The sequence below is a fragment of the Telmatherina bonti genome (assembly GCF_933228915.1).
Source record: "Telmatherina bonti genome assembly, chromosome: 5".
Classification (NCBI taxonomy): Eukaryota; Metazoa; Chordata; class Actinopteri; order Atheriniformes; family Telmatherinidae; genus Telmatherina; species Telmatherina bonti.
In genome coordinates, this window is record NC_136623.1 from 14720828 (window position 1) to 14792916 (window position 72089).

General features: G+C 39.6%; 3 protein-coding genes across 3 annotated transcripts; 2 read left to right on the forward strand and 1 right to left on the reverse strand.

Moving 5' to 3' along the window:
- Nucleotides 1–4617: 4617 nt before the first annotated feature.
- Nucleotides 4618–7413, forward strand: LOC306755724 (putative transmembrane protein ZNF593OS). The gene is made up of 3 exons (XM_079240226.1): nucleotides 4618–4728; nucleotides 5622–5727; nucleotides 7021–7413. The coding sequence occupies exons 2-3, from the start codon at nucleotides 5677–5679 to the stop codon at nucleotides 7168–7170; spliced, it is 201 nt and encodes a 66-aa protein (XP_079096352.1). The 5' UTR covers nucleotides 4618–4728; nucleotides 5622–5676; the 3' UTR covers nucleotides 7171–7413.
- A 25047-nt stretch (nucleotides 7414–32460) lies between these two features.
- LOC306755732 (uncharacterized protein C1orf232) lies at nucleotides 32461–34949 on the forward strand (the record flags this gene model as incomplete). The annotated part of the gene is made up of 4 exons (XM_079240235.1): nucleotides 32461–32541; nucleotides 33884–33961; nucleotides 34234–34340; nucleotides 34592–34949. The coding sequence occupies 4 exons, from the start codon at nucleotides 32461–32463 to the stop codon at nucleotides 34947–34949; spliced, it is 624 nt and encodes a 207-aa protein (XP_079096361.1).
- A 25974-nt stretch (nucleotides 34950–60923) lies between these two features.
- fam110d (family with sequence similarity 110 member D) lies at nucleotides 60924–62362 on the reverse strand (the record flags this gene model as incomplete). Its single annotated transcript, XM_079240827.1, has 1 exon — nucleotides 60924–62362. One exon carries the CDS (start codon nucleotides 62360–62362, stop codon nucleotides 61010–61012), a length of 1353 nt encoding a protein of 450 aa, XP_079096953.1. The 3' UTR covers nucleotides 60924–61009.
- Nucleotides 62363–72089: the final 9727 nt, after the last annotated feature.

Here is a 72089-nt window from a genome sequence, read left to right on the forward strand (position 1 = left end):
AGGAGATTTTTGTCTTGGTCAGTAGTTGTGCTACAGTCGCAGATGTCTCCACCTTTAACACGGCTATTATCCACGCTCGCTGCAGGGGGATGAGGCTCAACAGGGGAGCAGAAAGTGACACATGGAGGAGGAGCCAAGATGGGATGAAAGGCGTGTTGATGGAATTTCATTGGCTGTTCAGTGTAAAGTACACGATGTACCCAGAAAATAATAATGGGCCCAATGTGAGTGTGGAAGGCTACTTTTGCTTGTCGGTATTGTTTAGGTTTTGAACAATCTTTTTGAGATATGATAGAGTTAATGAAACCATTTGTGTACCAGAGCTTTTATCAGTGGCAAGAGGTTTTTCTTCCTCTGGTTAATTTTAACAATTTAATCTTTGTTTTTATATATATATATATATATATATATAATTACACAGTTGAGTATATTAAAGGATTTTATTGACATGGAAACAGTCTGAATAGGCTAAGCACATATTAATCAGATCTCAGAAACTCCTTCACACACATGCTCAACTTTCCATGAATCTTGTGTCCAATGAACATGTGTCATGTGAGATTTCTTTTTCTTCTTCTTTTAAAATGCAGAAATCTAAATTTAACTGCTTTTAGTCAAAAATAAACTCATCCGTGTAATATAAATCACGTCTTGGGGAATTTAAAGGGCATCTACAAAATAAGCAGCATTAAGTCACCTGTGAATTATTGTGACAATAAATTTGATTCCCTGAAGTTATTTATAATTTGGACATGCTAGCAGGAGATTGGGACCAAAAATGGACATTTTAAAAATGTTTTATTTTTAGCTAACTGTGATTGATTAAAAACAGTTGTGCGTTGTTTTGCTCCCTCTGGCTCCATTTGGTCCTTTTGTTGACCCAGTCAAGCCATAAACTAATAAAATGTTGAGTTGTAAATATGTTTGTGTAATTTTGATAACTAAACCAATACATGGTGTTTATACTGAGCTAACAGTGATGTTTTTTTAAATTTAAATTCCTGCAAATAATGAAACTTCCTGCATTTTAAAATCCCTTTTATTGCGTATTTCATTGTGTTTTCTTAATTGTTGCTTGTTAACCTCATTTGCAGACACTTCCTGCCATGTCTGCTGTACATTTATCTTTCCACTGTGGAAACAACTCCTCTTCTTGGACATTTTCTTCCTAAAAACATATCTCTGCTCTGATCGCTGGGGCAGCAGCCTCTGCAGGGAAGCCCAGAATTTCCACTTAATCTACTTCATCTGGAGCATCCAGAGGTTCATGTCTGAGAAACTTTGTCCGCTCACCATGTTCTGCAGCTACCCGGATTCCTGAGCCACCTTACCCAGCTCATCTGCATGTGGTGGAGTAGCAGCTTTACTCTGAGCCCATCCTAGATTACAGGGCTTGTCGTCCTTTTTCTAAGGGAGGCCTCAGACACCCTGCAGAGGAAACTTATTTCCACTGTTTGTGTCTGCAGTCTTGTTCTTTCAGTCTCTGCCCTCCCACAGCTCATGACCATAGGTAGGGTGGGAACGCAGATTGACGGGTAAATCTGGAGCTTTGCTTTTTGGTTCAACGCAGGTAAAGGGCAAGAATATAATTTTTACTTTTAAATGCTCTTATTTAATCACAGATTGGATTTTAAGTTCAAACAGTTCCTTTGGTGATTAAAAAATTTCACTAAGAATTAAAAGAAATTACTTTGGAAGTGACATCATATTAGAAGTGTCTCCAATGAAAAAATCAGAATAAATCACAAATGGGTATTAAAATGTTCAGAATTCCCCCAAAACCACAAAGAACCAAGTCCCGGTGTGAATGCATCCTTATAGAACTGCAACTATGTGAAGGAACATTCACAAAAAAATGTGTGAATAACTGCAAACAGTGTAACTTTCTGACCTAGAAACTGCTTTCTGGACTTGTTTCATGACACAGTGATGTCTGTTATGTGCATTTCTGGATCCAACCCAAGGCTGAGAAACTACACTGCACCCCTTTTCTCCAGGATTCTACATGAAGTTGCAGCTGAACATTGCTATACCCAGCGCGTTACACACTAGCACACAGTTATAAAAACATTTATCTGTATTGAAAGAAGCTGATTTAGCAAAAAGGAAAAAGACAATATCAGAGGAAAAGAGAGGGAGAGATGAACGGGACAAGAAATGGGGCAGATAATACTTTTCCTGGCTTGCAATAGCTCAGAGTACCGGTAGGATGCAAGATGGAATTAATTGTCAGTAGGGGCGTTGTCACAGAAAATCTGCACAAATTTTTGTAGCGCCTCTCAGTCTGAAAGTCATACAATTGCAAAACTTATTTGCAAAGGGTTCTTGATTAAAACGCGATGATGAATGATGCACAAAAATGAAAACACCTTCATGTTCACGTTAGGCTGCATGTCAACATGAATATTTCATGAGTGATTCACCTGGATGCGGACCACTCCCTGACACGGACTCAGACTGCTTTTGAATTAACATTGTTCATCTCATTTAAAGGGCGACATGTTTGGAAAAACAGGTCCGATTGCACCATGAGCGGTGAAGATCTCGCAAGCATGTGGAAGCTCGGCTTAAAAGTTTCAGCAGATCAGTTTGACTCACTGTTTCCTGTACAAATTTCTGCTGAAGTTACACATTTGGATGCAGTAATCTGGCGTGTGGTTTGGAATACCGTTTGTTTGCTTCAACCTGATCTCAGGAAAATGGAAAGTGAGCGCAACCTAATCCGTGCCATGGTCGGCATGGATTCCCTGGCTCACATGGAGTAGTGCATGGCACACAAGCCCACAGTTTGGGCCAGGAGTAGGAGATAATGTAGCAGCTTGTAAGCAACTCTTTTAACAAAGAGTTGCCAATTAGAGCCTGGTTTGTGGGGTGACCCATCCTTCTCGTAAAATGTCTGGGAAAATCCATCAGGGATAGAAATTTAGGAAGTATCAGTAAATTTTCCAAAGCATTTACTTCTTGTGTGTGTTACCTGCTTCATACCCATCTACTTCTGTCACCATTGTCAACATTCAGATACACATGATGCTGTTATTGACACAAACTGTCATTGAAGAGCTTCACCCACCACTCTGAACCATCGAAGCAGTGATTTCCATGGTGTACTTTACATCATGTTTGTCCTTCTCGTGCTCCAGACGCCACTCTGCTCACCCTCCCTCGCATTTCACACTGATGGCACATCTTTAGCAGAAAATCTCACACTCGCGGAGCGTGTGTGCATACAGCAACTGCAGGAAGAAGTCCAGAATTAAATGCACATTTGCCTGAACATGTCTGCAGTTTGTGAGGAGAAAAATGACCTCAGTCAGCTGAGATGGTGTCCAGTCACCCCGTAGACATCTTTTTTTTTTTCTTAGGCATAATAAAAGTAAATACATGTGGTTTGTGCCATGCATGCTGGTAAAGGGAACAGTATGTATGGTACAGTGTAGCTGTTTCCATTACAAGTTGACCACGAGTGATACCTGAGCTGATGTAAAGGTTCTGTACGTTGGCATGAGCAAAGTTCTGTGTATCGCCATGGACACCTGTTTCATAGATGTTGCCATGTAAGGAATATTATTACTCACCACATACTTTGCATCAAAGGGATCAAGCATTTTGTTTTTGAACTCCAGGATATTTCTCCTACAAATATATCATAATTTTAGGATAAAACCCAAACAAAGGAGCTTTCGGAGTTTAGTTGAATCCACTTTTTGTGTCACTTCTGCATCTGAATATTTACTTCATAATCCATCTCCAAACAAGCAGAAGTGCTCAGATCTGACAGATAGGCTTCTTTAGCTCTGTTGAGTGTTGAATTAATTGAACAACATTTATCTTGGATTATTGCTGCTGATGTCGACATGTTTAGTGTCACTGGTCATAATCTCTTAATCAGACTTCCTATAATGAGTTCCCTTGTGATTAGTCTCCATTAGTGTGGTGCAGACCTTAGATCCTTGCAGTGTTTGGACAAGGTGTGACTTGTGTTGGATTACATGTATGAAGCTCTTAACTCTTAGAAATTGATCTATGCTGTGTTAGCAGCATGACGTGAGACCCAGGGCTTTAAAAAAAAAAAGAAAAGAAAGGGATTTAGACCTCCTGGATCTCGTTCTGAGGACTCAGGTTGCGAGTCTGGTTTTACTCTATAGGACTAAGTGCTCGGTGGAATGGAAATGAGTTATGCAACATAGCCACGGTACTTTAAAACTAAATTCAAATATGTCCAGTGTTTGTTTTTCTCCTGGAGCATCATCGGGTCTGTAAATTTCTGCCCCAGTTTGTGATTAAATGCTTGCATCAGGACAGTTATGTAACCTCATACGTTGACATGCGAGCACTAAGAGTGTGTTTTTCTGGTGTTTTTTTTTTTTTTTTTTCCTTTTCTATTAATCTATTTACCTTGTGTTGGCTTGATGGGTAAAAATCACCTCAGACAGTTCTTGTTTTGGAAAGGAGGTGGAAGGGGTGTGTTGGGGAAGCAACCCGCTGAGAGTAATGCATTTGGACAGGAGTGGGTACGTGTCGGAGAAGTGGGCGTGCGCTGTAGGAAAGCCTGAAGATCTGGTTGGGTAGGAGCAGGGCTGTATAAAAAGGCGGAGTGCAGAAGCTCTCACTAGTTCAAGTTCATCCCGGTCTGGCATCTGTTAGAATTTTAAGCATCGGGGAAGTAGAACGTCCCCCCCCCCCCTCTCCGGCCATTTGGACGGATCTTTTTCTTCCTCTTTGTGGAAGGTGAGCAAACCCCCAACTGTTTTCACAGGGGACTTTTTGCACCAGGGTTACTTTTTAAGCTTGGATTGACAATATTTTCAGCAAGGTGGTGTAACTCCAAGCAAGTCGGCGCACTAATTCTTCACACATGTTTTAAGGTCTCCTCAGACGTCCTCCTAAGCTTTCCTGGAACTCATTGCAAGTGCATCCCGAAGTAAAAGTGGCTTCCTTGTTCTTTTGTGTGATGCAAACATTTGGTTTGTGTTTAATGCACAAAATGTTGTGCTTGGATGCTTTACAACAAGCCGCCTCCTGTTGTTGCACTCATACAGTTATCTAAAAAGGTAAAATGTGCACATTCAGTCGAAGTTGGACAGTCCTTGTCTTTGTGGTTTTCACGGATCTGGACCAGTCGTGTCCAGCTGTGTAAAACGTCACTAGATCGTGTCTTAGAGATGAACTTAACGATGTGTGAAGCGATAAAATTGTCTCTCTTTGCTGTGTCAGGTGATGATGCAGCATGAATAAAGGCTCTGTTGTTCTGGTTTAGACATAATTTAATAACGCGTTGGAGAGGAATGTTGAGGCGGATTAGGAGTCTTCCCAATTTTTCTTTTAAAGTGTGAAACGAACAGAGGAAAGGATTCCAGAGAACGTGCAGGGTTTGTGTACGTGTCCATCATATTCGTACTCTGTGGGGTTTTGTGCCATGGCTTAAGGCCAGGGATGTTCCTTCCTCGTGCAGATGGTTTTGGTTTACTTGCAAGTCTGTGCAAGGCCTGTCTTGTCTTCTTCTTTTGGTTATTTAGACTGTAAAAATCCAGTAGCATGCATTTCTCAGTGATTCATCTTTCAAACCAAAGAGAAATGCCACTTTACAGCTTTTCATGTTTGGTATTTCTGTCTTCTTGTAGGCCTTGAACAACCCGAGCACCCCCTTCGGCTTCGAGCCACCTCACATCAGCGACGATGATCATCAGACTGGGCAGACTGACACCTGGATACTTCCGCCTCCTCCAGGTTTGTGCAGCTCAAGCACACACTACAAACCGATGCTTTAGTCTGCAGGACAACTAATCCCAACGTTTAAAACTGCGAATTGCCGAAATAAGTGCCAGATGCTCGGTGCTTGGATGTTATCACTAATCTCCATCCACTCTGTTGGAGGAATTTGGAGTTTAATCATGGTTAGGAAACTCATGTGAAAGAGGTTCGCAGGTTGCGTTTTAACTTTTCACAAGTCGTGTATTTGCAGCCCACTTGCCATTGTGATGCACAGCCTTTGCTTAGCTGAACAGCTTTGTCTAAAGCGACTTCGTGCTGCTGTGCGACCCGCAATCTGCTTTCATCGCAACATAATTAGGCCTGACGCTAATCATTGAGATATAATTTCCTCCCTTCCTCTTTTGTTCCTCCTGTCGCTGTTGTTATCCACTCATGAGTACGAATGTCTATTGTGTAGAAGTTATTGTTCACATATTTATACTAGTGTGGAAACAAAAGGGTGTCCCCTCACGTAGCTGAGCAGGATAAAGAAAAGTGAGAGGATGTTGCGCAATATTTAACACATTGACACAACAGAAAATGTGCTTTAATATAAAATGATTAAACTCTTGCACTTAAAGATGCTTTTTTTTTTTAAGATAATGAAACATTATACTGTAAATGTTCCACACATATTTAAAGAACTCCTTCCTCACATTTTATCTTAAGCTACAAGTGGCTGTGAACATGCCATTCTTACTGTCACAGCGAGGCGTCTTTTAGTAGGTCACCTTCTATCAATATTAGTCACATCTTATCTGCTGTAGCATCAGATATTCTGTAATTAAAGTCGTATCTTGCAGTACGAGCAGCTGTCTTAGTTGTCTGAGCTGCTAAATTGGTGACGTTTATATCTCACTGCTTTAGATGCTTTAGATAGCGAGCAGGGAGGCGCTGGAAATGTGGTGTCATGTACTGTAAACATGACCTGTTTTCTTAGAGTTTGAAAACCATCGCTTAGTTTTTTCTTTTTTTTTTTTTTTCATACACTACCGTGTGCAGGACATAGTGTTCCCTTCTTGTTTTTTTCAAAAGTATTTTCTCTTCCTAAATATTTAATGGCTGTTCTTGTCAGAGTTTTGGTCACGTGGCAGAGAGCCACAAAAAAAAGTTGCACGTGTTCAAAGCAAAAAAGCCTTTTTGGCGAAGCCGCTGCAAAAGTTTGCTGTTAAACTAATCAGGGTTAAACACATTAGCTGACCCAGAAATGAATTTTCCTGAACTTTGACCTTCATCTTGTTTTGTCCCACCCCCCTTTTGTTTTTGCAGAGGCAAGTTGCTGGTGAGGTGCAAACGCAGCCACAAGATCGTGCCGTCAACCAGATAGCCATGATGCTGGCCATCATGGGCCTGAGTTTGTCCTACTACAGTGCCAAACAAATGACGGAGAAGGTCCATGCTGCTGAGCCGGCACCCTGAAGAGATTTGACTGCTCCGATTGTGGAGACCATGTTTGAACCAATGAGAAGCGGAGGAGGGTGGAGCGAGGAAGTAGAAGTGGAGGCACGGCAATGTCTCTCAGATCGCACTTTTCTCACCTCAGTCACACACAGACATTGAATTTCTGGGATTCCTCACACACCACAAGCAGAGCTTTCAGGGCTGCTGCTCTGTGTTTTCCATACTTTCTGTCACCAGGGCCTTCAGGGGTTTTGGGGGGGGGGGGGGGGGGGTGGGGGGTGGGGTGGCTGACTCTGGGTTGTGGAGAGAAATAGTGTTACTGACTGGTTTGGGTGGGTTACCTGACCACCTGACTGCCAACTGGGTCTGAACATTAGTCATTATAAAGGCACGTGCTTGCAAGATGCCATCAGTACTGTTCTTTGCTATAAAAAGGTGAAAAACCTAAACTGTGAAATAAATTGTGTCCAAAAAGGGTTCAGTTAAAGGAATAGTAATAGTTTTTTTTTTTTTAAGGAAGTCTGACTGCAACTGAGCTGTATCTTGTAATGAAGTGATGGCAGACCTACATTGTGGTTAAAGGGGGATTAAAAAGCTAGATTTACCCTTTTTTAGGATGTTTTTTTTTCTCCAAGAGAACCTTTCAGAACCTTTCTGAACAGATCGGTAGCTGTATTCAGTCTTTTATATACATGTGAACTGCATCTGTCAGATGAATATTTGCACAAAACTGCTGAAACCTTTGAAAATGACACTGTGGATCTGCAAAGGGACTTTAAACGACTCACTTTTTTGTGATTTCCTTGTTTTAGCAATCTATAAAGTTTTGTTTGTGTGATTTATGTTGATGAGAACCTTTCATGCAGGATCTACTAATAATGCAAACATTTAACTTTACTGAGATGCATGTGTGTGCAGATCTTTTAATCAAAGAAAGTTCTTGAGTCTTGTTTTTATTGATGAATGAATGTATCACTTTTTTTTTTTGTAATGATTTAATAAAGCTGTGAATATTTTGAAAGAGATGCACGGTGGATATTTTGATATTTTGATTTGAAATAATCTCCGAGTTGGGTTCGAAGAGTCGTGAGGCTGGCCCACGCTGCAGAGCTGAAATACTTCCTGCATCAGAAAAAATCTGCGGTGTCTGCACGCAACAGGATGTGGTTAGTCCGTTGCACGCGTTCTGTCTCCTCCTGAGTGAGGCAGCATTTTTTTTTTTCTTTTAAATGATGGCAGCATGCATGTAAGAAGAAAGTTGTGCACGTTTAGATCTTTAGCACTGTTCTCTCTATGCAACCTTGAGTTATAATTGAAGCTTTTTAGGGAAAACAAACTGGAACAAGTCAGGTTGAATCCCCCCCCCCCCAGAATATCATTGTAACTTCCTCATTTGGTCATTAGGATGTGAATTTAAGCATTTTTGAAGGAAATTGACAACTGGTTTCTGGCACATTGTCTCTGTTCTCCATGGCGTGGAGTTTAGACGGTGCACATGGCTGCTCGCAGGCTGATGTGATGCCCTGTGACAGTCCTAGAACTCGTTGGGACCCACGTGCCGTCTCTGCCCATGCAACAAGGCCCTCCCCATTCACAAACCCTTGCACGTCACTGGATGAGGGGGAAAAAAAAATCTCATTTCGGCGTCTCGGTGATGCCAGCGTGAGGACACAACCCCTAACTAAGAGCGCCCATTGGTTGACCAATGATGCGTCATAATGATCGGTCTGGTTCTGAGCCACGGAGACAAAGGGATGGGGATAAGGTCATTGGTGGGGAATGCGGATGGGAGGATCAGTGTTTATTTCAACAAAAAGAGATGCTCATATGGTCTAAAAAGTGAAAATATAGTGAAGCTGAGTGTGTAAGGTGTGTGTTGTATGTTATGGAACAGGAAGCTTTAATCAAAAACAACTGGATTGAATTTAAAGCTGCAGGAGGCTCGAACAGGACTGTGATGCTCATTATCTGATTGTTTTAATTCACTGTCATCTAAAATAAGCACCTATGATGAATATTCTCAACTTGTATGCATTAAAAATCATTGTATCTCAGCGGGGGGGGGGCACTCCTCTTGTATGTTGTTTGAAACAAGTCAAAAATCATGAAGAAATATAGTTTTGGCTGATGATTGTGAAGCCAATGAAGTACCTTTTATTTTATATGCAATAAGTACTGAATGTGTACCATGAGAGGGGAGTTTAAGCCCCCCTCCCCCATGACTGTAAGGATATATCATTTTTTGCTGCTGCTTTATGTTTGCAATAAATGAGAACAAAATTTCTTCTGTGAATGATTTTTTTTTTTTGTACAAACTAAAGCTTAAGAGTCATTCATCTCTGTTCCAGATGATATTTATGCTTTTGCTTTTTTTTTCTTCTTCTATCTTAACTGGATATGCAAAATACATCACAGACTGGTTCAGCATCACCTTCAGTCAGGTTAAGAAGCCTTGTTGTTTTCAGTTCTCCACCTTTTTGGCTGTTTTGAGAAAAACGTGAAACTTCCCAAGTCCACGTGACTGCATGATGAGTGTGCAGCTACTGACTGAAGATGAGAAAGAAGAAACCTGCTTTAATACTTTGTAAAACAAGTATTTGTCTCCCCATTTAGGAGACATAGGTCCAGCTCAGTTTATAATGAAAGATATTTGATCGGATTTCATGTCTTGACATAAAAAAGCAACCTCTTGCATGTGGGTCACCCATTTTTTCAGAATTAAGTTAAAAAACAAAAACAAAGCATATAAATTAAAAGTAAGTGAAAGGCAGGAAAAGCAGGTGCAGATGACTGCAGTTTAGATGCAGCGATCCATAAGGTCACTTAGAAGCATCTGTGTCTGTCCTTTTAGCCCTGCTGTGTCAGTGACGTAGGACGCCATGTTCTGTGTCGCTTAAGCACTTTCCCCCCCTCCCTATCTCCCTATGGCCCCCTTTTTTGTTGGGATTTGCTGTAAAGCAGCTTATCTCTGGATTCAAAAGCTATTTGTTTCTTTATTTATGGGCTAAAAAGTTTATTTTCTTCTCCTTTTATCCCTGCAGGGTTAATATTTTCCTTAATTACTTTTAATGTTTTTGTCTCCTAAATCAAGCAAATCAAAAAGAAAAGGATAGGTGATAATTAATTTATTACCTTTTTCTGTTTTTGAATATGCAGATGCAACACTTGGATGTTTTGTGTATTTATTAAAAAGGGCCACAAGCTATTAATTGTAAGGGTTTTTTAATGTTAAGAATAAACGGAAAAATAGTAATGATTTAATAAAATTTAATAGAATTATCTGCTTTATTACAAACATTGTCCACTGTGGTCTGAATAATCACTCATGCAACAACTAAAAGTAATACACTAAACTCTCATGTTTATAGGTGACCCAGAACCAGTAAGCCCAGTTCAGTTCTGCGCCACAATATGAAGAGCTATGTTTACATTGATTCAGCAGGTAACAACAGGGAGGGTCTTCCTGCTGCAGGTCAGAAGCAATAACCAGCAACAACCTATGCTGACTGGTGATAATGCATGAAAGTTGTCTTTGTTTATGGCCTCCTAGATTATAAATATGGTCTCTGAGAGGGTCTAACACAAAAGATGATGTATGTAGTATTTTCCAAACTAATAAGGTCGCGAGTGTTTGATGTGTGTCTGCAGTTATGAAACTACAGTGATCTAATGTGGACAACCTGGTGTGGAAAAAACATTACGCTGATGAAAGTGAGGCTAAATTAAAGATGATACTCAGGTACCTCAAGTTCATTTCGCTGCTTCCAAATACTTTAAAGACACAGACTTAACTTTGACTTTTACAAAGATAATGTTATAAAGTCCAGTAAGTAAAAAAAAAACAGTCAGTTAAGTCTAAATATTTGTCAAGAAGTGTATCATTGCAAGATTTTTATAGATCCAAGGTGGTGTGAAGACTTATCAATGAAGGAGAAATATCAGGATGTGTCTGTACCAAAAATGAACATTATCAGAATAACAGATTTGTTCCTTCATTAATTTATTCATTCAGTTTCCTAACCACTTTGTCCCACTTTCCCAGCAATCATTAGGAGAGAGGCGGGGCAGAACCTGGACAGGTCGATCACAGAGAGTAATAGATTGTGTTACAAAATGTTAATGTTAAAACCAGTTAGTTTATTTCTCCTAACAGTTTAATACTAAGTTATGTGCTGAATACCCATGATACATTGCATTGCACTGTTCTGTCAGTACTAATGTTAAATTGGTTTTCCTTTAGCGTTTTATCCAAAGGCTTAAATTCATTTTAAGAGAGGACAGAGAAGTTTGGTCTCTGAACTAAATGACAAACAAATGCAAGTAAAGCTGAAGGAAAAAAGCATGATCTTTTCACACAGAGCTGATATAAAAAAATAAAAACAAACAAACAAATAAATAAATAAATAAATAAAGAAATCCTTCCATATATTGGCAAAAAGAAAAGCTGCTATTATCTGGCTTCTGAGAGAAACAGAAATGTCTCATTTGTGGTCATTTCTGTGTCAAACATTGCTGACCTTAATGCACTTTAATCTAAACTGTCTCAGCTTCAATAGGAGCACAACCTCTGGGTGTACACATTCATTTTCTCTTGGTATATTGCTGTTGGAAGCAGAGAAATGGGTTCACCTTACATTGTTTTTACAGAATCAGATGTCTCGCAATCACAGAGTGTCACAGTGTGGCTGAAACTGACTTTAACAACTCAGAGAAAACAGAAAAGATCCAGTCATTAATCCATTCATCTGTTATTAAGACATCTGGACGCTTAACTTCTGTCCTGCTGTGTTTGGTTTTACTTCCATGGTGGAGCGTTAATCCCATTCCTTCATATTATCATACTGCTACCTGTCCTTTGGGAGGTAGAGGTTAACGGTTCAGATGATTAACCTGGCAGATAGCAATCACCCTCCTTCCTTTCTGTTCGAACTACTGAAGCGTGTGTCACTGCGGATTGCTACGAGCCGTTGGCTCCTTTAACTTCTTTCTAACTTCTATCTATTGTTAACCAACCACTCACTTTAGCGCACAATATCTTCCCAAACCACTGTTCTATATATTGCATTTATTTTTGGGATCTTTGGCTTTCTGTTTACTGACTTAAACAGCTCAAGCACTCGGTTTTAGCATGGCTGCTAGCTCTCTTCCCACACCCCGGTCCCCTGCCTTTTCTTGCTCGGTGTGTCTGATGTTTAGTTACTCCTCCACCTCCTTTAGTGATAACGGTAGGTGTATTAAGTGTAGCAGCTTGGCAGCCTTGGAGGCGAGGCTCTGTGAGTTAGAAGCCCAGCTCCGCACTCAGTTAGGGAAGCAGTTAGTCAGCAAGCTCCCATTAGCCAGTGCGGAGCTACCAGCCAGGGCAGCCATCCCGAGCCGTCCCTCAGCAGTTCCCGCGCAGCCGGGAGCCGAGGCGGGCTGGACGACGGTTAGGCGGAAGCGTAGCCCCAAACCAAAACCCACTGGCCACCACCGACCTGTTCACGTTTCTAACAGATTTTCCCCGCTCGGTGACACACCCGCTGAGGCAGAAACCCTGATTATAGGTAGTTCCATAGTCAGAAACGTGGCTCTAGAGACACCGGGGACCATAGTCAAATGCATTCCTGGGGCCAGACATTAAATTTATCTCATCCAAAATGGAATTCAGAGAAACCGCTCCTTTTAGCATTAGTGTATCGCCCACCTGGACCTTACTCCGAGTTTCTGACCGAATTCTCTGATCTCTTGTCTGAGTTAGTGCTGACTACTGATAAGGTCATTGTACTAGGTGATTTTAATATTCATGTTGACGTTGAAAATGATAGTTTAAACATTTCCTTTAGCTCTATTCTAAACTCAATTGGGTTTTCACAAAATGTCAATGGAGCCACTCACTCTCATGGTCACACTCTTGATCTTGTTCTAACATATGGTATTGAGACTGATAAGCTCAAAGTATTTCCTCAAAACCCTGTCTTGTCCGATCACTTCTTGTTAACCTTTGAATTCACTTTATTTGATTACTCACTGACCAAAAATAAATTCTACTATAGTAGATGTTTATCAGACAATAATATTACAAAATTTAAACAATCAATTGAATCAATTTTTTCACATCTACCATGTGTTAGCATGACTGAGAGTCCCCCTTTAAGCCTTACTCCTGCTCAGATTGATCAACATGCTGATACTATAACAGCTTCAATGCGTACAACCTTGGATAATGTTGCTCCCCTAAAGAAGAAGAAATTAGGTAAGATTATGAAGGCTCCCTGGTTTAATTCCCAGCTTCGAGCTCTAAAACAGGCATCAAGGCATTTGGAAAACAGATGGCGTTCATCAGGACTAGAGGAGTCTCACTTAACCTGGAAAGAAAGTTTAATCATATACAAAAAAGCCTTACGTACGGCAAGAACAGCTTATTATTCATCATTGATAGAGGAAAACAAAAACAACCCTCGGTTTCTTTTCAGCACTGTAGCTAGGCTTACTAGGAGCCGGAGCACTGTGGAGCCATGTATTCCTTTCTCACTTAGCTGTGATGATTTCATGTATTTTTTCAGGAATAAAATTAACACTATTAGAGATCAAATTCACAATACTCTTCCTTCTACCTATAATGTTGAGCCTGTTGTGGTCTCCGAAGCATCCTTAGAACCAGGATCTGACTTGTGTCTAAATAGTTTCTGTCCTGTCCAACCCTCTGAATTAACTAAAATAATAGCTTCATCTAAACCATCCACCTGTATCTTTGACCCTCTCCCAACGAGCCTCTTTAAGGACATTTTCCCTTTAATTAATACATCACTACTAAATCTTATCAATATGTCTTTAGTGACAGGATATGTACCACAATCATTTAAAACTGCTGTAATCAAGCCTTTACTTAAAAAGCAATCTCTGGATCCAGAGGTGATAGCAAATTATAGACCTATATCTAACCTCCCGTTTATGTCCAAAATTCTGGAGAAAATAGTTTCCGCTCAGCTACATGCCCACCTGAGCAGAAATAATTTATGCGAGGAGTTTCAGTCAGGATTTAGAGCTCATCATAGTACTGAGACAGCATTGGTGAAAGTTACTAATGACCTTCTTATGGCCTCAGACAAAGGACTTGTGTCCGTACTTATCCTGCTTGATCTTAGTGCTGCATTTGATACAGTCGATCATAACATTCTGTTACAAAGACTAGAACAGGTGATTGGAATTACAGGTACAGCGTTAAGCTGGTTTAAATCATATTTATCTGATAGACTTCAGTTCGTTCATGTAAATGACAAGTCCTCCTCCCAAACTACAGTAAGTCATGGAGTTCCTCAAGGTTCTGTACTTGGACCAATACTCTTCACGCTATATATGCTCCCTTTAGGCAAAATTATTAGACAGCATGGAATAAACTTTCATTGTTATGCAGATGATACTCAAATATACTTATCCTTTAAACCAGATGAAACAAATCAGCCCAATAGGCTACAAAATTGTCTCATAGACATAAAGACTTGGATGTCTAGAAATTTTCTCCTCTTAAACTCAGATAAGACTGAAGTAATTCTCGTTGGATCTGAAAAACTCAGAGCTAAATTTTCCGGTTTTGTAATGAACCTGGATGGCATTATTTTAGCTTCCAGTGCTACAGTGAGAAACCTTGGAGTAATATTTGACCCTGACCTGTCCTTTGGCCCACATGTTAAGCAGGTTACTAAAACAGCCTTCTTTCATTTACGTAATATAGCCAAAATTAGGGACATTCTGTCTCAGAGTGATGCAGAAAAACTGGTTCACGCTTTTGTTACTTCGAGACTAGATTACTGTAACTCTCTATTACTGGGCTGTCCTAAATATGCCCTGAAAAGCCTTCAGCTGATCCAGAATTCTGCAGCCAGAGTCCTGACCAGAACCAGCATGAGAGATCATATTTCTCCAGTTTTAGCCTCTCTTCATTGGCTGCCTGTTGAATCTAGAATAGAATTTAAAATCCTTCTCCTTACATATAAATCCCTCCACAACCAGGCACCACTATATATCAAAGACCTCATTGTTCCTTATATACCAAGTAGAGTACTTCGTTCGCAGACTGCAGGCTTACTTGTGGTTCCTAGAGTCTCAAAGAGCCGAGCAGGAGGCAGAGCCTTTGGTTATCAGGCCCCTCTCTTATGGAATAAGCTCCCAGTTAGTGTTAGGGAAGCAGACACCCTCCCCACCTTTAAGACTAGGCTGAAGACTTATCTTTTTGATAAGTCCTATAGCTAGGGATGGTTAGCATCCCTTAGTTATGCTGCTATAGGTTTAGACTGCTGAGGGACATTTCCTGATACACTGAGCTTCTTTCTTTTTCTCTTTATCTCTTTCTTTTACCCCCCCCCATAACAGTGTTGCATCATTAACATGTATGTCTCCTGTCTCAGCAGGTCTCCCTGGCCGGGAGTAGCAGTTCCTGTTGTCTGTTGTCTTTCTATCCTCTTCCCCCCACACAGCAGAGGCAGATGGCTGCCTGTCCTGAGCCGGGTTCTGCCGGAGGTTTCCTTCCTGTTAAAAGGGAGTTTTTTCCTTCCCACTGTTGCCAGTGTGTTTGCTCAGGATGGGAGATTGAGTTGGACTCAACTCAATCTGTTGGTTTCCTTATATAGGCTGTTATGAATTGGCCTTCATTATGTTTTCCCCTCTGTCTGTAAAGCGTCTTGAGATGGCATTGCCGTGATTTGACGCTATATAAATAAAGTTGAATTGAATTGAATTGAATTGAAGCAGAGTAGGCGATTTAGAGTTCCCCTCCCTAAAAGTCCCTTCAGAAAGTCTTTTATTCTGAATGCTGAGTTACCAATCCATACAGTTTCATTTAAACTGTTGTACATTTTATCATTCAGGTGTTTTGGAGGCATTTTTCTTATTGCATTTGTCTTCTTTATCCCAACATGTTTGCTGTATCGCCTTCTTTCTCCACATTTTCTTCAAATGTGTTGCACTAAAATAAAGTTGGATTTTAACAGATTTGATGCGGCCAAAAATCCATCAACATGTAAGCTTTACATTATTTACGTAGCTTCTAATTTAAATCATCTGACTTTATTTAAAGGTTTTGGTTTGTTCCTCTTCAAACCACTTCCGCCTTTGACACGTCCTTAAACTACTTCCTGTTAATCTTGTCTCTCTTAAACCAAAATTACTGGCAATCTTTCAATTCAATCAAGCTTCCATTTCTTTTTTCTTCCCCTGATATGTTATAACAAAACATATGACAAGGAAGACTCATCGGGAAAGCTTAAATAGATGGTTGAACATGAAGCTTAGTGGTCACAAGAACATACCAGGAAACATTTGACAAGTTACATTGCACATTGATGTGATCATTTCCAAACTCACATGTTGTTTGGACTTGAATAAAAAAAGATTATGCATTTATTTATCAGTTGTAAGTCAAAGCATTGGAAGAATTCTCATAAATGAGATTCTATCTAGCTGCAAAGTTTTTTCCTAGCTAATAAATCCTTTATGAAAGCATTCGATCTGGGCTCAGCCTGCTGCCTTTGTTAATCAGAATCCACAGCCTGAGAATGTTGTTTTTATACCATCATGGTTCTGATGGGCGCAGTTTTTACTGAGCCTCTGTATGAACAGAACTGGGACACTGACTTGCTGATTTCCTGTCTGTAATGTCGGGGAATGCTTGTGAGAATACCAGCGACTGTGGGAGCTTGAGCTGGAAATAGGCAGTGGTTTGGGAATTATGGACTCACTCCCTGCCTTTTAAATGCTGCATCCTCTCTCCTTAGTGGCCTTTATAGAGTTACCGCTGTCATTAGAGGGTTCAAGGATTGTTGCTTTAGTGCATAAAAGGTGTTTTGAGAGATTTTCTGTTATGAAAATGGAAGCACTTAATCTGTCTAAGAGTTTTAAGTGCTGGATTTAATTTATTAATGCCAACGTATGATTGCAGTAGAGATTTATGGGAAACCTCTGGCAGGCTGTCCTTGTTGATTTCCAGTAACCTGTTTAGCCTCTCCTGTATTTCCTCAGAATCTAGCTGAAGCAAGGGTTTGGCATTCTAAGAGGGATCACCTTTCCCAACTTGTTAGGCCTTGACATATGCTACCCCAAGGGAATGCCTTGGGACCACATGGAGAACTTTTCAGGGGTAAACAGGACCTTAGTTAGGTTGTGGCATCGCTTAAACTTTCATTTGCTGATTTTCCATCTTTACACTGTGGTAGTCCTTTTCTGAGCCATAAAAACAGGCTTTCTTCAACTTTTCCATGTAATTCTATCTATAGTTGTTTGATTTTTCTTTTCAGAAAATCACTGATGAAAAATATTTTTCTTTTTCTATTCTTGTCTTATGTTTGCACAGAACTTTTTAGGTTGGAAATATAAAGCGCTTTTATGAGATATCCAGGCCTTAAATTTTTGGCTGAACTTTGTTTTCTCACATCTTTCACTGTGACTTATTCATGGTAGCAATTCATGGTGGATAACTCCAGTTCATTTAGTACCTCATGGAGGCTATTTTGAATCTTATGTATTTTTCTGTGGTAGTTCTTTGAGAATTTCCGACTTCTTCTGTAGGCTGAGGAATTTCATCTTTTGTCCCACCACATGCATGCAAAACACACTTAATTCAAAGTTTTAAGCTATATGTTCAATGCATTAGGTTGATCTTTTTGCACGTTTCGCTGCTCCAGAGTTAATCACAGACTGTCCTGGAGTTTTACATTGCAAGACTTCCAGCTGCTGAGTCAGACTAAACTAAGAATCACGCTCCACACTACATGCTGTTCATGTATTTTCAGTGTCAGCTGCTTATACCTGCAGCTTCATGAAGTTTTATGTGTAAGCTTGCATGCTGGAGTGTGTATTCAGTGTACACAGTAAAGCATTTCTTTGAACTTGGCTTATATTAAACAAAAGTCTTTTCCGCCTCCACACGTGTTGCTCAGATCCAAACAAACAGCTGCAACGCTCTGTTTACTGCGATCTCTTTCAGCACCCTTTTCCCCATTTCCTTTTCTGTCACGGCTGCATCACGCAGCACCTGATAAAGTTCCAGTTACACCAGTAGATGTTCCAGAGCCTCACAACCATGGCTGCTATAAAGAGAATTCATAGATGAATGATAGCTCTTGGTTTCTAATCCTCTCGTGTCATTCCTCCAGCCCCCCGAATCCCCACATCTAATCTTTCCATGGCAGCAACCCACGGCCCATCTCCTCTGTACTGACACAAATCAGGTCAGTGCGGGTTAAATTTGGATACAACATTTGAAGACAGGTGTGGATGGACATCGGAGAGATTCAGTTTTGGAAGAGGCGTGTAGCAGAAGCATGTGGCGCTCCATATGGACGCTGATCGTAAACTGTGCGGCTTCATCCAGTTTTAACCGCCCAGACACTCAGCACCTGTAAATTTATTGCTACTGCAGAGACAAGCAGCTCCTTACTGGCCAGAGGAGCCGTCAGCTGATGGATATATTAAGGTCAAAGCTATAGGATTGGTTAGGATGGGAGATGGCAGTTCACATGTTCTACATCATGGCAGAGACAGTGGATGCTGTAACACTGCATGTGAGGTCATGTGGCTGTGTTACATAACAGGATTGTTATAGCTCTCATCTTTACTCTCCAACAGGGCCCTGTATGACACATAAATGTCATGCCTGTAAATGGGCTTTACCACACAGAATATTCTCATGTCACTTCACAAACATGCAGTCAAGTTAATTATTTCTCCATCTCTGTTTATTCATCATTTCTGTTTTGTGTTTTTACTGAGCATGCTCAGTGCATCTGCCCTGTAGCAGACTACATGGGCAGCTCTGAAAAACATACATCACAACATTTGTGTTGCTTCTAAAGTAAAAAGCATCTTTAAAAAAATTGATAGACAAATCATATCTGCCTGGACTGATGGAAAGCAGCATTGTGGCTCATTTTCAGCTGAGTGTCTCTGTGTTTTGACTGTTTGTGTTTCTTTAGACTCAAGGATTTGTGCCGTAGTTGTGATAAAATACATATGCGTGCAACCTTCTGAGTTTTAAATCTGCTTGGCATCTGAATGTATCACACGCCTAGAGGCACGGTTTTAAATCGTTCGACATGGGCCTAACTGTGTGTTTTCCTCTTGACTGTGAACTGACAGCGATCCTGTGTTGCAAAAACGCCTGCAGCAAAACAGCAAAACCTGGATTTAACTGCTTCCCGGGCAGTTTAAACAGGTTAGTCAGAAAAAAAAGAATAAACAAACCTGTATATAAACTTTGAGTTAACTATAGGTAATTGAGGCCGGAACTCTTTAGTGTAGCTGCTCAGTGTCCTCAGGGTATCCTGTGATGGTGTAATTATCTTAAACATTAGAAACATCTCAGGTAAATTTAAATGCATAACTTTGACCCAGTGTTTTAAAGCAGAAAGTACCCTTTAGATTTTATTGGGACGTTGACTGACATGAAATTCCTATGGCTACTGATTACTCAAACCAAAAACAAACCAACTGGCTCATCTTGCTTATATGTTCCCTTCCACGTGTGATTGAAACATGTTTGGAAAAATTGATAAAAGAACTACTTTAGTATGGGAAAGGTACAGATTTATTTAACTTTATCTGTAGTTTGCACGTCAATAAACAACAGCTCAACAGATGTTAAACAGGTGTTACTGTATGATATGCTTCAGAAATGACAGGAAATCTTTCATGACATTTTCTCAATAAAACAATCTTCACTAGTTTGCCTTTTTAGACAAAATTAGACTTTTGTCTTTGTTAAAGGCAGAATATCACTTAAATGACATATCTGGAGTGTTTTTAGTTCATGATGTTCCTCACTTCTGGTAAATCAGACAAATGTGGAAGAGACATTTTATTTCTCTTTATTTTTAGCATAGTAAAGCACTTTCGTGGAAATCAATAACGACATAATATTCTGTATTTAATTATCTAATTTTATGACAAATGTGGTAAACTGGTCAGTGCACAGCAGTCTCTTTTGTCTGCTAGAAAAGATTGATTTAACCATCTGTTTTCAACCTGAGATTGTTCAGCTGGTTAGTGGAATGCTTTGATGTCTAAATCCACCTTTTTTACTTGGTCTGTCTGTGTGTGAAGGGAAGTTTTGTTTGTGAGCTCAAATACAATACAGGGGTCAGGACTTGACTCACAATGAAGTCTCTCATCCCCACAAAAGAAACTATTAACACCCGTTGGCTTCGGGCTTCTCCTCAGTGGAAGAGGCTACAATCACCGGGTCAAAGGACTCTCCAGTGCTTGCTGTGATTATTGACTGCAGTTCCGACTTGAATCTGGGATTACATGATTTGCTGAACTTAAAGCATAATCAATGCAATCTTAACAAAAGTTTGTAAAAAAAAAAAATGCTGCCTAACTGAAATGTCTCACACACAAGCTACAAACACTGACAGTGTTTGTAGCTTGTGTGTGGCAAAACTGCCAAAACAAGTTGACTTTGTGGTGAATGACTGCATTTACCAAGAACTTTAGTATAACTATGCTATATATATGGAGCTCTTTTACATTTTTTATACATGTGTAAATGCCATGGGGCTGCATGGTGGCATATTGGTTAGCACTGTGGCCTCACAGCAAGAAGGTTGCTGGTTCAATCCTCAGCCAGGGTGAGGTTTGGTCAGTGGCCTTTCTCTGTTCTCCCCATGTATGCGTGGGTTCTCTCCGGGTACTCCAGCTTCCTCCTACCATCCAAAGACATGCATGTTAGGTTAATTGGTTACTCTACATTACATTGCCCCTAGGAGTGAGTGTGACCGTGAGTGGTTGTTTGTCTCTGTGTGGCCCTGTGATGGACTGGCAAGCTGTCCAGGGTGTACCTTGCCTTTCACCCAGAGACTACTGGGGTAGCCTCCAGCTTCCCCACGACCCTTAAGCGGTTAGGATAATGAATGAATGTAAATGCCAGCATACCTCATGTACCTACTTCACATTTATGTGTATGAAATGAGTGTTTAACAACAGAAAATGTTCTTCCTAGGTTTTCTTGCTTTCCCTCCAATCTCACCATATTTCCCACATTCTTTATTTTCTTTTGTACACACCAAAGTCTAAATTAATTAATTAAATTATTTGAACCTGCTTATATACCAGCTCTTACATTTTGATGCTAAAGGATATTGCATGAATATGAACTTAGTTTAGATTTTACATAACCAAACCAATTAATAGAGATGCTCAGGCAGGTTTATTTCCACAAGTTTTTTTTTTTTCTTTTTTAAGAATTGCACTGCCAATTTAACTCTACCATATAGTAGACCAGGACCTAAAAGGGTTAATAAGATGTGGGATGGAGTACTAAAATTAAATGGTCTTGTATGATTCCAAATACAAAAAACAAAGAAGAGCCTTCATTGTCTTTGAGCAATTGTACGATAGATGTGTTAATTCTCAAACAGAACTGCAATATAACATGTATCATACAGCATCTATCATCATCATGATTTCAGCGTATAAAGGTGTTGAAAAGCCTCATATTGAAAGACTGCATTCACTTTGGGTTCCTGTAATATTTTATGTTTTTGCAACAAATCTCAAAATGGAAAATTAAAATGGAACGGGAAAAAAAAGAAACTAGGAACGCACTCAGAGAGCGCAAACCTCCGCCAATTTCCAGTCACCACCAAAATTAAATCAGTTCTTCCTTTTCACATTTCCAACACTCCTGAAAATTCTAATGGAAGTCCATCCATAACTTTTTTGCGTGATCTTGAACACAAACACACAAACAGATAAACGCTGGGTAAAACATAATCTCCTCAGCGGAGGTGACAACAAAGATCATGATCAACTATTTAGCAGAGACCACTTTGTGAGAAACATTTTCAGCACTTGCAGGGAAAGTCTCTGGGACATTTCTGTTGTGTCTGCACCAAGAGGCCTGAAAACTTGCTGTAAACCAGACGACACCAACTCCGATCCTCAAGAGCTGCATCCTGCAGTTTTCAGTGTTTCCCTGATACACATGCTTGATTCAAATGAAATAATTCTCCAACAACTTGCTGTCGTCTTCTGCACCTGCCTGTTAATAAGCTGTTCATTTGGGTCAGGTGTGTTGCACCCGGGAAACAATAAAACCTGCAGGATGGTTGCCCTCGGAGGCTGGAGGTGGTGACCTCTGCTGTAGAACCTGAGCAAGCAGCCACCTTTTCCTGAATAAAACCAGATAGTTTCTATAAAGTGTACGTAATATGATAAGTTGGATATAAATGTAAATGCAGAAAGTGTTGAGTATAGGCTTTGAAACTAAAGACACGCAGCCAATATGAGGTTATGTTCATTTACAGAACATAGCATCCATGTGCAAATATGCACAGACAATAAAGCCTGTGTTGGCTCTACAAAGTGCTTTGAATGTTTCACTGCTTCCACACTGCTCTCACTGTTGTCAAGATGGAATATGATGGGACTTCCATTGATGTGTTTTCTCTAATAAGCCTACATAAATGAGCCTTTGACATGACTAATGACTGGCCTGATGTTATCAATAAACCCACATTTTCAGTGTGACAACTACCTCAAGATGAAGCTGGAACAAAATGTCATTTAACGAGCTGAGTGAATCAGTGAGTTAATTTGAGAAGCACATTGCATTTACGAGTGCCCTCAGTTCTCCACATATGGCTTGCACGTCTTTGGGCATGTGGCTGCAGAACAATGCTTTCTACCAGGTTGTAAAAAAGTTGAGGCAAATTACCTTGAGAGTTCTTATGTAAACTGAGTCTGATGCCAAAATGATGATGGAAACGTTACATTGTTTTGGAAGGTAAGAGGAGATGTTAGTTTTTGTGTTACACAACCACATAACAGGATGCAAGTGTGCTGAAACTCTGTGTCTGCAGGGCCTCTTTAAACATGAGAGCAACACAGAAAAATGTTCTGAAATGGAGCTTTAGCAGGTTTGTTTCCATTATTAGGTTATGATCAAGTAAAACAAGCTGAACAGTGTTTTCTACAGGTGGTGGTGCAGACTACGTTATGCGTGGGTGTAATGGACAGTGTAGCAGTAGCTAACAGGAAAGGGAACTTAAAAAAAAAAGACTAAACTAGTTGGACCATATCTGCAAAAGACTAATAGAGTTGTTCAAGAATTCTTTTCAGCCAGATTTGTTTTATTTATTTTTAATTAAATTTGTCCATGTTTATAATTAGATTTCTTTCAAAATAGAGAAAATAGCTTGTTCAGTCCAATCTAATATTTTTCCCACACACTTCTTATAATATGCCCAAAAACATGTTTATGAAAGGCAAATGTTCCTTCTGTATAATCCTTGGATGTTTGTGGTTTCTCAGTTTTGCACTAATTCAGGGGTGAATAACTCCAGTCCACGAGGGCCACAGACCTGCCAGTATTAGGAGTTTCCCTGCTGCAACACACCTGACACACATAAGATTTAATCAGCAGACTGATAATTTGCAAATTATTAATTGATTTGAGTTGGGTGTGTTGCAGCAGGGAAACTCCAAACACTTGCAGGACCGCAGCCCCTGAGGCCCGTAGCTGCCCACCCCCGCACTAGCTACTTGACAGTATGATGATTTATGGAGCTTTACTGTGCTTTTTTTTTTTTTTACACATTGAGTGACATGACATTTGCATGCCATGTTTAGTGGGAAAAACTTCATAGCTTAAAAGTTGGCTGAATCCTCTCACACTTTTAGACTGTATCAATGGACAAAGCCATCAGCTGTCCAAACTGGTTCCAAACATCTCTGGCAGCAAATCAAAGAAAGACAGTTTCACCAAATGCCAAGTCAGTGAATTTTTCCCACAAGTCATCACAGTCTTGTTAGCAAGATTCACTCCTTGTGATCATTGTGTGCTACTTCAAAAATATTTTACAAAAAGTAAAAAATTAATAGATATTTTTCCTTAAAGAAATACAATTTTGTCAAGGATCATTCTTTTGCTTCATCTTATCAAAACGGCCTAAAAAACAAGGATGCTCACAAACGAGCTGAAAATAGACTAATGCTATTGTTGTTTTTTTTTATTTATGGTACACAACATTTTCAGATACTTCTTTTAAATTTCAGACCTGGAGTTCATATATGCTACTCTATCTGTTGTAAGACTGATTATCACCCCATTTTCCAATTACTTTTTGGAAACCACGAGTCTTTATTCATACAATAACTATTTATCCAGCAGGTTGTATTACATTAGCTCAAGTCTAGCAGCTGACCTGCATGCTGAAATGTCCTTGCATCCATGAACTGATCAACACTCTGCAGCTTAAAAGAGACAAGCATGTGTTATAACTTGATATTCTAGGTCATCATTCCCTCGACCTTCAACACCATACTATACCAGATTTTTCTGACACTGAAAACAGCAGAGTGTTTAGAGCAAAGGGCAGCAGGGGTTGTCACACCCTATCAATTCAATAGGTGGTCCATCTTTATCATCTCATGGCTCTGTCTTTACATTCAAGTCTATTTTGGTGTGGAACATTCTGTGAGCGTGTGCACATGCATCAGCTCTATTAAGCTTCCCTATCCACTGACACGCATGCACAGAGGTGGAATTTTCATGGTTCAATCCAAGTCACAGCAGTAGGCTAAACAACAGGCTAATGGATGACCCACATGGACACGAGCTGAAATGAGCATGTGGAAAGGGGGTGAATCTGTATATGGGGCGCTGAATGAGAAGAAGGACGACCACAGGTGTACCATGTCATTTGTTATGGTGGACTGCTGGGTTTACCTGCACCAACCTTTGACAATCGCGCATAAACATCGTGCCGGTTTTATCAAGGTGAAACATACAATAGTATATGAAGTTAAGTCTTGTTTGAAAATGGGTTATCGGATTTCCTAACTGGTGGGTGTAATTATATATTTTTTCAGTGTAAGTTCATAATTTAGGTCTTTACACTTACACTGAGAGAAATGTTCTTTATAGAAGCATGGTCCCTTGCTCTGTCAGCAAGTACGTTTCTGTGTGGAGTTTTTCACAGTAGCATGCATGTGTTTTTCCCTCCTCTAAACATTCCTCCCAAAGTCAGAGTCATGGATGAATGGATGGATATTTAACATTTTCAAAGCAGTTTTAATAGCAAAATAAGTTAAAGATTTAAACATCTTATTGACATATATTTCAAGTATTTATTGATAGTATATCTTAAAAAGATATGATTTAGCTACAACATCCAAGCGTTACTTTAACTATATATATATATATATATATATATATATATATATATATATATATATATATATATATATATATATATATAGTTCAGTGTGAATCGACTTTCATCAGAGAACAGCACTGAGTGAATACACTATTCACAAAAAGTTAGGGATATTCAGCTTTTGGGTGAAATTTCACAACAAGCCTAAAATGCATTCAAACCTGTACAGGTGAACTTAATGTGATCTTCTCTAAGCTTTTAAATGCACATGTCCAACTGTTAAATGTTTCAATAAATTTTGCACAAGTTGCTGTTCTCTAACAAGGAGCTTAACGGCAAAAATCACGGCAGGTGTGTGATCCTTGAATTGACCAATAAATGTCCTGGTTCAATTAGAGCAGGTGTTTAAACAGTTGTCCTCATCATGCTGTTCACATTTTGACTTCATGAGACCAAGACGACACCTAACAATGGAACAACAGTCCCTTGCCATTGCGATGCTTCAAACAGGACGTTCTCAGACAGAAGTGGCCACTGAGCTTGGAGTGTCACAGAGTGTCATCAGCAGGTTGCAACAGAGATATGGAGAGACTGGAAGAGTCACAGAAAGGCCTAGAAGTGGACGTCCTTTGGCCACATCCCGTGCTGATGACCGCTACATTGTGAACACTGCCCTGAGAAACCGGATGATGAATGCCACTCAACTCCAGGCACGTTTAAGAGAGGTGAGAGGCACCCAAGTGTCATGTCAGACCATTCGAAACCGTTTACATCAGCGTGGTCTGCGTACTAGACGACCTGCACGGGTACCTGACCAAACCACCAGGCACAGGCATCATCGTCTTGCATGGGCCAGGGAGCATTTACGCTGGACGAGGAACCAGTGGGCCTCAGTGCTGTTCTCTGATGAAAGTCGATTCACACTGAGCAGAAATGATGGCCGGCAACGATGTTGGAGACGTCAGGGAGAGCGCTATGCATCAGCCACTGTTGTCACCAGGCGAGCTTTTGGTGGTGGCGGTGTTACAGTGTGGGCAGGGGTGTCCACTTGGTACAGAACTGCCCTACACTTTGTGAATGGTACAGTGACAAGCCCATACTACCTGAATAACATCATTAATCCAGTGGTTGTGCCCCTACATGAACAGCACAGGCCTAATTTCATCTTCATGGACGAAAATGTTCTTGCTCATCGAGGCCGCATCATCATGGAACGACTGTTGGAGACTGGTGTACCTCAAATGGAATGGCCTGCACTCTCTCCAGACCTGAATCCCATTGAAAACCTGTGGGATCAGCTGAGCTGTCGTGTAGAGGCTCGAAACCCTGCACCCCAGAACCTCAATGACCTGAGGGCTGCCCTTCAAGAAGAGTGGGATGCCATGCCTCAGCAGGCAATAAGTTGCCTTGTGAACAGCATGAGACGTCGTTGTCAAGCTGTAATTGATGCTCAAGGGCACATGACCAGATATTGAGACGTTCAAATTTTTTGTTGTGGTGTAACTACCATTGTTGTTACCTTTTGTGTTGAATGAATTTTTTGAGATGAGGAAATCAGTAGTGCATCCTTCTACTTAAATGTCTTACTTTTATGATATTATATCACTGTAGCATGAACATATTGCATTTTCCATAAATTTCACCTGAAAGCCAAATATCCCTAACTTTTTGTGAGTAGTGTATATATATGTGTATAGATATATATATATATATATATATGTATTAGTTAAGGTTAATGAACAACTAATACAGTGTGTACTCAGCAACATACTAAACTAGTCTTATCGTATTTTTTAGGGACAATGACTACCTTTTGACATTACTTGTGTAAATTATGTTTGCATACTATACATTATATAACTCCTATAAAAGCAAATTTATATTTCAGTTGAAGTAATTGTATTTTTACTGAATCCGTTGCTCCCTACTTCCTCTACCACTGCCAGCAGGCTTCCTTTTAAACTCCTTTCCTAAACTGCTGCTGCTTGACAGATGAAACCGGTTTGAAGTTCTTGGCTTGTGTCGTTTTAACACTTGTGTTAACGTGTCAGTTTATCTAATGGCATTGGTTGTATTCTTGGTTCTTCATGTCAATTTGTTGACAAGGGGAATCTGTTTGAGTGACAGGTGAGCAGAGGCTTGCATCTTTTCCCTCCACACACACCCACCTCACAAAGCTTCATTCCAGGCAGGTTAAAGGTCTGCTTGAGCAAGAAAGGTTCAGCTGTTTCAGCTGCATATTTAAATATCAATAGACCTAAATCTTGATGTCAGTGATCAGTTTCACAGCAAAGAAAACTGCAGCACAAAAATGGGATCCAGGGATCTTATGTGGTTTTAAATAGGATGAAACTGTCTATTGCTAGTTACTTACCTGTAGTTGTTAATGTATTTGATCATTTTAATGCGTTAATGTAACTCTGTGGAATCTGCATGAATGTGGTAAACACAATGAGGTAATGTTCCCACTGTTCTGTACATTCTGTACTCCATCTCTCATGTATCGCTGGTGGATGGGATTGCCATACTGTCACCCCCTACTGGTCAGACAAAGTAACCCCACTAAAAGGATTAAATCACAAAAGATTTATCATTAAAGATACACACATTTAGAAAATTTTGGGCATCAAGGAAAAGTGCAATTGACTTTCCAAGAAACAAAATAAACAAAGAAAAGAATAAATTAAAAAAAAAAAAAAAAAGTATTTGTCCATCACTGTTTCATACAGAATAATAAATGAGAATATTTCTCAGGTGGAATTGATTAAACCTCGGAATTTTCTTATGATTAATATATGTGTAATATGGATCAAAGTAGATCTTGACTTTGTGAATGTTGTCAACACTTTAAATCATAGATAGTTGTTGTAAGAATGAGTTAACTTTCAAACTTTAGTGCAAAGAATGCAACAGATAATGCCATCTGTGAGTCTTTGGTGTTTTTCTTTTCTTTTTTTTTTTTTTTATGTGATAAAGTCATAAAAATGAAAATAGCATGTTCAATAGAGGAAGTGACTACTTTCCATGTGGTACATTGTTCCAAAACAACTCTAAACATTGTACAGCTGTCTGATGCCTTCTGCTGGTGATCTGAAGTTACTGCATAATCTTTTCATCTGGAGGGCAAATACTGTTCATACAATGCAGCATTGAATAAAGACATCCCATCATAAACAGCAATAATTAACTGGAATAAGATGCATAACAAACCATGAAAAAGGTACCTGATAGGTTTGTTTCAGGATGAATGTGGTGGTAAATGATGAGAGAAAATAATGTGTTAATGCAGTACTTCCTAGATTATTTCTGCTGGGCCCCCTTTTCATCAATGATTATAAAGTCAAGACCCCACTCCCCGTGTCACATAAACACATACTAAGAAATACATCATTATTTTATTGGCTGTAGTGTTGTTAACTATGGTTAAATCTGTGTCAGAATTATGATCCATTCTTCTGCTATGGTGTGAAACATTTTAAATCTCTCTGCAAACTACGTCAGATTAGCTGAGTTTTCAGTGAGAATGATGCTGCTTTAGTAAAGCAAATCTGGGGGAAAAAAATGGTTGTCTATTTACGAAGTAACCAGCAGGCTTGTCTTGGTGTTCAGAATGAAAAGTCCCCCAGTGCTGTTGTAATTGTTTGGCTTCATACAATATAATATCAGATAATATTTTGATACATGCAACACACTGTGGTCTCTTCATTACCCACCACTGATTATTACTATTACATGACCATTATCTTATTTTATTTATTTTTTTATTTTTATTTATTTTATTTATTTATTATTTTTTTAGTAATTGAAGTCTCTCTTGTTAATTCACCATTGTTTTCCCATTGGTACTTCTCAAATCTGTCCAGTGCCAAAACTCCCCTGATATTGTTTTCAAATTAGTTCCTGTGTCTGATTCTGGCTACTAATTTTCACGCTTGTTTATTGTTTTAGCCTCTGTATTTACATGTCCCACACATGACCAGGTTGCGGAACTAAAGAATGAGGTTTGATGTGGTTTGTTGGTTTCCTGAACTGGCACGTAAGAACACACTTATTATAAATGGACTTATGTGGATTTGTTTTTTTATTTCATCACAATGACTGGTTTGAACTGACTGTGCCTATAAAGTACCATGAGAATACTTTGTTGTAAACTGGCAGGAATACAGTTGAATTGAACTGTGTTGTTTTGGGATTTGGGTCTTGTCTCCTCCTCTCCTGTGGCCTTGATCCTTGACAATGACCTGGATAAATGAGCCGGCAGCAACGTGTTGCAGCAGCTAGAGGTGGTGTTTTCATGTCACAACCTTATCAAGTCAGAGTCAATGTCAAAAAATGATAAAGTTGATTGAAAATATAGCTGTTGAAGAGTTGTTCCAGTAAAAAAAACAATATTTTCTAGGTGTATGTAGAGAAACATGCACATCAGATAAATTAAGTTTGCTGCAGGGAAACTCCCTAAACTTGCAGGGCTGGAGTTGGCTGCCCTGCAGCAAACCCAGCAGAAATGTCACAGCTGACATTTCAGGCTTTCTTGTCTTAAAATGTTTTTGGTTTAATTTAATTCAGTTTTTAGGGTTTCTATTGGATTGCACCATTTGGTACCAGGCACATCTATTTGCCTGCATATTTAAGCTAGCTGCATGGAGCTGAAAACATGATGTCTACAGACTGCCGGCCATTGATTGGCCAGGGAATGGTGTCACTAGATGAGTCAGTGACCATTCACAGGAACCTCGACAAACTCTCCTGTATTTTTCAAGAGTATTTAGTCTTGCTGCCTGCAGCTTTGTCTGAATCTCCTTTCTTAACTTGAGTCTGACAAAAACCCATTGGCTCAGCAGCATGACATCGGCTCATTGTTAGTCAGTGATCTTTGTGTCACATACAAATGACATCACAGGACGTTTGGACAGCGGTACTAAGACAACCTCAGTAGCGGTTTATATATGGTTTACTTATAATGTAAAACAACCTAAACTGAGTAGATCCGATACAAGCTCAGTATATACTACTTGAGGAGAGTGGCTATGTTTCCTTTAGTCCCCTTGAAAGCCTTTACAACAAGACAATTCCCCAAGTGTAGGAGTCATCATTAATGACGTTGAATTTCCTGTCATTTAACATTATTTGATGTACAGAAGGCTCATTCTTAAGGCAACTTGGACAAGGCAGCTTAAATTTGGGTATAAATTGAACACCCACATGTGGTGATGTGTGGTTTCTGCTCTGCTATAGGGTGGAGGCGTGAAGCAGGTGAGACAGAAACACCAGCAATCCATGATAAATATCCTCTTTCTCTGCAATGATATGCTGAGGGAGCGTTCTGGAGCGACCAGCAAAGGATGAGGATTGGTCATTTTACTTGTTCACTGTCTGCAAATCAGATCTAGGGGTCTCCAACTCCGGTCTGTGTGAGCTGCAGGTTTTAGTGTTTCTTCACTCTGAAACACTTGACCTAAATCAATGGCTCATTAACAGGCAGGAGCAGAAGGTGAAAACAAGTTACTGGGGAACCTTTTCATTTGAATCAGATGTGTTGTACCAGGAAAACATTGATACCTGCAGGACGGTAGCTCACGAGGACTGTCGTTGGAGACCTCTGATCTACACAAACCAGCCAAATGTAGGTCTGGGCTGTGGCACTGAGGCATACTTTCATAGTGTAGCCGAGACGAAGTCCATGTAGAGTTCAGCGTTATTGCTTTTATAGGATTTGCTTTAATAATTTCTTGTAAACTTCATTCAAATTCTCCAGTCATACACTTTGTTTTTACAACATTTTAACACAGTGTAGGCCATTAGACAGCCACTGTGTCTCTCTGTGGTGTGTTAACTCTGAAACATTTGGGTGTGATCCTTTCAATGTGAAACCTGAACTGCTTCATCCACAACCACCTTGGCTTCTCTTCAAATAACCAGCGTAGGCGTGGGCGTGTCATCCACAGGCTTGCATTTATAATTCATGTTTATCTTATAGATCTGTCTGGCCTTACAGCTTCATCAGTGTTGAAATGTGTATGGTAATCAAAGCCAGGAATAGGAGAGCTATAGGATGTGATGGATCAAATTTCTCTGATGTATAATCAAGATGAACAATCCATCATTGTGGCAAGCAGCAATAAATGTTATAAATTTGACAGTAAATCCTGTGTTTCTGAACAAAAAGAAAGATTATCAGATACGATTCAGCGTAGAAAGCAAAACTTTTTGTATTCCAGTTGTTGTGGGAGGCTGGTGAAATCTAATCAGTCATCAGAGCTTCATACATCTCTCTTTATCTACAAAACACCAGACGGACCTCTCAGGTTGCCATGGGACACAGTCACGAAAAAGTTGCAGCGCACCTGCATCTTGCTGGTGTTTGATTGATGTGCAACAGCATCCAATGAGAGCATGAGAGGAGGATGGAGAGGAAGTGGCCAGGTAATAGAGGAAGATGGTAAAAGCTGCAGTTCCCTTGCTACACAAGAAGCATGGATGTGTGTGTTTGTGACGCAAGCACAATTCAGATTGCACATTTTTCATGTTTGTTTGGGCTTCGATTTTCATTTCTACAAGATGAAAAAACCAACACTGCAGATGTGGGGGAAAGTTTTAGTTTTGAAAGTTAATGAACACTTTGGATGTTCTCTTCCTAATACAAACGTGTTACTCGTGTGCTTGTGTGTCCGTCAGAGCTACAGGAGCCAACCTACCAGTGCTGGCAGACAATGGACCTCTGGCTCTGGAAAAGAGATCTTCTAAAATATGGATGAGGAAATCCACACCTGTTTCCAGGTAACTGAGGCAGGTACTTTGAACCGTGACGAATGTTTGTGTGTGTGTGTGTGTGTGTGTGTGTGTGTGTGTATCCATATGCGTGGACATATGCACTCAAGCCCAACTTCCCAGCTTTGCTGTGCAGACATCTTGTGGGGAAGACCGAAGCTGCTAACCTCGCTGGTTTGATGAGACTCGTATAATCTGTCCAGAAAAAGCAGCATGAAAAAACTCTGGCCTTCATTTTGAGCAAATTTCCTGCATTTATTATCTGCTGGGAGCAATCTGCATGGAAACAAGTCATTGGAGGCTTACGTGAGACGAGTTGAAGCTGGAAGTGGAGAGTTGGCGGAAGGGTGGACCACTGAGGGAAAACAGGTCTTCGCAGGTCTTTGAGTGTTGAGCACCTGTTTTTGCAAATATGAATCCCATGTGGAAGGTTTATAAAAGCAAAGTGATGAAGACTCTGAATCCTGAGTACGAGGAAGACACTGGTGAAGAGGTACAGAATTTGAGACTTTTCCATCTTGCTCACCTTATTGATTTATTGACTGATCTTTAAATGTGAGACAAACGATCAACTACTAGAAGACTGATGGGTTTATTGGCACTGAGGTCAGAGAATCAGCTGATCATTTTTTATTCATCACTAGGTTAGATGAGCTTCCAGACTTGTTTTTCGCAGTATGGACTTGAAGACAGAAGTTAGGCCTACATTGTGCTTCCTCCTGTACATTCTGTCTAACTGGATTCTGCCAGTCATTGATGAGACTTCCCTGAGTGGAAACTTGTACGTGTACTTTAAAATGCATTCATAAAAGAACCATTTATGATCCGAAATTATGCTTTAAATAATAAGACATGCGTTTACAACAATAGTAAAACAACTTGTATATAAAGTAGAATCAATGCAATGCTTTATTCACTGGTGAAACTATAATAAATACTTTTACAGAAGTAAAATACGTTACTTTGGGTTGTAATTAACATGTCATACTTAATTTTCACAACATTTCTCATGTAGACATTGTACTTTTTAAGATTCTACTGATATTTAAACATGATAGAAGAAAGATTTTGAGGTGGAGATAAAGTTGAGGTTTTTGCAGAGGAGGAAAAGTGTTTTCCTCCTAAGCAATTTTAAATCTCCTCCATCATTTATCTAATCTATCTTCTTTGGTATCAGTGAACCTTCAACAATGAAATGGTTCTCAAACATTGATGCAGTGTTTTTTACATTGCTGTGTCACTATTAGTTGAAAGAAAAATGCTTTTGATGTTTGGTGTCTTAGATCTGTACCTTTACATCTTGCAGGAGTTTTTTCCCAGTGAAAAACAGTTCTTGCACTGACCCAGATCTCTGCAGAGCTGAGAAACTCGATCCTGCACAAGAGCTGGACAATCGGATTAGTTGGCATTTAGACTGACTGATAGGCAGCGAGACAGATAGATGGCTACACCCTCAGGGTGTACTCAGATCAGCCATCTGACAAGTTCAGCTGGGTCTTTTTTTTCACTGCCACAGCCTTCATATGGACAATGGAAAACCCTGTTTAGATACAATTTACATTTAGATTATATTGCTTTGCATGCTTCATAAAAATTTAGGCTAAACTGACTTTATTTTATTATATTTCATTGTCATATTGATGTGAAAATAACAAGACTGCAAAGTTTCAGGTGAAATATAATCTTTTACTCTGGATGAACGTCACTTGATGGTTTTTGTTAGTTGCAGTATTCACAGCCTACACTAGATGGCGACATTTGAACACAAATCCTGTGCACGGCTATCAGGAGGGACACTATGTACACTCATTCTGTCAATGTTGCTGCTGTTGCAGGTCACAGAGGGGGACAGTGATATGAGCCCAGTGCAGGATGATGAGGGGCCAAACGCTGTCACCCAACTGGCTAAAAAAGTATGTGAACAATATCTTTCCTTTTTTAATGACCTTTATGGCGTCTATGGCTGCAAGATCCTGATAAAGGAATACTTTCAGTCTTTCAATTATGTTAACTAACTTGACAGAAAAAGAATTCCCAAAAGAGCAACTATGTTACTTTATTAAATAAGAAAGTAGATTTTAATCTACAAGCATCAGAGAAGATCTTTTAAAGGCAATCCTCTAAAAGCTCCAAAGGTATCCCTAAACTGACCTTTGACTCTGGATGTGGCTGTGCTTGTGTCCAGATGCAGGGAGCCGGGACTAAAAGCTGGAACAGGTTATCAGCTCTGTTCAACAAAGATGATGAGCATCAGCTTCTAGAGGAAACGGAGAGTCCACCAGTCGCTGACCAGTGAGTAGAAATCTTTCTTCTGCTTTCTTTTACTCTTACTCAGTTAGAGTTTCAAAGATTTTTAATTGGGTCCATTTTTGTTGTTGTTGTTTTGATGAGGTTGAATATTAGACATCAAGGAATAATCTTATCTCCAGTCTGCTTTAAATCAGTTATTAAATAAAAAGACTAAAGTAAAAAAAAAAACAAAAAAAAAAACACCTTGGTGGTTATTACAAAAAACATATCCACTGCTTTCTCCAAATTTTCAGTCCTCTTGCAGTGAAGCCAGAGGAGCCTCCCCGATTCAGCAGACGCACAGGATTCTGGGATAGCTTTGCAACCAACTGGGCTGCTAAGAGGCAGGCTGAAGCTGCTGCTGCAGCGGCTGCTGCAAATGAGGGGGCAGCAGTACAGGGTGAAGAAGGGATGACAGAAGCTGGAGGGGAAGAACAGCAAGATGGGCAGGTTACCGGGGGAGAGGAAAGTGAAGGAGGAGGAAGGAGCAACAACAGCTTCTCTAAATACGTCACTCTGGGAGGACGCAGTGAGGACGCGTCCTTTAAATGGAACTTTGTTACCAGTAAGCTCGCCGAGCTGAAGACCAAGAGCGCAACTAAAACCAACTAGTGACCTTAAGAGTTCAGATGTATGAGGGGAGTTTAAGAGGAGAGTATATTTTACACAGGATGTCCTGAAAGGCAATTGGTTACCTTTGGAAACCTTTATCTATGATACTCTGAATTTATTACCCTGTGCTCCAAAGATGTTTGTTCACAACCACTATAAATCACAATAAACCAGGTTTACTCATGAATCCCTCCAATATTCTTTTAACGCCTATCATTTATTTTCAGTATTCAAGAGTAAAAAGAATTTATTATAGATAGAAACATATATTCAATCTATTTAACTGCGAGACATGAAAGAAAGGGTTTCTGCACACTTAGTAGGTCCTGAAACAGAGATACTCTGGACAACTGCTTCACTACCCTCATGCAGAAAAAAAGGGGCGTTTCATGTCATTCAGAAAGGGCGATAATGGAATTAGTTGCAGTAGACGATGGTTAAAACTAATAAAGTTATGCCTTAGAGATAACATGGGTGACCCATAAATGTCTGCGTACAGGTGACCCTTCAGCACACAACCAATAAACATGCTGCTAGCTTGGAAGTTCGAGTCAAAGCAGCAGATTTAAAGGAGAAAATGCGTAACATGTTGACATCTGACATTTGATTTGGCATCTCCAGCTGGGGCCTATGCTGTAATATTTTCTTGTCCAAAAGTGCTTCTTAAGCCATGAAAAGTCATTCTCAAACCTGTCAGCAAACTTGAGCTAATCTATAGTTTAGTAAAAAAACTGGATTAAGAGATTAGAGGCAGTGATAGCTGGCTTAGGTGAGGATTAGTTCACTTAACCTGTTCAGAGGGCAGAGGATTACAGCTAACAGACCTGCTGGGCTGCAAAACCATTACATAATCTTCTCAATGCAAAATAAAACCAAAGTTTTTCTCAGAAATGAAAATGAAATGTATAAATAATGAATGTGTGTTTGGTGAGGCGATGTCAGCCGACATTATGGTTTGATATTTCTGATTGTGACTGAGACTGAAATGTGCAATGTGTGATTCTGATGATCTTTGTTTATGACAATGTCATCCTAACCTGATCTTTTTGTTTGGACTTGTATGTGAAATCTGTTGTTTTGATCTGATATGAAATAATAAAGAACATTTCATTCAAAGGAACATAAAAAAATGTTCTCTTGTAGCAAAAAAAGCAGATGATTTGGACAGAAAAATGGAAGATTTAAGGCTGCATGGTGGAACTTCAGCTAAAACGCAGTAAATTCTGTTTTCAGTCTGATGTTCATAAGAAATTAGATTTACTCCAACAGAAACGTAAACTCTGAGTCATCTCTGTGGCTCTGGTGTTATTTTTGGAGCATTGATTTGCTGCACGACTCACTCGCTTTTGATATTTATTTCACATACAGACATCTTTCCCTCTCTATCAGCAATAGCCAACTAACTTGACTCAGTAAAGAAGAAAACAAAGCCTAAATCATGATGCTACCTCCGCTACTTGTCAAACCTTAGTATAAGTTCTAAATCAGGGGTAGACGACTCTGGTCCTCGAGTGCCACCGTCAATTCAATTCAATTCAATTCAAATTTTATTTATAACACATTAAACACAACCTCTGTTGACCAAAGTGCTGCACAGTCCTGCAAATGTTAGGAGTTTCCCTGCTGCAACACACCTGACACACATCAGACCTAATTAGCAGACTTGTGCAGAGCTTGACATCCAACTCTGCACAAGTCTGCTTTAGCCACTGTTTAGAATCAGGTGTGTTGCAGCAGGGAAACTCCTAACATTTGCAGGACTGTGGAACTAGGACCACAGTCCTAGGAGTCTTCCACCCCTGTTCTAAACAGAGTGACTCTGAGTGAAAGTTATCACACACAAGGAACGATTCACACTCATGTTTTCAGGATTTTATGTCCCAACTAGCTTAACAGGAATATATGTTAAAACAAGAGCTCCCTCAGTAGCTGAGTTTAGTATGCTGGGTTTAAAATTTACAGAAAGATTTTGTTTAAATTAAAAAAACAAAAGTATTAGTAGCAGTAGCATTGGTGCATATATTTATTTAGAGATGTTCAAGTTAACACGTCATGTCGGCTCATTTTCTTATAAACAGATATATTTCCTTTTCTTCTTTTAACTCTATTTTTGTACTTGTAGGACTTGTGATTGAATCTGGTGATGTTTTAAATCTTATATGTGCAAAAATATAGAAAAATTTAAGGGGTTCAAAAGCATTTGAACACCCCAGTAACACATATCTGATGATTCTCTTCAAAAATGCTTTCAACATCTGAATAGTAAACAACGTTGGACATCTTCACTTAGATGCACTCTGATATAACGTGATCAGCATACAAGTAATTTACTTCGTCATGTAGCAAACTTATGAAATTATTTATGTTGGGAGAGCACACAGTGCACAGGCAAATGCAGCTCACCTTCTCTTTGGTTCCTCACCAGCTTGACTTGTCATTATCTTTATCTCATTGCAACAAGAGACACTTACTGTCTTTTTATTATCACCTTGAATACATTTATGACTTTTAAATCACTGTTTTTTTTGTTTTTGTTTTTACTTTTTCTTTTATAGCATACTCTTTTAGGACATGTTTAATGTGTTCATTGCGATGACATACTTGACATACTGGCTTGGGAACTTAAACCCCCCAGTTCGACCAGTAGAGAGCTCCCTTCACTGCTGAAGTGTCAAATGTTTTGCCCCTCTACTCGCCTTTTTTTTTTTTTCCCACCAACCTATTTTTCAAAAGTGAAATAATCTATTCATATCCCCCTGTCAAAAATATTTCAGATTTCCCCTCATCTCTGGTTTCCTTCTTCTATTTTATTTCCTGTTTATTTTAACTCCCATTTCCTCTCTTAACGTGTCGTGTTTCCACAGATACAACACTGCTTCCTTTTCAGGGACCTTTGTTGATGTTTCCATTTATATTGGACAACACCCTGTGATAAAAAGGTGTAGATTATGTGAGCAAATGCACTAAGCTCTCAGACGCTGCTTTTCATTTTTAGTTGGCCAGACTCCATTTGCTATTTCTGTTTGTTTCCAGAGTCAGTCAGATTTCAGGCTGTCATCATCCTGTGAAACTCAACAAGTCAAAGCAGCTCTGTCCAGAATACCACTTAGCTTTCAGTCTCAAAGTCAGAGATCTTTTCTTCATTTGAACGCAGTGACATTTTCAGAATTTTAAATTTTATACACATAAAAAGGAGGTCAGGGGAAAAGAAAACGATGTGCCGAGGCTTTTCTTACAATATTGTGACACAGGATCAGCATTACACAGCATGACACACTGAGCAGTGATGGTCGGTAGTTTGCAGAGGGGGCGACTGCAGCAGAAAGGAAGCACAGAAACAAATCTGGGAATCTGTCATGTCTGCTATTCAAAATCCATCTCAGGGAGCTCTGAAATAATGAGCAGCTTTTCGCCGGTAGACAAATACATATTTTATTCTCGGTTTGCAAGCAGATAAAATTAAACCCAATTCAAGTACAGCAGAGTTTTGCCGTCCTTGATGAGCTGTACTCATTTTCTCAGCATATTTTGAGAAAATCGATTCTGCTTTGATATGAGCTGAAACAGAAAACATAACGACAACTTAAATCCCACAGTTTCTTGCAGAATTTAAATATAAATCACATATTTTTTGTATCTGAAACAGAATAGTTGCCGCACCATGGAAGGCCCACATTGCAGCCAAGTGGTCAGATTCTCTGAGCAGCACTGCTACTTTTCCTGAAGAAAAATGGACCATTTGGGACACTACAGACGCACACACAGTGCTATACTATTTTGTGTTTAGCAGTATTAAAAGTTCCCATGCATGGTCAAGCAATCAGTCCACTTAGACTGTAGAGGTGTGGTATTGAGTCACCTAAGTGAAAAGGGATCCAGTTACATTTGTGGTTGGTTTGTATTATTATTATTATTATGATTACAAAATATGAGCTGTGCAAGGCCAGCAGCAGAGAGACAGGTGGAGCATTGGTGTACTGGTCAGAATGACTAAATTTAGATCACACACACACATGCAAGTAGATCATGAATGGGCTTTTGGTCTGTACAAATATATTTCTTGTTCACACCTAATACAAAACAAACAAAAAAAACATGATTTTTCCACATTAATAAGAGGATTCAGTCAAGATCAATTTAAGAGGTCCATGGGAAACTTTTACACAACATGCCTATATATCCAAATTTCTTACAGACATGCTCATAAATCACTGATGTTCCTGTCAGACAGGTGTGTGGCTGCACCACTCTATCTGTCCCAGTGCATTCTGTCATTTAATTCACTTTTGACTCCCAGAGCTCTTCAAACATTTCCCAAAGCCATGCATACACCATAGAGACATAGTATTTTATTTTTACTGTAGATGAACAACATCAGCTCACATATTGCCCTTAGCTCTGCTCCATGATCTATAATTATGTGAAAGAAAAAGGCTAAAGCAACCTGCATGGCTGTGTGTGAGCCTGTGGTAATTGGTGCACAAAGTCCACAATGCTCACTATGCTCTCTGTTGGCTCACCTGGACCGGAGATGGTTGGAGGAGATAACACGTTAATCCTGTTTATATTGAAGATGGTCTTTCATGGTGGGATTACCTTTATAATTATGATGATGTATGACAATCCTGCATGGTAAATGAGGTCACAAGCTAATGTTGTTTAAGATAGGATGTCCTAAATCAAGCTCTTTTAAGTTAAAGGGGCGCTATTATGGTATTTTGAGTTTTCTGAGCTTTCTACAGTGTTACAGTGTTGAATCCTCATCAGACATGTGAACGGCACTGTTTTTATCACCTAAACGCATGTTTGAGTTTGAGTTTGAGTTCCAGCACGCTCTCCGTTTGGTTTCCATGGCGACGAAAAACGCGTCGTTTTAGAGAGTTTTTTCTACTTGGAAATCCTTGTGACGTCCCGGGGGATAAGGTTCGGTGATTGGTTACCTTCTACTGGTTAACAAGGGCATGTACAAATACATCAGGCGGGTGGAAAACGTGGGATAAAGTTATTTCCAACGATGGCTGGTGAGTTTACCAAAGAGAGACATCCTGCTGCATTCGTTGCTGTGGGTTGCTGTTTTCCACTTCGTTTTCAGGGTCTGATTCAGGTTCCAACATGTAGGGCTGTATGCTATGTGTTGACATTGTATTTTGTGTTTTTTTTATTGAGTTCATATTAGCCTAATCCTTCTGTTTATGAGATGTTATAATGACAGCGAAAGCAGTTGCGGTGCGCGCTCCCAATGTAGCGCGGTGACGGGAGGCGGGGCTTAATGAGGAAGAGTCTCAATCCACTCGTTTTGCCCGCAGGCTGATCTGACAGCCTACGGAAAGGGTCGGTCTGAAGTAAATAAAGTGATTTGTGACAATAACTCGATCAATCCCAGCCCTTCTGGTCTCAGAAATAAAAATAAATTAGCCTGAAATGCACATAACAGTTCCATTTAAGTGTAAGCTTAGTATGAGTTAAGTCAAGCTGAAGCACAAAAAACTTTAAAATATGTTGCATTGTATGTAAATGTCTTCTCAACGTGTTCATGGACATGGACATTGATTCTTCAACTGATTAAACTAGACTTTTCTGTCCATTTGTGATACTGTTTCAGGTTTTAGAAAAGTTTGTCTTCAAGATTAAACCTCAAGCTCCCGAGTTTGTTGACATCATGAAATATGGTTAGTCAGGGAGAAACATGAATAAAATACATCCCTGTATTCTCGTTGCAGACTTGTTTTGTCTGTAAAACATGACATCAGAAGTCAGTCGGATAGAAAGATTTACAGGTAAAATTATGGAGCAGGGTGTAAAAAAAATCAAAGAGAAAAGTAGACCCCCTTCTTACAGGAGGGCCCTCACAGACACACAGACATGTCTGGCAGCACTCAGGTATGACAAAGTTGTGGTGGGTGTCTCAACAGACCGGATGACTCATACACTCCAGCAGCAGTCCCATCTGGAAACTAACCTGCAGGAGCAAAGACGTGCTCATAAAAACATTGTCTGAGCTTCTTTTCACCCGATTTATCTACAACTGCCACACCTGCTTCAGGCAGGAGGGTGGAAACTTGTCTGGGGAAGGTTCTCACTCACACTGGTGGAAAATAAAGAAACAACACGCTCCGTCACTGTTTTGTCTCTTTTATTGAGCTTAAATGCCAAAAAACATTCAAATGATTTTACAAACAAATTATAATGGTAAATCATTTGGTCCTGGCAAGGTCTTAAAATGAGAAATCTTTATTCATTTAGTCAAATATAAGCAGTGGTGTAGTGGACCCTCAAGAAGTGGGTATACTCTCAATTTTAGTCCTTTTTAAAAAAAAAACTACTCTGTTTAGTTTACCCCCAAAAATCCATCAGTATCTCTGCTCATGTCACATAATTTCTGCTCTTTGGTTTCAGGGAGGAATAGTTATGAAATGACTAAACCAGTACTGGAACACAGACTGGTGAGAGACAGTCTCATAGACAAATATATATATGGATTATTTCTATATTTAGGCTAAAGTTAACATAGCTGATGGTTAACTGTAGCGGCTAACCTTAGCTGAGCTGCTGAGTGACATAGATGCATGTTTAGGGATGTTTGTCATTGTGAAAGCAGCATCACAGGGATCTTAGAAGCAGGTATAATAAAGGCTGACTGAAAAAGAAGTGGGTATACTCCGTATACGCGTATGTACCCTGGACTACACCACTGAACATAAGCCAAAATGCAGAGAAAAAAAAATTGTGCAGACATACTCTTTCTCTGGAAGCAACCAGGTGTTGCCAATCAAATGATCTTTATTATCCAAACGTCAGCAAGTGGGAGCACTTCTATGAATGCCGACATTCCGGCCTTTTTTTTTTTTTGGTCTGAAGCATTTGGCTTTGTGTGAACACAAAGCTGCCAAGTGAATTAAGAAGAATTTTACTACAAACAAGTGGTTTATCATCCTACAGTGTGGAAAAATATTCACAGGTGGAAACCATTAAAGACATAAGTTTGTCCAGAGGTGGATGTCCCAGCAAATTCACCTCAACGTCAGACAATCTGTTGCACTGCTCAGAGACACTTTGAAAATAACTGAGATAAACGTTGTTTCCCAGACTTCTTACACCTCAGCGAGGATGATAGATGTTTAAGTTTGTGACAAAGTAATTATAAAAAGACTGCAAGTATGCCAGGAGAAAGTCCCTTCACACTGAAAATGACCTATCATTTTAAGCTATTTAACCCCTCTGGATCAATGTCCTTTGGACAATAAAACATAAATGAGAGGGTTTTTTTTTTTTTTTTACATATGCACATCATGATTATTGGTAAAAACTGAAAACCAAACACCTTCATCCCAGCATTCATGCACGATGGTGAAGAACTGTTGATCTGGGCTTGTTTTGTCACCACATGGGAGCTGGATGCTTTGCAGTCATTAAATGAATCACAGTGTGCTCTATTTACTAAAATATTGTAGAGTCTATGATGACAAACACATCAGAAAATCTTCAAGAGGATGACTGAAAACAGGAATCAAAGGGTTGCGATGGCCAAAATACATAGTTGTAAATAAATAAATACAAAAACATTAGAAAAAAAAAAACCCTCTATGAAATGAAGCAAGAGAGAAAGAGATCATCTAAATTCATGCACACTGATTTTCTTCACATTTCTGTTTCTAAATGTGGATCTTAAAGTGAATGAATGATTTTTTTCACATTGTCTCTGCAGCTTGACTTACATTTTGCTAAATGAATAGTGACACAGTTTGTTTGTCGTAAACATGCCACGTACTTTATTTTTAAATATTGTCCATCTGCACTGTAAAAGTTTATTTCAAACTGATTAAGAGTAAAACTAGACCAAGCAGTGTGCAACATCAAATGTCCTCAGAAGCTGATATATCTAATGGTTTCTCTTGTTTACAGTAATCACACTAATGTACCAAAGGTTATGCCGTCATACTTAAGGGAACAGGCCTTTCAGACAAAACAGATGTCACTTTCAGACAGGGATGCGAGAGATTGGCTGTAACTTTGCACTAGACACCACTCTGATTGTTTTATCAGCTAAAAGCAGGAGATCCACCAAACAAACACACAGGCAAAGCAGTGTGCAGTGTTTATCTACACTGTTTGCAGTGTGTCTGCAGAGATAAGAAGTGGCAACGTGATTTTTGAAGTTAGACTAACCCACTGCGGGGTTAATCTGACCTCTTCTCTTTCAACCTGTAACCCTGCTTAATCCTCAAGTGATAATGTGTGGATGACTGAGACAGAATATAAGTGTGATCTTGTGAAAATATGACGCCTCGCAAAATGATCCCCACTTAATACTCAGGCAACAATAATCTCTTCAAATGCTGTATTCAGGCTAAACAACAGATCCAACTAGTTTTAATATGGCAATATTAGCTACATAAGATTTAATCTGTTGTTTAAAAATGTTTTGGTAACACTGAATGTGAGGCCAAAATGAACTTTTCAAATTAAAGACATGACAAAAAATGTGCTCCTATCCTTCTTCTGGCCTCTGCGAGATATGAAAATCAGACAAAACAACACTTTTCTTTATATTAAATAGAGTCCTTTTATGGTGAGGCTAAATTGGACTAGACCAGTGTTTCTCAATTCCAGTCCTCAGACCCCCTTACCCTGCCTGGTTTAGACATGATCCTCCTCCAAAGTACCTGAGTCAGATTATTGAACTTCCTCATCAAGTTCTTTGCAGCCTGATAACGAGTCCTTTATTTCATTCAGGTGTGTTAAAGTAGGGTTGTCTATAAAACATGCAGGACATGGGGGTCCCGAGGACCAGAATTGAGAAACACTGGACTGGACTTAGTTAGACCAGGTAAAACTGTATTTGGAGTAGCTTTGGACACGTCGTTTAGTCACATTACACTCAGTTTAGACCAGATTATGTGTTTGGATTACATTCAACTAAGCTAAATTCAGTTTAATAATGAATAAAAAATTGTTAATTAATCAATAGGGGGAAGCGTGATTTTTTCGTGCGATATAAACCAGGCCAGGCTGTATTAAGACAACATTGGATGCAATTTAGACCATGTTGCACAGGAGTTCAGTGAAAAAAATCTGGACTTTAACTGAATTATGTCAGATTTAGGATAGTTTAAATTTGATTCAGTCTAGGTTAGACAATGTTAAGATGATGATAGAGCTTATTACACAAGAACTGGGCCAAAAACAACTCATTCATTCATTCATTATCCTAACCACTCAGTCCAATTAAGGGTCTCGGGGAAGATGGATTTTCTCCCAGCAGTCTTTGGGCAAAAGGCGGGGTACACCCTGGACAGCTCGCCAATCCGTCGCAGCAAAAACAACTCTCTTGCAGAAAATACAAAGTTTATCTCGAAGAACACAGATGTGTCTCTTTGAGTGTGTTTCACTCTGTAGCCTTTTGAAAGTGGTGACAGATTGTGTTTAGACATTAGATACAACCTGTTTTTTCTGCATCATCGTTCAGGCTGAAAAGGGTTTAAAAGGAAAAGAAAAAAACAAACAAAAATCACACAACACGTGCTTTCTAAGAAATAGGCTACAGATTAGCCAGACAAAGATCTTAACATTTCCAATAAAGACACCATGAAACACAGTAAAATATGAGTTTTCTAGGTTTCCAGAAAAGAAGAAAGTAGATGTGGTGAATGAAGAGGTGAATCTTTTAGATCACCACAGTCCTCTGGCCATCACCTCCCATGCAACAAGTTCTCACAGGACGTTTCATCCCTGTAATCTGCAGGCTTAATCTCGACTTTGTCTTCTCCCGGCTCTTTAGGAGCGGATTTGGGACCCCCTTGGAAAAGAAAACCTTCTTCTATCCCCAGTTCCCATCAGAGGTACAATCTCTCCAATATGACACCCCTCCCTGGCCATACCACAGCCCACAAAAAGACATAAATACACAAAAACCTTCACACATTCCACGGCACCTTCCTATCTGTATTTGTTCATATCTGATCTCCGTATGTAGGTCTGCCCCTGCGTGCTGTAAATACATCGACTTTTCTGCAGTCACTGACAGTCACTAACAAGAGCTCAGGGCCTAAAAGGCTTGTCCTGAAAACACAAGTCAATACATTTTCAGTCAATACGTGTGTACTTTGTCTCGATTTTATGCTTGCAATTGTTGGCTCTATTGATTATTTGCACAAAACCGGGGCCACCTACCAGAAGGAGCGTTAAGCCCGTTGAACATCAGCTCTGGTATTTCCATGCATGACATAGAAAATATAACTGAGCAGCTGAGATGTTTCAGACTCTGAAATTATCGTTTGGGGAGCTGCTTTCAGTGGGACAATATGCCAGAGGGTTGCATTTCATCCGTCATTCTGCTTTTAAAAGCTGGAATGCCACTTTGCTGATAGCAGAACTTGTGATTGGGGTCACTCGTACAATAAAAGCGTTGGTTCGTGACATCTTTGCTTTGAATGTTCGGATGTTGTAGCTGCTGGGATGCAAATCGATTCTTTAGTCTTCTCCGGAGTCTCTGTCAGGCTCAAGTTACTGTTTCTTCAGCTGTTTAGGGTTGTTATTCTTTGCTTTTGCTCCCGACATGCAGCTACAACCTCTAAGCCTAAACACACTAACACACACACATAAACACAAATGCAGATGGGGCACACCGTGAGAACCATCCATCTCCAGTCAGGCAATGAGAAAGCATTCAAAAAATGTATCTGAGAAAGCTGCATTTTGAAGAATGATGGGACATGAAAGGCTTGTCTTGTCTCCTGTTCTGACTTTGCAAAGATTTTTATTCGTTTTGTAAGATATGGAGAAGTTTTACATCAAATGAGAATGAAGTTTCATACTCCCAAAATGTATGATTTGGAGTAAGTATGCTTACAGCAAATGTCCAGTTTAATGTTTCAATGCTTTGCAAACTTTCCAAAACAGAAAATGCAACAATGAGGGCAGTTTTATGCAATGACTTACAAGATATGGATTTGCGGAAAATACTTTGCTCTCAAGAGTGAGATAACAGGTCATACCACACACACACACACACACACACACACACACACACACACACACACACACACACACACACACACACACACACACACACACACACAACACAGTAAAGAAACTCCAGCCATGCTACGAGCTACAAACAGGATATTAGGAGCAGTTTCCTCCACTTCCACTTTGTTACAACGTTTCTGCAAATCTCCATTGTTACAGGAATCAGCAGCTTCTGACTGGAAAACTACTTACTGCAAAGATCAGATTTCAGGTGATAAGAGAGTCCTACATCTTCCAGCTACTGGTTTAAAAATCTAGAGGGAAGCTGTGAAAGTTCTTGTATAATTGCCTGCTTATTCCACCAAATTACAACTGGCGTCATTGTACAGAATAAATGCAATGGTTGTCTCTGGATAAGCTATAAAAAATTAAATATTATCAGAAACCAGAAATCTCTAAGTCAAGTCTTCCTTAGGTTTTCAACATTTCCCTGCTATAACACACCAGACTTAAATGAACTGGTAATTAAAACCATGTTTCCACTAAGGAGTCCAGCTCAGGACAGGTAGAATTGTTCCAGTTTGGTACAGTAAACCCTGAATTCTGTTGTGTTTCCACAGCCAACCACCTTGTAACTGGGATGTAAGCCAGATAGGGATAGATGTGTCAGCTCTGTAACAAGGACACGAATCGTGGACATCCAGATGTTTGTGTTCTTTTGCTTTTGTGGGTGCCTTTAAAAAAAAACAAACAAAAAAACAATCAGTACTTAACCCAGTACTAAATAAGCAGATAGACCACAACATCCAGTGACCATAGACCATGTATTGTGATAGAATGTATTGTCTGTGTACATATACACTATATATATATATATATATATATATATATATATATATATATATATATATATATATATTTATATATATATATATGTGTGGTTAAATGAAATTTTAAAAAAAATAAAAAAGGAAAATGAATAATAAGTATGTAAACAATATTTACAATCGTAAACTTCTATATTAGGAAAGAGACAAGGGGTTCATGTGTTGACTTTGATCATGAGGGGAACACAATCTTCAAGGTTCAAGGCTGCCCAACACTTCACTCGATATTCCACAAGGGCTTTGAGAGTCCAGTCCAACAGAGGGAAATAACAGAAACAGGAAAGCAAAGTTTGTGTGTGAGATCTGTGTCTAAGCACATTTAGAGGAGGTGATGAATGAACGTGTGGGGTTTGGCTGCAGAGCCTCCTACTACACAAGTAGTAGAAGTATCACAAGACACTTTGCTTAAATTGTGTCATCTCGTATCCATCACAGAAAACCTGGCCAATCTTTTCATTCAGCAGCACACAAACAGTGGACAGTGTGGCTTGGTCACAGTAGTTATTAAGCATCTGCAGCCATTCTCTGTCCCTGCATCCCATCTGGTAAACCACCAGTACATGTCATCCATCTTTAATCCTTCATCAAGGCTAAACTCTCGTACAGGTGATGCAAATATTGCAAGATTTGGGGAAGTTTCTCTTCCTGTCCCAGGCTGGACCACTTGGTGGAAATGGGTCTTCATGGGCTTGAGCACAACTTGACAAGTTTCTTTTGGGGTTTACTATTTGATTTGGATCGGGCATGCTGCAGCAGAGAAACATCTCAAAACACACCTGACTTATTGTGCAGAACTTCATAGGTTGCTGAACCGATTCAATGTAAGCCAGCTGTGTTGGAACAAGGATACATTAAAAAGGACTGAATTTGGGCTCCCCTGATTTAAAACCTGCAGGATAGTAGCTTTAGAACTGGAAATTCCTACATTACAGGATATAAAAATTCTAATTTTAGGCAAATAATGATGTTTTCCTCTATGTGAGCGCCAAACATTTTAAAACTCTTTTAAGCCCTTTCAGAAGTGACTGCTGTGGGCCAAACTCTTCCAACCTCAGAATGTGAATTGTTTAATTTAATCATAGTTTGACAAAGTCATGACACTATGGAGGCCCAGAGCTTCTGAATGGCACTGTGTCCGTACAGGCATCCACAGGAAAGGGAAAACAGAAATATAGTGAAGGTTAGATCACCTTTGGAGAGACCATATTGTATAGACATGGGGACAATTCATTGTTCTAATCCCATAAAGTCTTGACTGTCAGGGCTATGGAGGTATGTGTGGCCAAAGCTATCAGCTGCAGGCTGTGACTACACATTTACAGCACAGAGTTTGGGATCAGATTATTCTTCTTACTCCAAACAGAAAATGATCATGTTTCTTTCACACTGTCTTGTATTCTTTACACAGATACTTCTACAAAAAGCTTACAGCATTTTTAAATATCTAATTGATACAAAAAAGAAAGGAAAATCTTCTTTTTCCACCAGATTAGGAACAACCTTCATACACGACAGACTGATCATGCATCCATGCCCAGCAAATCGAGCCTGGGGGAACCAGTGGCCCGTAACTAAACGAACAAGTCGGAAATCGCACACTGATGCACAGCTGGAAATTTCACTGCTTCTGTTTCTCATCGTGTTTGAATAACGGAGGAGACATGCTGGGTCACAATGGAAAAGAGCAGACATCTATTCATGGCTATACAAGCCCATCTGGCTCGTCTTACAACCTTCTCTTCCTTTAACTCGTGCAGGAGCGGGGCATAACCCCATCCAGCCTGTCATCAAGGCGTCATTAAAGCCCACTACGTCTCGCCACTGACTGGTCAGTCTTTTGCCTCCTTCCATACAGAAATTCCTTGTTTTTTTTCAACATTGCTTTTTCCTCTTAATTGTTGTCCTCCTTCTGTCCTTCTCTGTTTCCGACATGGGAACCTGGGGTGTCACAGCCTGTTTGCGTGCGGAGGAAAGACCTTTGGAAGCAGTTGATGGAGGCTGTCAGGAGGTAGAGCTATTGTGGGAGAAAACATTGTTAAGAGTTGACATTTACATGAACCTGAAAGTGTCAACATGAAATGATTTTACCAGTCAGTCAACTACAGAGCTATCATGTAGGTGGGTAAATATGTTTTAAAAATCCGTTGCTTACCTAATCTTATCAAACTGAGTGAATTAGTGAACAATGATCATTATACAGATAACATAATCTCAACACTTCTTAGCAACATGCACAAGCATATGACTCATAAATAAAGGATTTTTAGGTTTCCACATGACTGTCTTCTTCATAAACACCATTTTTGAGTCCTGTACAAGTAGTCTAGTAAAAAAAAAAAAAAAAAAAAAAAAAATTTTTTTTTAAAAATAAAACCCTGTTTTAGGGCTTGAATCCATTTGTTATTCATTGTCCTGCCTCCAAAATATCTGCATTTGAATTTGCATCCAACCACTTACTGCTGACAATAACAAGCCATAACTTTCACTGAAGAGTCTGACGGCTCAACATTCAGCTTTGCTTGATATCATTAGAATTTCTTTTTAACTCCTTGATGTACAACCCTGAAAGTAGGTTAACCAGCCACTAATGTGAATCATTTCCATTCAAAGAATTCCCAAAACAAACCTATGTGTGACTGAGTGATTGCAGCAGGAGGTGTAACGCATCTTTATTCATTTATCTCTGTGGTGCTTAGCGTGTCGGCAGCGAGGGTGGAGAACGGTACGATCCTACTGTGCAGCACCTGTAGAGCTTCTGTAAAGCAATAATTGTTCCATCTGAGGATCATTACTGACACAACAATGGCAGAATTAGTCACCTGGATCATTTTGCTCCCTGTAGGTTTTTTATTATGACCCAATCCCAAAGCTGGGTGTCAAATACATGCACTAATATTCAGCTGTGGCCTGGCTTGTCTGAAGATGTTACAGACATCTGTGTATATTTTCCCACTGAGCCTGAGGCTGTTAAAAAGTTTAGAGATGAGCACTTCTATGAATGAAAATATTTTTCTAGCCAAAGCAGAATGATTTCAGGTCTGCACATTCCCCCTGCTTGTTTGACTTGAAGTTGAGCACCAAGGCTGATGTTAAACCAAGATAGAAGTGGGAATAAAGTTAATTCGCATGTGTCAGAAATCCCTCTGATCCCTGTTCTTATTTGTCAATTTGATGAATAAATTTAGCTGCACAACAAACAGCAGCTGATGCAGTGGTTGCTTTTGTATTTACTCTCCTACTTAATGACTTACTTAATGAAGTTTTTATGCAAATCATACATTTAGCTGTGCATCACAGCACTGAATTCCTCTTTATGCACAATACTTCATACACTTGGCAGCAGGTCACGAGAGTTCATGCCGACGGACTGAAGAATGTAATTAGAGGAAACAGGCTGCATTAGATCACATTAGACTTTAGTAGGTCAACAGGCAATTTACATGTAATCTGGTGTCAGATATTTTGCCCGTATGTTTCTATTCTGCTGCTTTTTTGACTGCGAAGAAGCGAGGAACATCCTCAGGAATCATAAGCAAAGCAACTTCAAAGTATGTTCTGTTATTTGCAAAAAGTTTGTTTTGTAGGACACATTCAAGATTTTATCTTCATTGATCCAACACTATCTGGAAAACAATTGTGGCTCCGGTGCCATTTTATAGGTGGATATGTTTCCTCATTTTAATTTCTTTTAGTATTTTAAGATGTTTTGCTAGAGTAACTACTCAAAACGTGCCAAATGTTCTTGTGACTGGCAGCTGTTTTCTCCAATGGGATCCTGCAATTAGACCATATCAGAGGATGATATTACAGGTGGGGATCCTCTGTGGTTTCTGAGGGCCATCGAAAGCAGATCCTCAGGGGAGGTCCTGCCCAGTGTGGCGCCATGGTGAGGGGCCTTCCCTCGCCCTGGCAACCAGACCGGGGTTAAATTAGGAAAGGCTAACCCCAGAACTGTGGTGAAGACCAGGGCGAGGTCAAGTGCTCTGGTTTGCTTTGATGATGTTGGAAGTTGTAGAGCGAAGCAGACAGACACTCTTCATCTGCAGCCAACACACTCTGGATGGATCTAGCGCTGCTCAAGCGTTGTTTCTTTAGAATGCATGTAGAGAGCAAAGAAAATCCAAAGAGTATATATGAAAACCTTGTAAATGTAATTTAATGTTGTAATCTGTTACATTTACAGCACTTTTACATTGTCCTTTCTGAACATCATTAGGTGAAAGGGTGGGTGCAACAAAAATATTTCCCTTATCGTATAAGTTTCCAGTCAGAATTCAGTTTCAATACTCATTTTCATCATGTCAGAATTTGGATTTAATGATGTAGGTGTCAGGAGCAGATGGCCACTCAAAGATTTTCAAGAAATTGGCTTTAGTTTCTCTCTGAATCTGAATAACTCTTGAGTTTCTAGTGGGGTTCAGCAGCTTTTCTGGGATGCACATAAACAAATAAACTCAAATCATCTTTTATCATTCTTCCAAATGGACCTGCAGCTGTAACAAACCAGACTGAGGATGCACAGAAGCATTCTTGAAATTTCACAGAACAAAGAATTGAGTCGTCTAAAGGATCCGAGACAGAAAAAGTCTGTTGGAGGGATTTTTATGATGCTGCATCCTTGAAACGGCAGCCTCTACTTTAGAAAGCACCTTTACTCTTTGTTTTCTCTGCCTTGTGTGTCTGAAAGTTGCTGTTTCACCTATTTTTCTCTCAGCCAGAAGGTTACAGCCTTAAAGCCTCGACTCTGCTCGTCTGCAGACTCTACTAATTACTATTCAACTGGAGGCACAAGAGTAGGTGAATAGGTGTAAGGTGAAAAAACAAGCTTAAAAAAAAACCCCAACAAAATAACCCCTATGCCCCTCCTCCCCCTTCCTTTGTGTTAAATGCCATTAAATGTCTTTAAAGGGAGATTCATCATTCCAATCTGTGTGCTTGTGATTCATAGGAAATGCTAAACAGAGAACACATCATGCACATCTCATCATGCTTGTCAGTGTTTACATATGCTCATTCGTGGGCTGCATACACTTGCAGGGTTGCGTATCCTGTAATTTCTTCTTTTTACTTCTTTTTAAAGTCTTTTCTCTGCAGCCAAGTAAAGGGAGTTCCCTTATATACAGTATGACACAATGACATTAGAAATTTTGTAGAAGCAAGACAGCAAGAGTTTGGGCAACAAGTTAAAAATATAGTTTTAAAAAAGTTGATGACTAAAAGTGTTTTGCAGTAACTCTGTGTGCAGCATCATTTGTTTGGGACGGACATTTACTGTAACAGCAAAATGACTCAGTTCTGCCAAAGTGCACTGGGTGAGAGGTGTAGCATCCAAACACTCGTGAGAGATTAAATCTTTTAAACGTTTTAATTATTCATGCTTCTGACACCAAAATTAAACTGCAAGGCTTTCTATCGCTGTGGGTTTGCGCCAGATAGAGCTGACTGAGACTATTTGAAGCTGTGTATGGTTTGTCATTTTGAGTGTACATTTTCCCAAACAAATTTAACTGGCTGTGGGACACATCAAAGCTGCCACCTAAAGAGGAAAGAGCCAGTCACTGAAAGCAGCCGGGCCATATTGTGAACATATGGTCCCAAGAGACAGGATAAAAAGAAAAACTAATCTAGAGCTTAAGGTGGGTGAAAGGTGAAAGAGAGTGTGATAAAGTAGCCAAAAAAGACTGAACAGCGGAGTTTAGGCTGTGAACGCTGTGCCCTCGTGGGAGCAGAGTCTCAGAGTCTGGATGACTGTTTTCCTTGATGCAGACGAGGAGCGACGGCCAGCTGTCGACCTGATGTTTCCTTGTTCCCACATGACCAGGAATAGATCTGACTATGTGATTAGGCTGTTTTCTCTCTATGCATTGGCCTAGAATATTTTCACAGCGAGGCACACGTTGCTGAGAGATGTAGTATTGATTATTTTAAACTGCAAATCTATTCACACCTTCTCGTTTCAAGAACATTTGCACTAAACGTCCAAACTTTCCATGAAGATGCTTTTAGTTAATGAAGCTCTCTGGTTTGTAGATGTTAACATATTCTTACAGGGAGGAAAAAACTTTCCAGAATTTGTGAATTCACATCCCATAAGGGCAGCAAAATTAATTATTTTGCAAATTATGGATGAAATACAATGTTCACATGGACAGATTACCAATCTAATGGAAATAATAATAAAGCAATGATGATGATGATTATTACTTTTATTATTATTATTATTATTATTATTATTATTATTATTATTATTGATGATAATAATAATAATAATAATAATAATAATAATAATAATAATAATAATAATAATAATAATAATAAATGATTCAACGATTCATTTTGCAAAGTAAGTTATGAACCATTGTCTCTTCTTAGCTGACTAAACCTCCACCCCCCCAGTTTAATGTACATAACTTCTCAAATCAAATACTGTTAATGGTTGTCCGGCTGGTGAAACCAAATGAGTCTTTCAGGGAATCCATCAGGAAAGGCTTAGAAGACAGTGACAAAATTATTAATCGATACACAATCTTAGCCTCAGATTCAGGCATTTGTGACATTTTTGTTATTGTGGTTGTTGTTTTAGTTACATGTGTTGCTAGCTGATCACGCAATTGGAATTCAGGCTTTTGGCTGTGAGGTGTGCCTGATGATGATGATGATGATGAAAATGATGATGATGATAAACATAGACAAAGATTATATCTTATCTGTGTTTCTATTTATTAATTTGTTATGAAACAACAAATTTGTGTGATGAAATGAGCTGTATGGATAAGGTTGCCATTATATGAATAAAGTTTAGCTGACACAGCTGGGATGTTTACCTTTAGTATGAATAAGAATTTATTGTAAAAATATAAATGACGTGGGAGATTATTGTAAACTGATAATATTATGTTTAAGTTCTTTAAAATATACATATCTGCATGTTCTTTGCTCTTTGTAATAACTCTGCTATTGTATCTAAATTTCCTGGGAAATGGTCATATAGGCAAATTCTTCCTGTAAATGTGTCCCATTTTAAGCATCAGGTGCAATCATTGTTTATTTTTATATATAAACATTCATTTATAAATAAGCTTTTTTGGATTGGTAAGAAGCTTATTTAGATGAGGAATAGTCTCAGTTTTCCTCTATTCTCTGAGAAGAAGGTTAACTGAATTCAGTCTCAAATTATATTCATAACTTGTAAAGTAGGTATGATAAAAAAAAAAAAAAAATATGGGTGTAAACAGCTTATGCTACATTAATATATCAGCAGGCTTTCATGGATTATTATAACCAGACAGACCCACAAACAAAGTAGTAACAAACTATATATGTAAAAAGAACAATTCAAAAGTAATTTTTAAAAAATATGACAACGGAAATCAAACAACACTCAAAACAAAAGCTGTTCAATCCAGCTATATTTCTATCAGTCATACCAGAGACATGTGACGTTTCTTCTGGAAACACAATGAATAAAGTCACATGGGAGGAGGATTTTCTTGCTTCTATTACTTTTGTTTTCATTTGTGTCTCGATCAAGAAGCTTGGCATAATAAGATTTAGAAAACCAAGGAAAAGTAAAAAACAAATGAGAAAACACAATCTCAAACATATAAAGTTGAACACAGATATTAAGACAAAATACCAAAATCAAACAGGTCATGTGAAACTTGGTTCTTGATCCACAAGCCTCCCAATGGTGACCCCAAGTTGTAATTTGATCAAATCAAATCAAATCAAAGACACTTTATTCATCCCCGAGGGGAAATACATTTATAATCTGCCTACAGACTGACACGTCTGCCGGCTAACGGACATTGTGGAATGACTGGAATGATCCAATACAGCAGTAGATGATTTCGTTATGTAATACCGATCCCAGTACAACAGCTGGCTAACATCTGTGGACACCAACCCAAAAGTGAACAATGTTGTACCTGCCGATTGTCCTGGCATTTTAAACGTTAGGTTAAACTATGAGCTGGATGCCAAAGTTTTACTCTACAATGGCTGAAATTTTAGACCAACGTTGGCAGGAGGGTTACGGGATCCAGCTTTTATTTACCAGCAATCCTGTAACAAGAACCATCCTTGAGCTGAAGGTATCGTATAGCTACTTTGGGTCATAAATCAGAGGAGTGGCTTCTTTTCATTCCCCTCACTGATGCATGACCCCTGCTTCCCGGGGGGTCAGGGAGAAGGGCTGAGTCTTAGCCCTGTGGGAAACCTGACCAGGAGCCTCTTCAAATAACACACTGACGTCAGGAGAGACTGCAGAGAAACAACGGTGGGACTGCCGGAGGGCTTCTGCTTCAACTCTGACTGAACTTATATGAGGAGCAGACAGGAGTTTTATGTGTTTTTCTTTCAGTGTGCTGGAGGTCAGTTGACCCTCATTGTCATATAACAACAGGGAAAGCCTGCAACTGGGCTGAACCGGAACTGAACACTTACAGCTCTGTTTTTATTCCAGGGAGTAATACAGCTACCAACAGTTTCCTGGTTTGGGTGTAATAATTCCTGACTTATATAAAGTTTCCTAATTAAAAAAAAACATGCTAACTAAAGATGAATAAACTCTACAACTGTTCAATCCAGCTATATTTCTATCAGTCATACCAGAGAGATGTGACATTTCTTCTGGAAACCCATGAATAAAGTCACAGAGAGGATGATTTTCTTGCTTCTATTACTTTTATTTTCATTTGTGTCACGAATAAGAAGCTTGGCATAACAGGGGCAGCAGCCTAAGCAGGGAAGCCCAGACTTCCCTCTCCCCAAATCATATATTTACATGTAATATTCTAAATTGCCTTTTGTCAACCTTGATGTGGAAACACCCAGGCGCACAGTTTTTATTGAAACACCAGAAAGACCCAACAGATTCTGGACTGGTGCAGATGGCGATAGGTAACACGGGACCTACATGCAGGAGTGAATACAGAAACTTTTTAACACCTAAATAGATTAAAAGAGATTTGGCTGCTTGATTTACGTCTGTCTGCAGGACAGGTGGCAGCTCACTATCTTTCCTTTGCATTATAGTGGAGAAAAAGGAAAAACCCAATAAGCATAGCATAACCACTTCAGTGATACACAAGACTGACATCTTGTTTCTGCTGCAAGGTGCTAAAAAAAAGCCACTTTTTTGGCTGAAAAGTAGATACATCAGTTTCAGAATCAGTAAAAAGAATGAAGAAAGCTTATGACTATTATATGAGACCACCACCTCTGCAACAAGAAGTCCCTTCCGCGGGAGTCTTTTTGATGTTCTGAGCAGATATCTAATGAAAGCACGTCCCAGTAACAGCTTGTAATTGGCTGGAATAGTTGAGACCTCACTGTGTTAGTTTTATGTTCATGTGTCCCTGACTCATGAACATGGCTTCTCTCAAGCGCAGACATCCACAGTCTGCTGGCACTGAAGAACTAGGCCAGCTTTGACACACTTCACAACCCTGACACACATTATTGCTGCTCAGGGCATGGAGAAAAAAAAAAAAAACAAGGTATGACTGTATCCCAGCTGGAGACCACTCAGACACAAAACTGTAGCATTTCATTTGAGAGGATGTGGATGATTTATTTGAGAAGAACCTTATACTCTCTAAAAAGAGCTTTGGAAGTAAACAAGACAACAAGGGAGTCTGCTTTTTAGATCTGCAGTCTGAGCAATAAGTCTGTTTTGCTTTAGTGGCTGTAAATGCCTTTAAGCAAAGAAAGAGCAAAGAAAACCCACTACTGTCTGTATATTCCACCAATAGTTTACATTTGTTCATTAGATTATGAATAATATTTTTCTTAGTTAGAACAGATGTGTTTTTCAGTAAAAAATCAGCGTTATCAAATACTAAGTGAGTCAAAACACTTGAACAGTATTTGCTGGTGGGCAGAAGTGCAAAGCAGGAGGTCTCTCAGCTTCCTACAGTGGCTTTTATGCAAGTGAAAAACCACATCTGCAGCATCAAAGCCTGGAGTGTCATGATTTGGGTTTTTCTGTGCTTTGTTTTTGGGCTTCCTGTTTTATTTTGTAGTTTTTCCTGTCTTGGTTCTTGGTTAGCTTCTTAGATTTCCTGTTCATTGATTTGGTTCACCTGGGTTCATTTAGTTCATTTGTTTCACCTGTTTCTCGTTCGGTTTTTCCTGTGTATTTATACCACTCATGTTCACTCATTGTTTGCTGGATCATTTTGTACCTCAGTTTAGTTTGTCTGTTCTGAGTTCCCTGGGTTCCTCTGAGGAAAATAAATCTGTCTGAGTTCTGCATACCGGCTTCCCTCATCTCCGCGTTTGGGTCCACACCACATCTCCACTGCTTTCGTGACATGGAGTGGTGGATTCCCGCTAGTTTATCATCCGCTTTCTAAACTACCAGACGGTCTTTCTTTCTTTTCTTTTCTTTTACGAGCACACTGAAGCCCTAAACAGGTACATTGACTCAACTTTTATCCAAGAAAACTTTGCTTGCGCAACACCAGATCAACCTAAACCACGTTAACCCTGTAATAATCAGATCTAAATTGTCCCCTGCCAGCTGTTGTCTGTTTGTTTCCAGGCAGGCTGGAGAAAAAAGGCCAAACCCAAAACATGACCATATGTTTAAACCTTGTCCTATGAACCCAAAACAGGATGTCACAGCAGGCCCTCCAGTCAGACTGAGACACAGGCACACAGGGAGCTATTGTTTTGTTCGGCTCTGAGAAAACCGTGGGGGAGAGAGGGAGTATTGTATGTGGGAAGAGGGAAAAAGTAAGATGTGCATGTTTTGGTGCACAGTTACTGTGTGCAGCAAAATTTATAACAGATTCCAGAAATGGTAGAAGAAATTCATTTTATGTCATTTTAAATGGCTGATGTTCCTCTTCAGTCTGCTCCTTTTTCTTCTTTTCACTCTGTTTCTTTTACTCTCTCCTTTCTTTTAATCCCAATCCTCTTGTCAGGTCCAAGGTTGAAAATAGATAATACTAAGGAGAGGAGCCGTATATCTGTAAAGTGCCTGTAGGCAAAACAAATTTGCTTGTCGCAGCCCAGCAGCCAGACCACCATGCTGCTGGCTAAGATGTGCATATTATGATAAATCACATACCTGGAGTTAGTATAAGAGCTTACGGACACTGGAATTAGTTCCCAAAAGGAACAAGCTTAATAGAAAACATTGTCTGAGACTCATTTTACGTAATCTGGCTTGGTGTTAATTCAGGTGTTTGTAACACAGAGACAGAAAACTTGCAAAGACATACATGAGAATGAGAAGCAGTTCAGAGCTTGCCTGCAAGTTATACACAATTTCCAAGTGATTATTTGTGAAATTGCTCTTTATTGGCATGATTGGAACCTAAAATGTTCATTATCAGGACATAAGAAATGTGGTCATGTTAATAGTTTTTTGTTTTTTTAGACTCAGGGTGACTTATATTTTTGCTGTTTGAGGTATGTTGTAACCTGGAAGTCTTATCCACTTTTCCAGTTTTGGAAACCTCTAGATTCATATTTGTAAGACAGGAGTAAAAAAATCAAATTCTACAGAAAAACATTAGTAATAATCTTCAATTAACATCAGAGAGTTTATGAGTCACCTTGTAGTAATTTTGTTTTTCACTCTCAGTTAAGGAAGTCAGCACAAATTAAAAATAGTTTAAGAAGTTCCCCTTGGAGATTTCAAACCGTTGTGAGCTGCATCATGTGAAAACAAATGCTGACTCAGAAGAGACTTAAAGTGTCAGGAGGAGGGTTCAGACAGGGTGGAGGGTCTGCTCCCAGACAGAGTAGACATAGCATCAGGCTGCACAGAGGCCTCCTTGTCTGCTAACACAACCTGCTGCAGAGCGTGCTATGCAGGGAATGCAAAAAGGTTTAACGCGCAGCCACTTGAGATAATTTGAAAAACGAGATGTGATGAGATGATGGGAGGCATGAGAATGACTTGAAGATGAGACTCTTAGATAAAAGACAAAATCATCCAAAAAAAATGAACCTTCACACTGATTTTTAAAAAAAAAAAACAAAAAAAACCAAACTTGTCTTTATTTGAAGTGAACATCATACAGAAACCTCTTTAGAATAAAAACTCTCATATACATCAAACAGAAATAAAAAAGTTACGGAGCCACTTTGTAAACATGCAACCAAAGAGCTTTTAACAGGAAAATTTAAAAAAACAAAAAAATCGAGTGGAGGTTGTTTTGGAAGTGTGTCATGCCCGTGGTAAATACAGAAAATAACATCAAAGCTGCAAGGGCGTTCATTTATCTCACGTATAAATATACCGTGGCCATGAGTTTGGTAGCACTCAGGCCACAAGGTCTCTCAGTCTAACCCACACATGCTTCAACCCTGAACACATTTCAGTGGCATCCTCCAGAGCGAGCAATGGGAATGACCTTTCATAGAGATAATGTTAGAATCAGAGAAGAATGGATGAAGTGAGGTAGGATTTGTGCTTATCAGGAGGAGGGCTGCTTCACTCCTCCTGTGCTTGTTTACATGGGCCAGCTGGGAAGGTTAAACATCTGTAAACTGCCAGATGGTGAAAGTGACTCCTTTTAAACATCTAACAGCCTGAACTTCTTTACCTTAAGAGGTGAATATATAACTTTGTGAATCTGCCTTTAGTTTTCAAGTAAATTTGTTTAGATTATAACTTCTTGACTGATCATTTGCAATTGTTAAATTCCTTCAGTAGTGTCTATAAATCATAAACCTACACAGCACAGACCACTAACAGGCTTGAAACTCAACAAATGTATCACCACTCGGTGGTTAAGTAAGGTTCAGGAATTGAAAATGTAAGGTAAAAATGAAATCACAACCCAAGCATGGCCCCTTGTTGTCCAGAGTGTGGATGTTTCTGTGAATCCAGCTCAGTGTTCAACACAATATGAGATAAATCTCTGAAAAAGCTAAATTTCTATCCTTTCTTCCCTCTTTCTGTCCAGTTCAGTGCATTAACAACCCCACAGGGGTGCCTCGCATGTTTGTTTCAACGCCTGCGTTTAGGGAGTAAAAAAAAAAAAAAAAAAATGGGGGGAGGAAAGCAACACACAAACTAAACTGGAACAGATTCGAATGAGGTACTCATGGTTCACTTCACATTCACACAACAGCTTCCCATTAAAAAGAGAAAAGAACATAGCTTAGTGGTTTTCCATTTTAAATTAGTCATTAAGGGGATGTTTATGCATGTGTCAAATAAGCATACATGTATGTGCCTTACGAAGGATCGTGGGGGGGGTTTCTAATCATCTCTAAATCCACTCTTGTCAATAACCGACAAGAAGCTAAAAATGGATAAGGCAACACACCCACTTCACACACACATACATACAGATACCAACACATTATGCAGGGAGAAACTGCTCCATTTGCCAGAAAGAACAGTCAAACATTTCCATAGGATCTATATATACAACATATCACTTTAACTGGATATAACTACGTTTTAATTTGAGAAACCAGTTTCTTTGGAGTCATGGGACTAAAGACAATGTAGTGCCACAAAAAGCTGATCCTACATTTAATATCAGCCTGAAAATGAAAAGAAAATAACATTTTGAGGGCTGCAGGTTTACATAAGGCTCTGTTGCTTTGACCTTACTGCTGCATGAGACTCAAACATTGTAATTATATGCAACATGGCAGAGATGTGTTTTATGCCATTTTAATTCTGATATTCTAATTCAATTTTTACTGCATACTGCTGGATTTTAACTTATAGCATATGTATCTCTATAAAGATTTTAAAAACACCAAATTAAGTTTTTGTAGTGTCATATTCCAAAAGTTAAAAATAAGAAAGAAAACAGTAAAAGATTGTGATCGACGAATCGGTTTACTTCTGGTTCAATGCCATCATCAAGATGACTGAACTACTGCATACGCACTACTACTTTATTTCATAAATCACTGTATGATTGGTAGCTGGTGTGGTGGTAGATACGTTTAGTCTCAGTAATATATTAATGACAATTCACTGTAAAGTATTTTAACAGCAGTTCCTTTCAAAAGGGTAAAAAATAAAATGAAATTTTACCTTTTTTTTTTTTACTTGACTATTGGCTTACATCGGACAGCAGCAGATTTTAAAGGTAAGTATCTGCACCTGTTGGTTTAACTTATTCGCTCCCTTTCTTGTGATAAATATGTTTATATTAACAGAAAAGACATCAGTGATCTGTAGACTCAGCACTTCATGGCACATAGATCTTGTCCCAATGACTAAACTGTTGACTCTTTGGGTCCTTCCCGGGCAGCATTCTTACAACCATAAAGCCACTTGATAACACGAGCATTTCTCTCAATGATTGACACACCAGTGGGAAGCTGTTCAGCCAGTTCCTCCTGAAACAGTCCATCTCCTGAGTGACGGGAGAACTCGCTGGGCTCAGAGCCACCACAACCGTCCCCACCAACACTGCGAAGCGCCAATGAGAGTGTGTCCATAGAGCTGGCACCGGAGAGGAAGTTCTCCCGACCCAGTCGCTCTATCATGTCCATGTCCAGCCCACAAAAGTCAAAGAAATGATCCTGCTCTGATAATGCTACCGAGCAGTGCAGACGCAAGTCTGACTTGGAGCGCTGCAACTCCCCAAACTGCCTTCTGGGTGCAGGTGGGGATGCACGCTTCCATGGGTCGTTCTCATCCTCATATTTACCTGTGTGGTTGCTGTTGGTGATCCCATTTTTTACTTGGTCACTGGTGACATTTGTAAACTTTGTGTGTTCAAGCGTGCAGCTAAACCCAGGACTGGGGATAGACTCTGGGCTTCGTTCTTGGTCAGTTTTACTGGACCTCCTGCTCCCTGGTCCTCCATCCATGGCATCTTTGTCATTGATCCAAGACATGCGGGACTCTCCATCCCGCGATGGTGCTTTCTCTTCTCCAATCACCATCTTTTGAATTCTGCCTTCTCCTCCGGTGCTTTTCTCTCGCATTGAACCCTGAAATAGGCGGCGGACAAAACTGTAGCCCTTCACCTCCATGTTGTTGTTGTCTCCCACTGCAGCACTGCTAGGACTTTTGCACTCCTTCTTCTGCCGGTAGATTACAAGGGAGTCTGGCCTCAGCATGCGCTTGCCTGTACTCCTTCTGAGTACAGGCGCGCTGTGTGGTGCTACCAAGGTGTTAAGTACAGGTGTCCTGTGGCTGGGAGGCATCACATTGTTCACATTGCTCCTATTGTGTGCTTCAACATCAACAGAAGTCCGTCTGTTCTCCTTTCTGGCGTCATCATTTTCATTTTCATCTTTAGAGGTGAAGGAGCCAGAGAGTGTGGAGAAGGGGGTGTTGGAAAAACGGCGAGGAGGAAGTCGCGGAGTCAGGCTCCCAGGGACGGAAATTGCTCGCCGTGGCTGTGGCGGTGGGGTGGCACAAGGCACGAGCGCAGGTTCTTGCTTTGTGTTGATCACCTGCTGGCTCTTGACATATTTGGCTTTGTCAGCCTCAAGTCTCTCCACAGCGCTGATGGAGCGGCCATGACCCCCTCCGTCGATCTGCCTGCGCAGGTAATCTGGACCCTTGTTGAGGAGCCTCAGAGGAGATGGGGATCCAATTGGAGTTAAGGGTTTCATGTTACCTCACCAAGCTGGGAAAGACATCAAAACTGTAGTTCTTAAAGTGACTCCCAGCTTCCGGTCTCCCACAGAGAGCCGTTGTTGGCTTTGGAGAAGGTTCTAAGAGAAGAGAACTACAGCCGCTCTCATTCCTGTTCTCACAGCTCTTAAATCTTCCTTGAAGGGTAATAGACAAGTAGCAATTCAGGAGACCACAAAGTCCAAGTTTGTTGTGATGTTTTCTATAGATAGCATACAGTCTCTTTGCTAGGCGGTGTAAAAACCCAGACAAATTGATATCTCTCCAGTATTTATACAGGCATTCAGATAGGCAGGGAACAGGGAAATCCTTTTTTTGTCAGCCAGCAGCACTCCCAAATGAGATGCTCCCTGCCCACAGTGCAGCAGAAATAGCAGGCAGGGTGCACTTTGAAAGGGTAACTTCTTCCTCCCCCACTTTTCCTGCTCTTTCCGTCTCCAAACACCCTTCCCTGTTGATCTTTTCAGTGACGGCTGCTTGCCAGGAGAAATTAGATATAATGGCCTCAAATATTTGTTTTGTGCAGGTCTTCTGAAGGACGCCGGGTCAAGACATTTATTGTTTGGCGCCTGTCCCGGTTGAATTAACCTGAGGGTGGCCGGCAGCAAGGCACTTATTCTGCTGATGGAGAGATGGCAGAGATGTCCTCACCTCACCCATGCAGACCCTTGGGAGAGACAGAGAGAGAAAGAGTGGTTTTAGTTTGATGCGATGCTCTCCAGGGCAGGCAGCAGAGACCAGATGGCAGGAAGGACAGCAGACCCTAAAGCCTGTGCTTATTTAAAACCAGAGGGAGCTGCATGCTGGGAGCAGGCAGAAATACTGAACCGACATGATTTAGTATTTCACTACAGTCAAGCTTATATAAATGGGATATAAAATGGTATTGCTAGTCAATCACATAGCTCTATGACTTGTAGATGAAGAAGCAGATTTGTCTGTTGTCCAGGCAGGATGATGACGTACGTCTACTTCCATCTTTTTTCTACACAGGATGACAGTCAGACTCATTATCATCCTCACTGAGGCCAGTTATTTCAGCTTTGTCAAAGCAAATACAACATCTTGATTACTATATTAACTAACAGGCAAGCATATTATGTAATCATTCTAAAAATAACATTTAGATGTCTTTCCAGTCTGGCCATCAGAACCACTGTGTTCACAAAACTACCACTAAAAAGGCAACAATCTGTCTGTAGGAAATGTACAGAAGCAGTAAGCACCAACGTAAACATTCATCCTAAAAAACAAGAGTAAGGCTGTTGTAATTCAAGTCGTTCCTAAATGCACAAACACACTTCTGAAGTGTATAAATCTTTTATAGTTGCAGTTGTTCAAACTAACAAGCTGCTACAAAAGTTTAATTTCACTTTAAAACAAACAGTGCCACTGAGTCCGTGACATAGGTTGCCATATTTGTTATTTATTGCATTTGATGGTTTTTTATTGTATTTGATGTCTTTTATGTGTTCATGCAAAAGGAGAAGAGGGGGTTGTATGCCTATAACAGGCTGGGCTCCACACTGGGTGTATATTTAGCTTGAAAACATCCCAGCATAGTTATCATGTGTCAATGTACATGTGTGTGCGTATATGTGTGTGCATGCGGTCATGGATATTTATGCGTCTGCTCCAGTTTTACGCCTGAGCCCATGAGCATATGTGTTTGTCAGCAAATGTGTTTGAAGCCCTCAAGTCAACTCTTTGATACTCTGCACCTTTTTTTTTTTTTTAAAGTGCCATCTGATGTGTGCAAATGATGTTAACAGATAAGAAAGAAGGAAACAAAGAAATAACATTGATAAACTTGAAGCTGTTATAAATACTCAGTGGCACAGGTGGTTGGTTGTCTGTCTGGGGTGATAAATTCTCACCGAGTTGTGCTAAATGAGGACGTTATGTTGTTCTTATTGTTCTGTCGGGATGCTTCTCATGTTATCAAATGCTATTTTAGCTTTTCCTTTATTAGGGTTGAAATAATAAACAAGGAAATTAGCTTTTTTTTTTAAAACAGGATGAATAATATGACACCACAGGAAAGACATACATCTTCTGTCTCATATCCACGTTTATACATTTATTTATTCACTTTATTCACAAAATGTTTATTATCTTGTGTAAGTATTATCAATAGTTAATTATAATTATTATGTAATACTTCAGTTTTACAGAAAATTATGCAGGCAGATTAAGCATATAAACATATAGGAATGCATATTGTAAAACTCTCATGTGACATAACTGATAGATTTGTGTTGCAGGAGCTTTGGTATGTATTCCAAAGCACCAACAAGGAATCTTTCCCTCTCTCCCAGAGCTGTGAGAAAAGAATGACATTGTTGTTCTCTATTTAAGAGTTTGCACAGCTTGTTCTTGAAAAACCATCTAGGTGCAGCTTATTCTCATGTGTTGATTACCAATTGTTGTGAGATTGGTCCACAATTGCAAGTGGGCATTGTAAATATGGATTAGCTGGTTCAACAATGCTAAATGGAAAGTTTTTAAACAAGAGTTGGTTGAAGCGATGAGGAAGTACAACCATCTTCACAACACATTAGGTCTTTAGAGACATGGACACCACCCACTACAAACCTGCCCCTCCCTGCAGGTTGAGATTAATCGTAAAGTATGAAGTGTTCTTGCCATAACTTTGTTGTTGTTTTAGCCACAAACACATTTCTGTGTTCTGTGTGACATGAACAATGTAGTAATATGTTTAGGCTTACAGGTCTTTAGAATTGAATGAAAAAAGGACTTTGCTGAGAAAATACTGACAAAAACTATTTTTTGCAAACGTTAAAAAAGTTCACAATATGTTTTCTTATCAAAAGACTATGAAATTTCTTAAGTTTAAATTGTTTTTGCTGGAAGAAATGAACTATTCTGATGATGCTATCCTTTAGCTTTAGCTTAACTTTTCTGCTAATTTAGCTACCCTGTAAATCCATCCCAGATTCTCCAAGCTTTGTGCAACTGTGTATTTGACATAATCACATTTCAAACACAAAATTACTGCAACAAATCACTTTTCTTGGATTATTTAACAATCAGTTCCATTTGCTAATTTGCTAACAGCATATATTATCTCATCCATGTGTCAAAATATGTGGTACATGGATGAGATAATTCTACTTTGTCTTTTGTTTCTTACAAAATAAGATAAGTAATCCTATTTTACATTGTTATAGGTAATACAAGCTTTTCACATAGCTAATCCCATTGTGTTGATGAGCAAACTGCAAGCTGTTAGCATGTGATCACTATTAGGTGTTCATCATCATTTTCAAATAACTGAAATACATTTCTTTCATTTTGTCTACAAATAAGCCGATTAGCTGTGATGGGCTGGCGAGCTGTCCAGGGTGTAGCCTGCCTTTTGCCCAAAGACTGCTGGGATAGGCTCCAGCTTCCCCGCGACCCTGAATTGGATTAAACAGTTAGAAAAATGAATGAATGAATAAGCCAATTATACTTTTTTTAATCATATATTTTATCATTTTATCACTTTTCATCATATATCATATATTTTTATCATACTTTTTCATTTCATTCATTAGCTGGAAGAATACAATTAAAACTTCCTGACATACTCCTTTTCTTACTGTCGTTTCTTAGGAATTGAACTTGTCCGATCTACAGCTAAACAACTGCTGACACTTTAGAGGATGAGCTAAAGTTTCACCATATTTTGCTTTATTCTGACACCGCACCCCTTGCAGAGCATGGTAAATGGCATACGACTATAAATTACCTGAAGGAGGAAGGAGGTGGGGGTATTGTGGGGCAAACTGGCATTCTGGTTAGTTTTTCCAGATGTTGAAGCTGAAGAAAGTCAATCACTGTTTAGGTGAAGTTCCAGGAAAATGTGTCACAACAGGTGTGGAACTGAAAAAAAGAGGTTCGGCTGAGCATGAGGCAGGAAAAATGTGTGGATAATAAGGAGTAAGTGGGACTGGGGGTTACAGTGTGTTGAGCTGGGTTGCTGGGTTTTTATGAGAAATCCTTCTTCCGGAGCAATCTGTTCCTCATCTGAGTTCAAAATGAAAAAGCAACAGGCTAATGCTATTGAAGCGTTAAAGGAGATTATCACCCTAGGAGCCTAAACAAATTCATCAACGATGATACAGGCTTTTCAGAGACATAACAGGGTTTAAAGCTAAAAAAATGTCAATGAAAAATATGACCAGAAAAATATGTGAACAAAGGAAGTAATCCTCACAGAGATTATAACCTCCAAAGCCCAGAGAAATATGGACAATTTTGGTATTTGCCCTACTTTCAGTGTACTTCCTGGGCTCTACTCGTAATGCCAGTGTGCGCTCATTGGATCTGACATAAAGAGCTTAAATGGAACCAGCCGTTTTTAGGGTTATCTCTTGCTCTAAGTGCTATCTTAGATGACTAAATCTGAGTCACAGTGCCAGTGTTTTGTTTGTCTAGGATGCTATCTTCATGAAAAATGTTTTAAAAAAGAAACACATTTACTGTTGTGCATGGATTATAACTTCTTCGATACATAAACAGGTTTGTTGTTTTAAAAAAACGGAGAAGAAAAAAATATCAACACACGCATACACACACACACCCATGCACACAGAACTGGAGAACAATAGCCATCATTAGTTCTATTGACCGTAATGAGCCAAATTAGTACCCAGCACCTTCTCCTGTGATCTTAAACCTTGTGAAAACCGTAAGGCGGCTTGAGAATTTCTCCTGTGTTTCATGACCTCCTTCCTCTCTCACTGTAGGCTGTAATTAACCTCTGAACCCTTCCCTTTTTTCTCATCTCCACAGCCAACACTACCCCACCTTCTCCTTCCTGATGCTACTGAGTCTCTTTTCAGCGCACTCACTCGCATCCCTGCCCTTTCATTTCCTTCAGTTCTTGTACACATGTCTGACCTCTAACTGTATCGCTCTCCATCTACAGCTCCATTTACTGCTACCCTCCACATCTGACTGCAATCTTCAAAAGCCTTTGCCCAGCTGTGATTAACATGCATTATTTCTTTACCCAAAAACATCTTAGATATGAGAACTGCTTCTGGTCAAATATGGGTGTTACTGTATTGTGTTGTAGACTACAATTAAAAACTATAAACAGTTCCCAATCAGTCAAGAGGTTGCAAATCTTTAAGGTGACAATATTAGAGAGGCACTATATTATCTGCAATGATATCTCAGGCAGTGTTAGTTTCAAAATTAATTATTGGATATCTGCCAATCAAGTTATATGATTAACTAATAAAAAACAGGCCCTGGGAGAACATAATTCAAGTCTGTTTTAAGTAAGACATATCTTAATTGTTTTATTTAAAAACAGTTGTGATAATTCAATTGACATTTTGCACATAATGCAGGTTGAAATTTCTCATATTGCAAAGAGGAATTATTACATTATTATTGTCTGAATTTGACAACAGGCCAACATTACAAAGAGTAAGACAGTGTTTTTATTTCACAACAGATAACACTAAATAATCTCTGCTAAATTGGTATCAGTATCATTATCGTGCATCGTGCATCGGCTATTGACTATCGGCCATGGGCCATCAATAGGCCAGATACAAATCCTTGTTGCTATTAAAAACTGAGTTTTTAGCGTTATGGCCTGTTTCAGCAAACTGAACTGCAGACAAAGTCAATCTTCCAGAATAATCTTTCACTTTGTGACAAAAGCACAACATTTATCATGACAAACGCCCAATTTCAGCTAGAGAGTCATGGCACAGGATTTCAGCCGGAGAGTCATGGCACCGGCAGCTGTTTGAACAAACTTCAGCGGCTAGATGTACCTGAGGGTTTGAGGCAAAAACATTTTTCACAATGTCAACAAAAAATTCAACATGGCAGTTAGTTGTCAATATTGTGGCCTTTATTTTGCTCAGATTTACAAGTTTTTGCTACAACATGATCACAAAATAAATTTCAATTAAACAAAATAGTCTAAATTATCGGTTATTTGTCCTGTCACATGTACGAATAATAATTCAATTTTCCTCTTGGGAATAATAATGTGTTTATACTTAGAGTGTACATATTGTCATTTTGGATGATGTTGCCGGTAAAAACCATTACCTTTTAGTGCCATGGAATAGGCGAGTGTCATTTTTGCAGGAACATTTGAAGGGATCCATTATCTTTCTCTTAATAGAAGAAGAAAATGAGTGTGTAAAATGTGTCATAGTTCAAGTTTCAGAAACTGAAGATGATTTATGGGATAAGAAATTAAACAGTAATTTTTAAGTGGATTTATATTGCATAGTTCCTTAACACTGTCTAACCATGTAACATAACACACATTTAATTAGATAAATGTATATACAAAGGATTTCATAAACTCTACAGAAATATTGCTCACGTCTGAGACAAACAGCACAAAATTGATCCATCAAGCTCATGGATCGCCCACTCTACTTTTAAGTGCGTGGCCTCTCTCTTAAACCTTCAGTCTCTGTGCTTGTTAATAAACTCCTCAGTTTGTCTGTTTGTCTTTTGTCTTCCTTTCCTTCTCCTGCTTGTCTTCTCTGTGATCGGCCAGCCTGCAGGGAGGCTTAGTCGGCCCCATGCAGTTAAAGCGGAACCAGATGTTTTGTGTCATCCTACATCAAGACAACCCAAACAGAAACCTGCCATAGGGAGGGACTGTAGATGGAGGGTATCTTTTTAATCAGCTGCATTGTTTGTGCCCCACGAATTTGACCCCATAGGAGCGCAAAGTGGGTCATGTTTAGATCTACTGTCAAGTAGATTGTTCTTTTTTAAAAATAAGAAAGTGGTGCCCCAGAAAGAAACTACACGTAAGAAAAGTGCAGGAAAAGTTTGTTTCCTTCATGGGAGTCCACAGAAGAACAACCTCACTGAACCTCATAGAAGAAAAACTGATCTGAGATCAGAAGGTTAAAGGAAGTTCCACTGTGAGTTATGTTTTTAGTGAAGTAAACACAAGATAAGATGTTAATAAATTCACAAAGGCCACTTTGAAGCTTCTGGGAGTGTTTTCGCACACTCACCTGTCAAATGAATCTTTGGGTAGATGAGGCGTATCTGCTGACAACAGGGAATCAACTTCTTTAACAACTTTCCTCTCTTTCTCTGTCATTTTCTCCCATCTGGCAAATTTATTAAGGATAACAGAGCAGCAATTATCACTACTCGACTGCGACATCTCAAAGATTAGAGTTTATTCATAGACGTCTCTATGTTGTGTCGGAGCATCTGCAAGTCCTGCAGTGTGAATAAAGGCGTCTAGGACTAACTACCCATGATTCATGACTTTGTGCGCTTTGGTCATTAACCAACTTTACAGACACAGACCCCTAAGAAGTCTGCGATGGGGAAGGGCGAAGAAAGGGAGGTGTCTTCTATCCTCCATACAAAGAAACATGCTGGTCTTTCTTTGCATTATTAATGGCCCACAACAATAGTCCTCCTACAGGTCTACAGATAAGTGTTGACCTGGCTGCTTTGCCTCATTAGTCAGGGAGGGAAAAGAACAACACAGTGACAATAAAATGTAAGAAATGAAGCCGTGGGGCACCTAAAATACTGCCTCCCTCACATCAGAAACAAAGCCTGGTAGCCACTTCTAAATCCGATCACCACTTTCAGGCCTTCAGCTCCATTAGCCACCAGGTCTACCTCTGGGATTTCTCCATACTCATGTGGAGCAGCACTAGAGCCACCTGGGACGACTTAGGGGGGCCCTGACCTAAATAAACCTCCTCCCAAGACCGTAAAATGGACAAGATGGGACTCTTAACTCACATGCTGCAGCTCTTTTGTCATTCTAAGCAAATCATCACAGGGACAGCTGAGCACCGGTTAACAAGACTAAAGACTTATTTGATGAAGGCAGAGGCCAAGAGTGGAAAACCCACTCACAATAATAAAGTAAAACACAACAGTGATGGTTATTTTGATAGTTAATTTGTAAAAGTTTAACTGTACTGCTTCAAGTCAGTGAATATATTTAGTTTTTGAAAGTGAAGGAACATAGTTAAGACATCAAACTTTACTTTGATTAAAGTTTCCCTTTAGACTTCAGTGGCTAATCATTAAAGAATAATCACTATCTTTGTCAATAGCAGTAAGCTGATGTAGTAATTCTGAGAATTATCAACAGATTTCAGTAACTGCTTTAACCTGTAAAGTTGTGGATCTACAGTATTACAGTCATTATACCCTCAATTTGCCCTTTATCATGGCTGTAACGCCCAGGCAGCAGATAAGCTTGTAGATAACATGTCCACATTTATTCCTGCCTTTATCAACAGAATGGGCAAGTTCCTTTCTTTCTAAGGCTTAGGAAGGGTGCTGTTGGTGTTGATTACTAAACACTGACCTATAAAGTCTCTTTTTCACTGTTTTAGCTACAGCTTTTAAAGGAAAGGAGCAACATGTGAAAGTCTGGTCTTAAACCACAAACACACTCCTTTAGCATGAAATTTCCTCCTTAATTGATTACAAGTACAACCTAAAATTTGAAGTAATCAACCTGTTTCCTCAGCTGAATGTTGATGTATTAATCCTGTGGAAGGAACACCTGAATCTGGCTCTGTGTACAGGAATGTTAAGCTGTGCTGACCTCACTACAGATGAGTGAACTGCTGATGGATGATACCACGTACTCACAGCCAGATAAGAGTATCTTGATCCCCAAAGAAGAACTGCACCAAGTATCCAAAAAGACAAGTTGCAAAATGTTTTTTTTATTTTATTTCTCAGTGGAGCTGCAGCTCTTCTTAATCAGGGTGTTTTCTTATTCAGTACAGAACCACCAGTTATAGACCAGACCTAGACATTTGTCTTCAGGGCCCATTTTTAACAGCAAGCCTTTGAAGAGCTTGGATTTGTTACATAAAGACACTTATTTGGTTCTCAATAAGCGTACATGCGTCTAAGTTTGATACGGTGTTAGCTGTGGGCATTCATCCATCTGTCATTTGCATGTATGAGGAGACAATGTAGTAAGAGATGAGTTAAGCGTAGTGAGAGAAGTCTAAGATTGTACCGTAAGCATCCAGATTTGCCTCACATCAAACAGGCACTGCCACCATAGACAGCATTATTTTGTAAATTATGACCACCACTGTTGCTCCCGCCACATGCCAGCCTGGCTTATGTGACCAGCAATACAAACCACAGCGACCTGCAATGTGTGTGTGTGTGTGTGTGTGTGTGTGTGTGTGAGTGCAGCGCAGCCTCGAACCGGGAATGCACTGTGCCGCTCAGAGCAACACAGACCCCTCCCAAAAAAAAAAAAGCCTGTCCTGAGGCTGTTTAAACAGTGCAGCACCGAGGCATAAATCTGAGCACATCCCTCAATCTCCCAGAGTCTTAAATTATGAAACTCTTTTCTCACACTGTGAACCCTCATTAAGATCTCAGCCGGCGTGAATGCTCTGAGAGACAGCTCTGTCTGGCACTCTGCCAGATGTTTTATTTCACCAAGTCGGCACATTTTTCACACTGCCAGACATACGCCTGCCTCAACAGACTGACAAAAGATGCTCCAGCGGATGACGGCTGCAATGAAAATACTGAAAGCATGGTCAGTGGTGTTAGAGCATACACCTGCCTTCCTCCTCTCACAGACACTAAAAAGACAGAAAGTGCGTGGATAATTCCTCCCTCACCTCACAGAAGCACACACCAGGTTGCAAAAGGGACACTCTCATGACGTTTGCAGAATTATTC

Excerpts from the sequence above, each read along its gene's own strand:
- LOC306755724 (XM_079240226.1), top strand. The coding sequence starts at position 5,677 with ATGATCATCAGACTGGGCAGACTGACACCTGGATACTTCCGCCTCCTC. Across the intron at positions 5,728-7,020 it reads GATACTTCCGCCTCCTCCAG|AGGCAAGTTGCTGGTGAGGT; the intron begins GTTTGTGCAGCT and ends TTGTTTTTGCAG.